Source organism: Myiozetetes cayanensis, unplaced genomic scaffold (genome assembly GCF_022539395.1).
Source record: "Myiozetetes cayanensis isolate MyiCay16 unplaced genomic scaffold, myiCay2020 scf2-11, whole genome shotgun sequence".
Classification (NCBI taxonomy): domain Eukaryota; kingdom Metazoa; phylum Chordata; class Aves; order Passeriformes; family Tyrannidae; genus Myiozetetes; species Myiozetetes cayanensis.
In genome coordinates, this window is record NW_026087411.1 from 42,711,015 (window position 1) to 42,783,103 (window position 72,089).

General features: G+C 38.7%; 1 protein-coding gene and 1 non-coding gene across 2 annotated transcripts; both read left to right on the forward strand.

Moving 5' to 3' along the window:
• Positions 1-6,114: 6,114 nt before the first annotated feature.
• Positions 6,115-39,543, forward strand: THBS2 (thrombospondin 2). Its single transcript, XM_050315955.1, has 22 exons — positions 6,115-6,236; positions 7,405-7,479; positions 8,405-8,961; positions 10,444-10,528; positions 15,526-15,719; positions 16,512-16,652; positions 16,906-17,002; positions 18,215-18,385; positions 19,203-19,379; positions 20,736-20,909; positions 21,353-21,480; positions 21,586-21,738; positions 22,599-22,817; positions 25,454-25,561; positions 27,338-27,497; positions 28,968-29,086; positions 29,703-29,937; positions 32,579-32,806; positions 33,217-33,488; positions 34,342-34,439; positions 36,629-36,768; positions 37,424-39,543. Exons 1-22 carry the CDS (start codon positions 6,230-6,232, stop codon positions 37,429-37,431), a joined length of 3,546 nt encoding a protein of 1,181 aa, XP_050171912.1. The 5' UTR covers positions 6,115-6,229; the 3' UTR covers positions 37,432-39,543.
• Positions 39,544-55,557: 16,014 nt separating this feature from the next.
• TRNAG-GCC (transfer RNA glycine (anticodon GCC)) lies at positions 55,558-55,630 on the forward strand. The gene has a single exon. It is a non-coding gene; the product is annotated as a tRNA-Gly (tRNA).
• The last annotated feature ends 16,459 nt before the right edge of the window (positions 55,631-72,089 follow it).

Genomic DNA, 72,089 nt, shown 5'->3' on the forward strand with positions numbered 1-72,089 from the left:
TTAGGTTAAAAAAATTAATCTGGGAATTATTTTACAGCTTAAATCTTCATAATCATTATCAGGCCACAGCTCAGTGACACTTTTTCTCCCAGTTAGAGACACACAGCCAGCTTAGTAGTTTCATGAATTGCCTCCTTTCATCTCTTCACTTCGTCCTGTGGGACTCATGACTCCATCTGTGGGAGTTCTGAACATATGGAGAGATATCAAAACCCTAGACTGTTCTCTGTGGTCTTTCAAATTTTTTGCAATCAATTTCAATTCTTTTGAGTGTGGGTTTTTTTTTTTTCTTGGCCTGTTGGAACTTTCATTCATTCAGTTTTTCTTCCCACTTGTGCCTCCTGATCTCTTCAAACTCCACGAGTACTATGTTTCAGAGACACACTACCTGATGAGTCCATACTTTGCTGTCAGCTAGCCACCCTGCTGTACCTGTAGAAAAATGGGGGTCAAGGGGAAGGGTTCAGATGCCCTTCAGAGACAGCAGAGGCAGCACTGTCGAGCATGTCCACCATGGAAAGTGGGTCCAGTCCTGTGTTTTCACCTCAGTCCCCTCAGAATGGGCCCCCTCAGCAGTCAACACATGCAGCAGTGGTAATAACCCACATTTCACATGGCAGTTGTTCAGGTAAGGCAAGGACCCATCACGATACTGGTGAAACAAAAATGAGGGTCTCATTGTAATAAAAAAATTCTTTTTTAGACACAGATCATTCAAACATTTGGTATAGCTTGTTAAGCTCTTAGTAAGCATGTGTTATTTTATTTTACCTGACTAAATAAAAGCAAACTAGGCCCAAGTCTTAAAACGTAGTTTCGCTCTACTTCCTTCTGATATAAATCGCATCTGGTCCCTTGAACAACTTCTAGAATCCAGGTGGATCACTCAAGTTATAATTTTAGTTGAATTCATTTGCACATCTGCTAAAACTACCATTCATTTCAGTATGTTTTACTTCTAAATAAGGATTGAATCCAATTAATCTAAAAGCTTTGAGATTTGGGTTGCCTTTGAATATATACAAATACAAAAGACCAAATCCCATTTGACCAACAAAAATCACAGTACTGCAAATAAAATAAAAATTACAATATTACAGCCTTAATAACAAGGATAGTCTTTGTTGTTTAAAAGTCACTGCTGTAGTGATGTATTCTTTTATAAGTAAAAATATCAATACTTCTGTAATAGAATGCGAAACTATGTAAAAACGTTGTAATAAAAGCAGGTCTTTGGGTAATAAATCTGTTCTGAATCTGGTAAAAGGGGTTTTTTTTTGGAATCCAGAGCAACAACGTGGGATTTACTGAGAATTTTCAGTGCTCGTTTTCATTGCAATTGGTAGGGGAATGTTCCTTTTTGGAGGCTGAAAATACTTGGCAGTCCTAATATGTTCAGCAGCTCACATGTGGGGAAAGAAAACAAAAATTTTGTAAAATGGTTAAGGACAAAGTTAACTGTTTGTAGATGAATATTTGCTTTGTCATATGTACTGTAAGAACAGGGAAAAAAAGTTTCCAGATTAAAGTTTCCAGCCATGAGTTGGAAGGCTTGGGTTCCACTTATGGCTCTTTCCATAAGTTACTGTGTGACACCAGTTAAATCATGTAGGAACCAATTTAACAAAACACTTAAATGTGAACTTAGCTTTAAACTCAAAGTTGTGCTGCCGAAATCACTGCACAAGGTTTTGTGTACAGCATTTTGTTGAGTAAAGATGAAGTTTGTAAATGGGTGGTACCAAGACTTCCCTCTTTGACAAGTTTGTTGTAAAAGTATACCAACTGGTGCTTGTGCAGCCTATGGCCATTTGTTCTGACAGAATGTGTGAGCATTTTGGATGTATTTTATACCTGGAATCTGGATGTATTTTATATTTGGAAATTACTTTAGGAAGGTTTAAAAAAACCCAACAAACCAAAGTACTTCTCCCTCTGAATCAAAGAGCAGAAAACTAAATATCTAATTATGATGCCCATTTTTAACTAGCACCAGAACTTAAACTAAAAGCATACATAAAGCTTTGTCAAAACAACTTTCTCCTTTATCATAGACGAATTCACTCTCCCTTATGTATTCTATTTCCAGGACTTAAAATCTGCATTTAGCTGGAGTACTTACAACATGTTGTCTGAGGAAATACCCAGGTCTCTCTCCCTGTCCCTACAAGCTCATTCAAAAAACTGAATGACTGGGTCACATGCTCATCTCTTTTCATTTTCAGTTTTGGATCCTTGCTATAGTGAATTATGAGAATCCAACTTCACCACAGGAAAAAGAAAATGAAAAAGTCTTCAGGACCGTGGGACTGGGACAGCATTTCAGAAAGAGTGTTTATCAGCATCAGGTGAACATCCAGGACTGAAGGATAAAACCTGAAGGACTCCTCATCACGTTCATGCAATTAGATCAATTTCAATTAGTGGGGATGCTTTTGTGGGAAAAAGAATAAAAATAGTTAAGAATTTCAATCAGCAAAAGTCACTGAATTTGTCTTTTGGATCATGCCAAAAGCATGAAGCTTCATTTTTATCAGAAAAGTAGTAAACCAAAATTTTTATCATGTATAGCATATTCCACTTTGTTGGGATTACTTCTAATGTAGCAGAGTTCAAACCTTGCCTGAAGTCAAGCTAAGTCAGAACGTCAGTGATAACTCCTAGGCAAAACCACGGAATATTTGGTTGAGGTCCATCAAATCACAGTTCTTTTTGAGACAGTGCTGTACCAGAGTCAAGACACTCCCCATACTGATTTCTGGTATTACATGTCACCTTGCGCAACGCTTAAATGATCCAACATGGAAGGTCCCTAGGACTGGTGCAAAAGGAAAATAATAGAAAGAAAAAGGCAAAGGGAGGTGCATAAAGAAATTAGAAGTTAAGGATCTCTGCTCATGCCTGATGTGCCAGCCTGAAACAAAATACAATGGAAGGTAAAACACTACAGAAAAACATTAGTATGAAATCTACTGTTACCTCAGTTGTGTTTCCAGATGTTAGTAAATCTGACTTTATAAAAATCTCTCTAATTATCATTGTTCACTTTCACCTTGCACTGAAAAGTCAGGTAGATTGAGAAATGTGAATGTAGTTCCAATGTTTGCATGTGTACATTGGCTAGCTGAGGAAAGCAAAGTGCATGTTTGTTTCTTTGAGACTTTCCATCAGGAATCTTGGAAAGAAGATTATTACCTCTCCCGAGATGGCCAGAGGAAAGTGAGCACTGAGCATTTTCACAGTCGTAGAAAGAACACAGCCAAATCTGTCCTCTCAAAGGTCATTGTCTTATACATAAACAAATAAGCTTGAAACAATATGCTATCACAATCCTTCATTCCTGTTACACCCACAGAGATGGAAACAAGAGTTTTGTTATGAGGTAACTGGTTAAAAGCAGTCACAATAAAATGTGTCTTTATCATCATTTTACAGACTTAAAAACATAAAAAGGCTTTGCATATGAATGCACAAATAATACACCACACTACCTCAAAGATACCTTCTTGGTCTCTTTAACACACCTCAAAGATACCTTCTTGGTCTCTTTAACACTTTGCTGCACTCTCTTCACCAACTATAATCCCAAAGCAGCTCCCTGATGAGAGTTGTGCCACTGCTGTTCAAAGTCTTGTGGAAAACACACCATACAGCTACATATATAGATATAAAGACTAAGTCTTAATATAGCAGGGGCAATGAGTAAACTCAGTAGAATTTGAGGTTTTGTGAACATCATTAGCTATTTTTTAAAATTCTTGAGGTTTTGCAAAACTGAAAACCAAATGTCTTGGGAAGACAAAATGCCCTCTCCCTCCTAGCTTGGCTCAGTCTCCTGGACCCTGTGAGAAAGGGGAAGGCTCCTTGGCTCCTGCTACCCTGCAGGGCCAAGGCCAGCCAAGTTGGAAGGAGTTTCCACGGTAAAAGGAAAGGGAGCAATGCTTGCATTGGCATTTTGTGTTCTAGTGACAGATTGAAACTTTTGAAGTCTTCTGAGTTCTGAAACATCAACAATTTTTTCTTCTGGAATTTTAAATTGTAATGAGCAAAGTTGGTGACTTCCTATGCTCTTTCTTCTTTCCTTTTTTTTTTTTTTTTTTTTGTGTGTGTGTGTGTGTGTGTGTGTGTGTGTATGTTAACATTGGTGAAGTTTGTCCACCTATACCTTTGGTAGGGCTCCATTTCATGGATTCTGAGGGCAAATGAGTCAAATCCATTCCTCTTTAAATCGTCTGAAGAATCCTTCCATAGATATTCTGCAATCCCAGTTCAGGACTCAGCAGATGGGATCCTGGTCTTCTTGTTTGACTTCTGAAATGTTTCCACATGTCAGGGCAGGTTCTGTGGACCCACCACAGGGATCCATTCTCCTGTTCCATGCAGAGCATACTGCTGGCAGCTGCGCCAGCCACCCCTCAGTATGGTGACCATTTAATTCAAGAGTTGTTACTGGAGTCCTTGCTTCTGGAGATACTCCCCAGTCCTCCCAATGTGAGTGGGATCAGCCTAATAGTGAGGTTTCTTGTGTGTCACTTGCATTACCCTGAAGCAAGGCTCCCCCCAAGAGGAGTATGCTTCAGTAAGTTCCTAGTAACACGTTCCTAGGGATCAAAGGTGATGGTGCTTCTTGTGGAGAACAGCAGGACCAAGGTGCTGGGCTCCCTCAAGGAGCTGCTGACTGACCTCCACTGAGCATTTTATCAATGGAGCGGGGGAGGTGACTGGGGCAAGTCTCACCTTTCATAGAATCATAGAATCAGCTGGGTTGGAACAGACCTCTGATATCATCAATTCCAACCCTTGATCCAACACCACCGCGGTTACTAGACCATGGCACTAAGTGCCACATCAGTCTCTTCTGAAAAACCTCCAGGGACGGAGAATCCACCACTTCCCTGGGCAGCCCATTCCAATGCCTGATTACCCTCTCTGTAAATAATTTCTTCCTAACATCTAACCTAAACCTCCCCTGGCAATGCTTAAGACCCTGCCCTCTTGTCTTACTGATAGATGCCTGGGAGAAGAGACCGACCCCCACCTGGCTACAACCTCCTTTCAGGTAGTTGTAGAGAGTGATGAGGTCTCCCCTGAGCCTCCTCTTCTCCAGGCTAAACAAGCCCAGCTCCCTCAGCCTCTCCTCATAGCACTTGTGTTAAAGTCCCTTCACACCAGCCTGGTTGCTCTTCTCTGGACCTGCTCCAGCACCTCAATATCCTTCCAGAACTGAAGGGCCCAGAACTGGACACAGCACTCCAGGTGTGGCCTCACCAGTGCTGAGTACAGGGGAAGGATCACTTCCCTGCTCCTGCTGGCCACACTGTTCTGATACAGGCCAGGATGCCATTGACCTTCTTGGCCACCTGGGCACACTGCTGGCTCACGTTCAGCTTCCTGTCAGTCCAGACTCCCAGGTCCTTTTCTGCCTGGCTACTCTCCAGCCACTCTGTGTTCAGCCTGTAGCGCTGCAAAGGGTTGCGTTTATTTCGGCAGCTGTGCAATTTACAAATAAGAACGATAAAAGTGACAGCGAATTGAGCCCTCGGGAAGGACGCGTTTTGCCGCGGTGGCGGCAGGAGCACCGAGCTCTCAGCCGACCGGGTGCCGCTAAGCCCCCGGGGGAGCCAGGTCAGACCGGAGGGGCCGAGGACGCACCTCCCGCCCGCGGGAACCGGGCTCGGGACGCCCCGACGGTGGGTCCCGGCCGCGCTCATATCGCCGCTGCCGGGGCCCGGCGCCGCCTCCCGGGGCTGCTCCGCGCCGGGCGGCCCCGCTCGGGCCCCCGCCACACCGACGGACGCTCGGACCGCCGCTCCCGCCCCTCCGCGCCGCTCCGCTGCCCGGAGGGAGGCGACGGCAGCATTGCCGGCCTCCCGCACCGCCCCTGCACCGCCCGCCGAGGGCGGGCCCGGGCCCGCGATGGCCCCGCAGGTAGGCGAGGTGGGGAGGGGGCGGTGGGGGGTTATGTCACCGCCGCGGAGGAGCGAACCTGGGGCGCGCCCCGGCGCCACTGATTGACAGCGGGGCCCGGCCCGCAGCCCATAAAGGCGGCGGCGCGGGGCGCGGGGCCGCGGCGGGACTTGCGACGGCGGCAGCATCGCATCGCATCGCATCGCATCGCATCGCATCGCATCGCATCGCATCGCATCGCATCGCATCGCATCGCATCGCATCGCACTCCACTCCCCAGCGGCCTCGCCCCGCAGAGCCCCAGCGCACCGTCGGCTCCCCCATGCCAGGTCAGGCGCAAGGCGGGGAGGTGGCGTTCCCCGCAGCGAAGCTCCATGGGGGGCGGCTGCCGCCCGGCGGGGCCGGGGAAGGCGGCGGGGGCCGCTCCGCCGGCCGCCCGGTCGGAGTTCGATGGGCCCGCCCGCACTGCCGCCCCCGGGTGTGCGGGGGGCGCGGGATGAAGGGAGCGGCCGCGGGGCAGGGGTTCGGGGGCGGTGTGCGGCTCCACTGCCCGCAGCAGCCCTGGCCGCCGCCGTGCCTCCCGTCCGGGCAGGGACCCGCGGGGAGCCGCTGAGTGCGAGAGGGGAGGGAGGCGTCCTGGCGCCTGACGGTAGTTGGGTGTAGCGGTGGTACCCTGGGGGTGACAGGTAATAAGGGTTACCCGTAGGACAAAGAGTGCAGACAGTAAGAGGTGGCGGTATTGCTCAGTCCGTACAAAAATGTGAGGAGCTGGCAGTGCTGAAGTGATTTGGCTGTATCCGGAGGACTGAATGCCTGCGCGTTCCAGGGAATGCTTCTGCTCCATTCATTGTGAGTGCAGACACATATGGAAATGCAATTATGTGGCTTATAACTGCATAGTACCAGACGGCAAAAACGGCATCACGTTAAAAGTCACTTTATCCGGCTGTGGATGGGAATGGAGAACTGCATGAATTAATAAATTATATATACATATGTATGTATATATATACACACACACACACACACAAGAAAGAGAAGTTTTTATGCTGGTACTGAAAAGTACCCCTATTACTCAGAACCAACATCTAGTGACATCCCACTATTCTACAAGGATTTTTGGCTGAATATTGTGCTTCAAAGTAAAGGTATAGCTAGGAATATGCTGTGTCTTTTGTAGTATCATCTGGTCTCTGCCAGCTACTGAAATTTAGTGGAGAAAATAATAGTGTATATTTTCTTCCTTTTCTTCCCGTATTCTTTAGTTAAAGGCATTTAGATAAAATGGAGCTTTATTATCCATAATTCCTCTTCACTTCACTTGATATCATGTTTTATTTCTAGCACCAAGAATAGCCCCAAAATTACTATTACAAGAATCAGACAAGATTTTATATGTATAGTTGCTGCTTATGGCATTTCATGAGGTAAATTAAAATATTTGAAGTTGATAAATATTATTTCTCTAATTCTTAGTATGTTTTGGTTTATTCATAGGAGTGATGCTGCAGAGGAGAAGGCTGTTGTGGCTTGCTGTCTTGATAACCCTGTGGGTTTCCTCAAATGCTCAGGGTAAGTTCTGAGGCTTCTTAACTAGATATAGAGTAATTTTAAAAGCTAAAAGTTGGTGTCAAATGTTGGCTTACCTGAGCTACAATGGGCAAAGTAATCATAAAGAATTTTTTTAGAAGTGCGTGGATTATTTTTGGTAGATGTATCTTACAAATGCTAAATGCAGATTCCTGAATGAATATCCAGAAATTGCTGTCTTTAAAAATTATTGGTCAAAATGTATATAATCTCAGAAATAATTGCTATTATACTTTTCTGTGCACTGGAAATGTATGGTGAAAGCAACATAAACAGAAGTAATGAGTAGGATAAACATTTTAAAAAGACAGAGGTAGAGAAATAGACATCTAGAGACCAAATATAAGTAGAATGCAAATTGGCACAGTGCCAGACCCTCATTTACGTCTGACTTTTTGGTTGGAATGTTTAAAAAGCAAATCCCTTGCTTCCTGTTGTCATGTGACCACATGGATTCCCATAATTTGATTTTTATTAGCTGATAGTCAAAATATAGAAATTGCCCCAGCTTCCTTATCCATTCATATATATTAGAAATATTTAATGAATAAATTGTTGCATGCATCCATGTGTAGGCATATACATGGTATGCAGTGTATATCTATATCTACAAGGAAGTACTATGTAGTGCTATAAAAAAGCCACGTTTTATTATATAATCAAAAGTATTTTTATCTGTACTTAAAGAAGGAGAGAACTGTCATGTAGATGAAAATGACAGGTAGAAAATATGATTCACTTGCGTGCTAGTAGAAAAAGTTCTGTTTGTGGAATTAGGAAAGTACTGGGTTTACTCTGCCAGTCCTTTCATCTGTCATATGATTGCAGTTACTGTGTCTAATGTGCGGAGTTGTTTCTTGTAAAACTTTTTATAGACACATTGTCACACACTGTTAACTTTTTTCAGATGGTGACAAGGAAGAGGAGACTATCTTTGATTTACTTCAAGTCAGTAACATAAACCGAAAGACAGTTGGAGCAAAAGTGTTTCGGGGTCCAGACCCCACTGTCCCAGCATATCGTTTCATTCGGTTTGACCATATACCTCCATGTAAACCAGAGAAATTAAAAAAGATTGTCAGACTAATACGACAGAATGAGGGCTTTATCCTTTCAGCCACCCTGAGGCAGGACAGACAATCCAGAGGCACTATCCTTGCTTTAGAGGGTCCTGGCATCGGTGAGAGGCAGTTTGAGATAATTTCCAATGGCCGGGCCAACACCCTGGACCTTATCTATTGGGTGGATGGCTTCCAGAATGTGATTTCCCTGGAAGACGTGGACCTTGCTGACTCACAGTGGAAGAACCTCACCATGCAAATAACAGGGGAGAACTACAACCTCTATGTTGGCTGTGACCTTATTGACAGTTTCATCCTGGAGGAGCCTTTTTATGAACAGCTGAAAGCAGAGAACAGCAGACTGTACGTGGCAAAAGGATCCGTTCGGGAGAATCATTTCAGGGTAGGTGACCTGCAGAAGCTTAGGTCTCTGATGAGGTAAGAAGGTAATGGCAAGTTGTTTGAGAAGGTGCAATAGGTGCACGTTTTTTTCTAGCACCTCTTGGATTTGGTGAGGTCACAGGTGTTCTCAAGCAGACTTTCTCTAGAGTGTGTTTTTATTAATTGCTGGGTCTGTGCTCTGTGAATTTGGGGTTCCTGAAAGCAAGGGATGGTAAAGCAAAGTCAAAGTCCAGGAAAAGTGTGCAAAACCAATTTTTGGCCTTTCCTATGCAACCTTCCATTTTATTTTCCAGATGTAAGACTTCTAGACATATTGCATTTATTGCATTTTTGTGGTGATTAGTAGAATTCCTTGGAAATTTTTTGAGGAAGTTTTTCCATTGAAATTTATCCCAATCATAAAAGCACATCAATATTTTTATTTCTTATTTGAAAGAAGAAGAAAAAATAATTTTTAATAGAACTGAAGTATGTAATGTTGGTCCATTCCCTGACAGAACATCCTGGTTTGCCATTTTGAAAATTTCATTTCAATTTAAATTAAAAAACAAAAATTAAAAAAAAAAAGGAACAAAATTTTTTTTATTGGTCCTATAAATCAGGTGGGTTTTGGTTTTGTTTTTTTTTTTTTTTAATGGAAAGCATTTAAAATGAAGCAATTATAAACTTACTGGTTTTCCTGTTAAATGAAAGTTACCTTCTACCTCATATAGTGATGTGATCTGGCCCAAGTGCTTTAAGGATGACATTTTTCATTGACAGCTGAAATCAAACTTGAACTCATGGATTCAAAAATTTCAAAAATGCTTTCTTTCTCATCATGTTGTGCCATCTAGTTTTCAACCAGAGCATGACACGCTTGAGTGGTTCCTTGGGGTGACCAGTTCTGGTAAGGACATCAGAAGTTGTTGCCCACAGCTTTATTGACTAAGTTTCTCCCATCAGTTGTGTTCAGAGTTGTTTTTGAAGCTGTACTGTTAAGCTGGTTGCTGAAACAATCTGTTTTTTAGGTTTTTTTTTCTTTAGTTTTTTTTTAAGTGAAATAGATACAGTCAGGTTTTATAGTGTTGTCTCAGGGTAGTGTCAGCACAATTGAGGAAGCAGTGAATGGTGCCTGGGAAGAACTGGCTAAGGATGGAAGTGCAGTGGTGAAGGAAAGTTGGCTCTGACCTAATGATTAATATCTTGTGGAACTACAGTCTAAAATTCACTATGAAAATGGAGATTTGAGCTCATAGCAGATTAGTAACTTTTATTTGGACTTATTTACCTAGTTTTGTTGCTTATAGTACTGAAATTTTATATAACACAACCATAAACACTTTTTTTCTCTGTGTGTCAGGTTTAATGTCTTGTAGACTGTTTTTAATGTATTTAGTTATGGCTGAATCCAGTCAGTAGCATGGGATTGAGACAGATCAGTTATCAGTTAGTCCCAAATTGATCACACTGTTTTTAATTGTTTTTTAAATTATTATTACAGGGTCTTTTGCAAAATATTCAGTTAATCTTTGATACTTCAATAGAAGATGTTCTGCGTAAAAAAGGATGCCAGAGAAGCCAGTCAAGTAAGGCTTTTTTAATCTTATTTTACTGTTCAGTTGATTATGAAAATTAGAAATGTCAATGGTGACATATTATCCTAAAACAGATCCCTTTGAAATGAAAAAGAGAAGGAATTGCTTTGTGGTGGTAATAGAAGCATAATTTTAGCTATCTTGAGATACCATTTCTACTCTCTAGCCTACTATTTTGGTCCACGTGGCTTAGGTTTACAACTCTGAGACTCTTGTTTTTGAGAGAAAAGCTGTCAAGGAAGAAATTAATAGAAATAGAAGGAAAAAAAGCACATGTATAAAAATATCTACATTCTTCAATGAGTTTTCTGTGATTCTTTGAGCACGAGACAAGTAATGCTGCTTCTGAATTCTGCTTCTGACTGGCAGTGGGTGCATGAACTAGTCTGCCAGTCTTAGAGACACTGAATTCCTTGGCAATAACTTCATTGACTGAAAGAGGCTTTGGGTTTGAATCCCAAAGTATTGTTAATCAAAACAACCTCAGGAAAGTAAGAAATAAAAGGAAGAGATATGGAAAGCATGTATATGACAGGCTGACGTGTTCTTGTTAGTCCAATTCACGCTGACCTCACCAGGAGGGAGCACTTTGTGTGTAGGAGTATATTGGATTCCTCTTGAAAAAATTGAGATTAATTGTCAAGTGTGCTCTAAGGTTTGTACTCAAGCTCGTGGGAGGTTCTGTCTCTTTTACTTCCTGGTATCTGTAGCTGACAAGAATCAGAGGCAACTGAATCTATCAGAGGAATGTGGTGAGTGCACAAGCCACCCAGGACTTCAGGGTTTTGTTTGAAACTCCTACCATCTGAAATGCCATGATTTCTGTCACTTTGTTAAAACATGTGACATAGAGCCAATCAGTTAAGCAGACTGAGCTCAATTTTTTTCCTTGTTTATGCAAAACACAGAAATTAATCCATGGCAGGTCCTGACTCCTTCAAAGGGGATAGAGTATTGAGATTTTGTAATAAAAAGACTCCAGAAGGAAGACAAATGTTTATATATAGGAGTGTGTGTGCCTAGAAAAATTAACTGAGCTCTCTAGTCGTCTTTTAAATATTGATAAAGAGTCTTGCTTATTTCCTATGTTTCAGAGGTGGGTCGTGGTGCAGGATCTTAGTCACAAGTGTGATGGTGTGTTAGAATTGAGACAAGTGGGTTAGAATGGAAGTGACCTTGGATGGCACAGGCAAGAAGACATGCCCTCATATTGGTGGCTGTCATCTTTCCCAGCCAAGCTGCTTTCTGTACTCACAAATTACTCAGAACTACTGATTACTAGTTTTCAACTTTGTTAGTGGAAGTAAATGCTTAAGAAGCAGAACTGCTGGGGGAAAATTTAGGTCTAATTGTAATCTGAATGAAAGGATGGTTTCACGAAGGATACAGTTAAGATATCCTTTGACAGTTATCAGTGGAAACAAAAGTCCTAGAAGTCAAGGTAGAACTTTGAGTACACATTGAGCAGTCAGAGGCAGAACAGTCTCAGTCAAGTGGATGGGATCTCTAGGTGTAGGTGGATTCCAACAGGAAAGCCAGTGAAAGTTCATGTCTACAAATCTTTTATATTATTATTGGTCGATTACCACAAAGGGAAATAGTGTGACCAAATGTTTTGAAATACCAATAACTAGAAATGGGATGTTACTATACTTCTACTAGGGAATGGGGCCTATGGGAGCCTAAAAGAATAATTTGAGTTCTGATACATACCTTAGGAGGAATTCTTATACCATTCAGCTGTTGCAGCTATAACCAACAGATAATATTTTCTTAATGTATTTTTTATCACATCTGTCAACTACCTAATTTTCAGGTCCTATAAATGATACAGATTTAGGTTTTGTGTTTTATCCTTCCTGGAAAGTATTTAGCAAATCATTCAATTAACAGTATTTTTATTTTTAATTTGCAACACCAAGAAAACATTACAAGGTGGAAATTTCTTGTGCAGCAGCAAAAGAGAGCTAAGAGCACACTGGCTTGAGGCCATCAAAATTACTTGAAAGGATTGTTATATGCTTGTCTGATTTTCTGACATATCCTATCCAGCTTAATTACAGAATCAAGAATGGGTAAGGTTGGAAGTCACCACAGTGGGTCTTCTGGTCCAATGTCCTTGCTTCATCAGGGTCATCTTAAAGCACATGGAGTATCTCCAGTGAGGGAGGCACCACAGCCTCTCTGGGCAATCTGTTCCAGTTCACAGTCACCCACACAATAAAGAAGTTCTTCCTCATATCTCTGTGGAACTTCGTGTGCATCTGTTTCTGCCTGCTGCCTCTTCTCCTATTGCTTGGCACTGCTGAGAAGATCCTGGCTCCATCCTCTTGACACCCAACTTTTAGATACTTGTAGACATAGATGAGGTCCCTCTCAGCCATCTCTTCACAAGACAACAGGCTCAGCTCCCTCAACGTGTCCTTGTAAGGGAGATTCTTACAAGGAGTGAGTCCCTTAATTATCTTTGTAGCCCTCTGCTGTATCTGCTCCAGGAGCTCTATGTCTCTCTTGTATTGAGGAGCCCAGAACCGAACACAGCACTCCAGATATGGCCTCACCAGGGATGTGTAGGTGGCAGGACAGTTCTTTTCTGTCCCTCTCTCCAAACTGTTGATGTCCCTCTGAAGGGCTGCACTGTTCTCTGGGGTATCAGCCACCCCTCCCAGCTTTGTGTCATCAGCAGATTTGGTGAGAAGGCATCTGCCTCTTCATCCAAGCCATTGATGAATGAGTTAAATGATACTGGGCCCAGTTTTGAACCTTGGGGGACACTGCTCTTGACAGTTACCACAGGTGAAAAACCACCTATGCTCTGTTACTGACCACAAGGTACATATTTCCCCTTTTGATGGCCCACTCGTTCAGCTGAGGTACGGGCACAAAGATACCATGTTTGTGTGTGAATGTCCCATAACAGCAAGGCAGCTGTCACCAATGAAGTGCACTCAGCTTTGAGGACAAAAAAATGGACAGGACTGTGTTTTTCCAATGTATCTTTAATCCTGATATGAGAATCTGAGGTATGGTGAAATGGTAGCTTGGGATTGCTGTTGGGTTGAGGGTAGGAAAGTATGTCTATAATGTGGTGGCCGCAAATCCTTTAGGCAGGATGTATATGCAGCGCTGGATAGGAGAGATGACAAAAACATGCCTAAAAACATCAATAAAATCCCTTCTTGGGCTGTATCAACAGAATGTCGTTTGCATATGTGAAAGGATTCAAATTTTGCTGTTCTGGTTTCTCATTTTAAAGATAATCATGTGGTCCTTAGGAAATTAGCAGGAAGCCAGCAGCAGAGAACTGATTTCCCAGTGATCCTCAGGCATCTTATTTCAGTCACTGCCAAGTACCAGTAGGAAGTGTGGATTTAGTTCTTCTAACATAGTTTTGGTTTATGTTTCCTGCTGAGATTGCAGCTTTATTAATGTCCTCAGAATGTTCCGGTCAAGGCACACTCCATGTTGGCTTGAAAAATATGAAACTAATGACCTGAGAAGTGCTATGGGAGGATCTGAGAAATCTAGTGTTTCAATGTGGTAGGAAAATTGCATTCTTTCCAGGGAATCAAAAAGCAGCTGAAGTAAACTGTTATGACACAGAATTCTGGTCTGCCATGTGGTTTTCTCCCATCCTGTAAATGAAGCTGGACAATTATTTCAACTTTGGAAAACTGTGAATAGTTTTTTGTAGACCTTGGCTAATGGTAGATGTTTCATAGTTTAAAAGCACATCAAGCCAATAATTTTAACTATGGTTGAGAAGTAATAATTTAATGTCATATTATGGGTTAGTCCTCTGTTCTTTTATTTCTAGCCTTCTAAATGAATGAAGAATACTTTGCTCCCATTTGCATTTCTTTTGTATTTAAATCTACACTTTACATTGCATGGTAGAGCACCAAATCAAGCCCTTAAAATTTCTGAAGCATTACCTCCTCCTGTGACTTGTCAAAACAGAATGGTATTAGGGTGTTTTGAATCACGTGTTTTATGGCACACATTCCTGTGCTGATTCTTTCTTTTTGAATTACCGTATCCTTTGCTTGCCTTTTCTTTTTGGTAACCTTGAGCCATTCCAACACCACTAAAGTGGGTAAATAAGTCTTTACTGAGAGACAGGGCAGTGTGGATTTCTGTATAGCAAAAACCAAATTTGAGTGTACAACACAACACAGACTGTTTTATTTAGTTGTCTATGTGCTTTTGTTATTAATTAAAAATTATGCTTTTGTGATACTATTTTTCAGATATTTGCTGTAGACAGGGATGTCTTTTAACATAGTATTAGAACATGTCCAGTTCTCCCTATACAGTGCATGCAAAGTCCTACTTTAATTACAGTTTGCCTGCTGGAGGAGTGTTCAGAGTGACAAATCAAATATTCTGTCTGATCTTAGCTTGACCTCCATTTAACTTCAGAATTAAACTATTATTGTAAGAGCTCCTCTGAGCTTAACACCAGGCAGTGCAATATAGGGCAGCCCAAAGTCTGGTATAAATTGCATAATGGCCCAAATTTGATCAAAGTCACCATGGAGTTTATGGATGGAACAAGGACAATAACTTTTTGCAAGAAAATTCTTTCTCTTGCCATTTTCTTTGCATCAAGAAAATGTGATAGGTCATGAAAAAATCAGAAACCTTTCGTGTCTCTTCAGTGGATAAAATGGGTTTGCTTTTTTGATACTGTGTTCTTTTGTTAGCCTTCTTCATAAATGAATGTGTTGCAGTGCCAACAGTTTTAAAGTGAGGGCCATGTGAGACACAGCTTGGCTCTTAATTTTGAAAAGAGAAAGCCTATAATTGGAACCAGCTGACATCTAACCCCTCTCTTTTATTCATGGGTATAATAAGCATGAAGCTGTGCCAAAATAGATGTGTTTAAATCCTACCCATGGGTGCCAATCTGCGATTTCAGCAGGAATCTATAATCTGTGGAAGAACTTTGTATATGCTGCTCTTCCCTTTCCTTCTCTTGCTACCAGCTGAAGTGAACACCATCAATGAGAGCACTGAAATCCTTCACTTGAGCCCTGCCGTCACAACCGAGTATGTGGGTGAGAAACCAGGAAAGGCTGAGTTCTGTGACCGCTCCTGTGAGGAGCTGGGATCAATGTTCACGGAGCTCACCGGCCTGCGCATTGTGGTGAACAACTTGGCTGATAACCTCCAAAAAGTGGTAGGTACCTGTAAGTCTGAAAAACTGAAAGAGGCCTGCTGTGCAGTGCTCTTTCCTTCTTGCTTTTACACCAGAGGCAGTTAATAGAGATCACTGTATTACATTTGTGTATACCTGTTGGTATGCCTACATGATGTAGAGGAGTCCTGTTTCCATTGTGACTAGTCTAGCACTTTAATGAAGGCTTGGTTTTCACAGACTGGATTTAAAAGAGCATGCACACATGATCTTGTACACAGGCGAAGTCAATCTTCTTAAAGGTTACTGCAGGTTTGGAAATTGAGAGCTAGCAATCCCTACCTTGCTTGTGTACTGTTAAAGCATTGTTACCATGCTTATACCGTTTATGATTACGTCAGTAAGTGGCTACACAGGGTACCTAAACTGTAAGTAAATGCATGGGATTTTCATAGTTGAAGTATGATGGCAACATTTTACAGAACTCCTCCCCTCTTTTTGTTCTGAATCAGTTAATTATTTCTGAAGGAATTTTATTACTATGCCATATGTCTCAGGACTAAAATCTTCTCACCTAAAAGTGAGATATACTAGAGGAAAGCAAAACTTCTAAGAAAAGATTTCCCTTAATATTGTGTGACTATGTTTGTACCATTACTAGAAGAATTGGTGTACAGTATTGCGATACTTGAGATCATCTTCTTTATGTACCAGAAATATGTGAAAATATACATTTTTAATGGAAGAATTAAATCCAGTAGTGTCTCGGTTTTTTTAGTTGAAACAGTTTGCTTACAAAGTACACAATTTGTTTTCATTTACTTCATCTTCTAGTCTGAAGAGAACCAAATTATGTGGGAATTGATTGGGCCTAACAAAACACTGAAGAACCAGTCAGTTTGCTGGCAAGATGGTCGTGTTTTTGCAGATAATGAAAGCTGGATTGTAGATAGCTGCACCAAGTGCACCTGCCAGGTAAGGTTTTGGAAACAGTCTTCTTCTCTGTGGAAATGCATAGCAGATTTAATCCAGCTCAGCTCTGCAGGTCAGGTCATTACTTACTCAGATCTTGTTCTGAACCTACTGATATTTATAAAAAGTAGTCTTCATGTCCATGATAGTTAGAACAAATCAAAGAATTTCCACACGTGAAACTTTCCCAGATGCCCACCTTCATTTGCCTCTGTATGTGCACATGGGTCAGTAAGTTGATTTTCTTTGCCTGTAGGATTCTAAAATTGTGTGCCATCAAATCACCTGCCCAGCAGTCTCCTGTGCTGATCCATCTTTTGTTGAAGGTGAATGCTGCCCAGTCTGCTCTCACTGTGAGTATTTCGCCAAAGAGAAAAATAGTCTTTGGCAATATTTAAAATCATTACTAGTGTTTTGGAAAAGGCAGAACAATTAAGAGGTCAAGGTAGGTAAGATCAAATATAAAACATTTATGTAAACAAAGATCAGATGAAGTAACTTGACTTCTTGAAGTTACCTTCTGGAAGAGTTGCTCTCTCTTCAGTGATTCTATTGGTTGGTTAGAATTAAGCTGATATCTTGCTTAGCTGTGTTGGACACAAAATATTAAAAGCATCCTTCTCCCCAGTCGTGTTTTCCAAGGCTGGACATTCTGATTTTTGTTGGTTTGTAATAGCACTGTCTCCTATTGCTTCTTTTCTGTACTACCAGTTAAAACAGGCTAACATAAGTTAGGATGTCTTCTTAACTCCTTATGGAGGATGTTTAAGTTTCAGATGAAAAGATTTATGTAGTTTTATGCAATATTTATTAAGAGTGCAAATTATTTTCCCTCTCTGCTGTCATTCTGTTACTCTGTTTTATTTCTTCTCTGTTATATATTCTCTGTTTGGTGTATTGCTTTATGTATAAACCTGGACTTCCTGGACAGTGTGGTCCACATTTGTGACAGCATCACAGACCATGGACTGGACTTTAAAGTGACAGCAGTTTTAAGAACTTCACTGATTATTTGACTTCAGTGTGGGATCATTACGTTTCACTTTGTGCCAGACAGGTCTGTTACAGAAGAAAGTGGTTGCTTAGATGTTCTAAATAAAAATGCATTGTAATAAACTTGGAAGGTTTTTTGCCCATTCAGAGCTTAGGGCATGTTCTTACAATGTGCTCTTAACCATGTTCACTGTTATCTAGTGTTCAAAGATGGGACCACATCTCATCATCTATATTTGACCTATCTTCTGAAGTCAAAGGCAGCTGGGACTTGAGTTTTTGGCTTAGTCCATTCTAGAGATAAGATATTCTTCCTCTAGAGATCAGTGCCTTGTGCAAACACACTGCACACGAGTTCATAAAGATTCAGGATTCTTATCTGGACTAACCTCTCATTATATTAAATCATAATTCCCTAACTTCAGTGGCAGTGTGGGAAAGCAAAAGCAGAAAAGGAGAGATCTAAATGATAAAGTCCATATTCTACAGAAAAAGAGAAGTGAAAATCTTCTGGATAGGATAACAGAGCAACTTTCGAAACTAAGTGCTTTTTCTTACCTTGTACTCTGCAGCTGATGACAGTGAGGAAGGCTGGTCACCGTGGTCAGACTGGACAAAGTGCTCGGTTACCTGTGGCTCTGGGACTCAGATGCGAGGAAGGTCATGTGATGTCACCAGGAGCGCATGTACGGGTCCACACATCCAGACAAGGATGTGCAGCTTTAAGAAGTGTGACCATCGCAGTAAGTAATAAAATTTCTTCCTTTTTAAAAGCTTCATTGGACAGGCAAAACCAAGCTTAGTCAGGGCAATACGTACTTAAGCACTCATATATGCACAGTTAAAGTAGCTGTGATTAGATTCTGTGCCATCTTCTCCCTTTCAGACAATCATCCTTTTTCCTGGCAGTTTAATAGATATGTTCATTTTGGGCTCAGCTCTGTTAAACAGAAAGACAGTGAGTGATCCTTTCCTCAGCATTATGAACTGGAGTCTCTTGTTGGAATTCAGTTTGGAGACAACATTCATAATCATGATATACATGGCCATTTTTACATCTGCCATTCATTCATGGTTATTGGCCCATTCCATTAACTTAGTTGTGTTTAGGAATGCAATAATCATGGAAGACTTTTGCAAAATATCAAACTGCTTTCATATTTAAGGCACTTAGAGGGATTATATTGCAGAAGTGTAGTTAATGTTATTTCTGGTATCTACTATATTGAGGTGAATATAGCACCGTGACATTATCTAACAGCTGAAGCTGCTAGATGTCCAAATGTGCATTTTAAACAAGTGTTTGTTTTATTGGAATGAGTTTATTTTTTATGTTAAATATCTATAATCAGTTTTAGTCATGGCCACTGAAATTCCTAAGAAAGCTTTACTTGAATACGTGAGCTGGCATGCTAGGCTTTGTAAATGACAGTGATAGGAAAGGGATTGGACATACATCAAATGTAGTGAGAGGCTCATTAGAAGGTTAACTTCACAAGTGAGTTTCTATTAGTGCTGCCAGTGGGCTGTTTCCTTGAGTTTTTCACTTTTCTCTGACAGTACGACAAGATGGTGGCTGGAGTCACTGGTCTCCCTGGTCTTCCTGTTCAGTTACCTGTGGAGTGGGAAATATCACCCGCATCCGCCTCTGCAATTCTCCCATTCCACAGATGGGTGGGAAAAACTGTGTAGGAAATGGGCGTGAAACAGAAAAGTGTGAGAAGGTTCCATGTCCAGGTATGTCTGTGGTCTTGAATCAAAAGTGACACAATAATATTCCAGTTGAATTTCTTCTTTATTCCTATCTATTTACAGTGATTTCTGTGATGGAAAATATAATTCTGGCATATGAGTTAAGGTGCTTTCAAAATGAAGGTGCTACAATAGTACAAAAAGGTGCTTTCAAAATGAAGGCAACAATGCAGAGATTTTGTAAACATTCCAAGCTATAATTTGGCTTTAAATAGTAAGAGTTTGAGAAATTTCCTTTTTACCAATTTAGCTCTGCATATCCAAAAAACCCCACTTTCTATCTAAAAGGAAACTGTCACTGTACTTGTTAAGAATAGATATACAGTCCCCCAATAGTCAGGCTTCTTTGAAAGTATGCATGCATATTTTACACGTAGTCACAACACATTCAATTGTTATTATAATTCTTTCTTATTCATCTACACTTTTAAATCTTTTTAGAGACCGTTCACTCCACTCACTTTCACTTTCTTTTCATATAATTTTTCCTCACTTTTTTCCCTTTGTATATCTATCTTCGTTCCCTCCTCTGTTCAGCCTTTCCTTTCTACTTACAGGATATGAGCTTGAAACTGATATCAGGCTTCTAACCCAATAGTACTTAAACATCTAAAAACACTTCATCTATTTTTTGATCTATCTATGCATGTGAAGTTAGTGGAAGTTTATTTAGTTAAAGATGCACACCACTGTCTTTATCTTTGGCTTTTTTTTTTCAGTACCAAGCACAGACAATTTGATTCAAAGGTGTTTGTATCTCAAGAAAATTCTCAATTAATGACAAGAGGATGAATAGAATTTTACCACTATAAAACATGCAGAAACATCATTGAAATAAATTTTTTTTTATACTGAATGAAGAAGTACTGTTGAAGATACACTGATAAATGTATTACAAAGCAAGAATAATAGCTGCAACCTTACTGAGCATAAACCTTACTGTTACCATAAAAAAAAGACATAATCTCATATTTGGCTTGGCAGAGGTTTTATCCTGTGGTCACACCTTGCTTTCTGTACAAAGTGAAAACTTAGCAGGGAGCTTTGAAGGCATCGTACTGGTTCTGATCAGCTTAAATAGAAATACACTGTGCCAGTTGGCATGGCATGCTGTCTTTATTTATTGACCAAAAAATGCCTATAAAGCAGTTGGGTATTTTTCATTTGTTTGTTTGTTTTTGAAATAATGTTATCTCAGTGCAAGCTCTGCCAACATCTTTCTATGTACATAGTGAGAAACTGTCTCCAGTCAGGGATCTGCAGAAAGGGTTGTTGTCATTGGCACCAAATGTTGTCCTCAGTATTATTGCCTGTTATGCTCTTCTCTTCTGCATCTCTCAGTGAATGGCCAGTGGGGTCCTTGGTCTCCATGGTCTGCCTGCACTGTTACCTGTGGAGGAGGAATTCGGGAGAGGTCTCGTCTCTGTAACAGTCCGGAGCCACAGTATGGAGGAAAGCCATGTGTGGGAGATACCAAGCAACATGATATGTGCAATAAGAAGGATTGCCCAATTGGTTGGTATTTAGTCGTTCATTAGTCAGTCTGAATAGTTATTGGTGCTGTTATTTCTTTAATGGGTAATTGTGAATTGACACTACAGAAATCCGCTAATTATACCTTTGTTTCAGTAAAGGATATTTAACTGTTTTGGGTGCTGTTTAGTGGAATTCTATATGTATTCTTGATACTGACTTCTCCTGAACAAGTATTCATTTGTGAAATAGAGATTCAGTATGCTGTAATGTGTTCAACTGGATGTACCAATCTGTAGTCTTTTTATATTAAACCAATAGTATATTAAATGCACTTATTAACCCTAATTCTAAGTGTTTTTATATGGGTCTATTGCATCAGGTGTTATTTAAGCTAGTGAACAGAGAATACCTGTTTCTTAAATGAAGTTTTAAATGCCTCTTATGCTCCTTACTTAATTTACACTTCTGTGTGTCTTTGCCAGATGGGTGTTTGTCAAATCCTTGCTTTCCTGGAGCAGAATGCAACAGTTACCCAGATGGGTCTTGGTCATGTGGGCCATGCCCAGCAGGATACCTTGGCAATGGCACTGTCTGTGAGGATCTTGATGAGGTATGGACTTGTTTCCATTAACATTAGGAAATCAGCATGAAATTTTCATTATCTAGGAGTTATGCAGCCATTGAATTGTTTTCCTCTTTCTTTCCTTACCTGCAGTGTATAGCTGTGTCAGATGTCTGCTTTAAAGTGAATCAAGTTCATCGCTGTGTTAACACAAATCCAGGTTTCCACTGCTTGCCATGTCCTCCACGCTATAAAGGAAGTCAGCCCTATGGAGTAGGGCTGGAAGTTGCCAAGACAGAGAAGCAAGTAAGTGATGTTGAAGAGAATTTAATGGCTTTGAAACTGAGTAATTCTCAACTGAAAATATCTGTTAATGACAGCATATGATAAACTTGGGTATCAGACAAAAGTAACCTGAAATAGGTAACTGCTGTTCCAGAGTATTTTTTATTTGAGTAGCAAAACACTGCATTTGGCGTTGGACATTTTAAGGGTTTTATTTTCCCTAGACATCTGCACAGTTGCACCAAATGAATCTAAAATTCCAGGAGCAAACATTTCCCTGCTTTGCACTTCTTTTCCTGAGGTGTTCTGGAGGTAGGAAACTAAAGCATTAGGATTGTCTTCTTCATAAATGTACCACTTTAATGCCAGTGTCATCAGACATATATGTCTGATGTTCTCACTCCGTCAATTCCATTGGGCCAGAGCCTGTCAGTGGTGAAAGACAGCAGGAAGTGGAAGTGACATTGAAGACTACAGTTAGATAGATGAAACAAAAACATTAAAATGGATGTGAGGGGATGCCTTCTCTTTGTTGCTGTTGAATCAATCTGTGGTTTGCTCAATGTGTGAAGTCTACATGTGAAATTTCTGGGGATTAATGACATCTGGAAGAAGGCAGATAGAGTTCTGAAAGTGTTAATCACTTTAATTGCTTTTTTAATAAAGTCCAAATTTTCCTGCCTTTTTTTTTTTTCTTTTTTTAATTATTTTCATTGAACGTATTTGCTGGAGTTGTGAACTGACAGAGCAGTATGATTCACAATTAAAGCAAAATTCCTGTCTTCAGGCCTCTAAATAACTGGCCTGATTTTGGCAAAGGTGAGGCACACACAGCTGGCTGTGAATATCAAGCTTCAGTGAATATACTCTATCTTTTACAGGTCTGTGAACCTGAGAATCCATGCAAGGACAAGACACACAGCTGCCACAAGTCTGCCGAGTGCATCTATCTGGGCCATTTCAGTGATCCAATGTACAAATGTGAATGCAGGACAGGCTATGCTGGCGATGGACGCATCTGTGGGGAGGATTCGGATTTGGATGGCTGGCCTAATAATAACTTGGTCTGTGCTGCTAATGCAACATACCACTGTGTGAAGGTAAGTGAAAAAGGTTGATAAAATGCCATGTGATAACAAAATTTTCTCTCTTTTTCTTAAACAGTTGTGAGTAATGTTTTTAATTCATGAAGCTGGTGATTGCTTTCATTGACTTTTGACTGTTACAGCATTCTCATTTTATAAGACATACTGTGAAATGTGTATTCACTTAATCCAGTAAGATCTAGTAAGGGATTCTCAAAATTAAATCCAGAGTCCTCTGCTTTGGATTTCTTCCTACTTGGAATATATGGAAGACTGGGATGCTTGTGAATTAGAGTTAGCACACTGATCAGGAGCTGCCTAAAGCATGGCTGTGGAGCACACAGGTAGTGAAAACTAAACAGGAATCTGTGGGCCCAGATTGGTGTGAAATCCCCCATGAAAGGCTTTTAACATGACACAGCCATGTAAGGGCTACACTTCTAAATCCTTTCTTGAACTACCTACACTTCTAAATCCTTTCTTGAACTACCTCTTCCTTTTAAAAGAGTTAAACAGACCACACTCTGTGAAAACTGGATTCAGAGCGTGAGATAATTTTTGACAATAGTACCCTAAGTGAGGAATAAACATGAATAGTTGGACAGAAGAGTTCTCTCCTTATTGCAAAAGTTCAGAGGGAGAGGATAGGAGATTCAGCCTCCTTCACCCTTCAGCGATGTGAAGTCCCAACTCTCAGCCTCCCCTAGGGAATGACCTGCCTGCCACCACTGGCTCTAGATCTAGCAGGGGACTTGTCCAGTCTTGTTGTGCAGCTGTGCCCTTGTAGTGAAAAATGAAATATTACTACACCAAAGAGAAAATAAGCATCAGGGAGCCTTAAAGTCATGGCATGTAGGTTTAGCACACCGTGGTGTGTTCCTTGGTTCCTCCTTCTTCATATTAATGTGATCTACCTCTAAACCCTCACGAAGTTCTAGCACTATAACTTTTGCTTTAAAAATGAGGAAAGGAATGCAGAAATGACTGAGTTCTAAACCACTACAGTCGTTAAAACAAACACAGATCAAGAGACTAGGAAAATTTGAAATTGGGCTGTTTGAGAGAATAAGTTACTCGTGTAATCCACTTGAAGCTGTGAATCTGGACTCTATCAGCTGAAGAGTTTCAGATATGGATGGAAATTTGAGACCCAAATGTTGATCTTCCTCACTGTAGCTGATGTCTGTTCATTATGGATTCAGCCAATTTGGCTATTGCAGTTCATATATCCTTTTTTCGGTTCCTGTCATCAGAATCTGCAACATGTTGACCCATGATGTCACACAAAGGATTAGTGTTTGTTAAATCCAACATGCTGAACCCATTCAGAAAAAAAAAAAAACCTGTTTCCAAAGGTTAATTCGTGTTTTCTATATTATATGTGTTGATCTCATAGACACAAGTACTTCATATAAAGGGACCCCTCCAACCTCCCCCCAAAAAGACCCCAAAATACCACATATTTTCAGGTCCTTATATATCCTTAAATATAAGGATATGTAAATATCCTAGTTGAGTACTTCGATTTTAAAAAGGCTTCTTTCCTTGAGCTGATAATGGTTGAAAATTAACTTAGCATCTTGATTAATTTCTTTCATAATTTCAAATTTTTTTTGTATCACTGGTAACCACTATTGAGATGGACAGTCAAGACTGTTCACAGGTATTTGGTAAAAATTTTGGGGTTTTGGTATTTATCACAATTTTCCAGTTCTTTTTCTTAAATTATCTATTCTGTTAGAACCACTGAGATTGAAAACAGGGCTAGGAATCTTACTATAATAATCATTTTTTGAAGTATGTGTTACAAAGAAGATATTTGTGCAATTTATTGGCAGATTCAATTTTAGGCTGAGGTAGATTTGGAATGTGAGTAAAAGTGAGAATAACGGTGTGTTTTTATAGATGTATTTATTCATAACAAATGGTAGAATTGCAATCCTTTCTAACTGATTTCATTATGTTAAAAAGAAACACATTTTAAAAGTTGGGCAAGCTATTTTACTTCTTAGTTTTTTCAATATATCCTAAGACTTGCTCATTTAAAATAGTCATTCTTTACAAAGATGATACAAATAAACAGATACATTTGCTTGTTAGTTTCAAAGCCATAGGAGTGCCAAGTTACTGTTTCACAGAACGTATAAAGACACTTTTTTCAAAACCCTTTCTTACAGTGTTCCCCTTCATTGCTGTGTACTATTCCATTCCAGTAACTTTCCATATGAACAACTATTTCTGAAGACCTTCTCCTGGCTTGTATCTTTATTTTTCTGGCAACCAAACCTGCACATTTTTATGTAATCTTCAAACATGTTCCATGAATTATCTATAAAAAGTTGATGTAAGAGTGCATGTCTGTGCGTGTGGTATGTTTGCTCTCTGCTAGTTTCTTCTAAAATTTACTGGAAACATCATTTTAATAGGAGCTGAGAAATAGAATGATTTGCAGATGCATTTCAATTACTTTACAATATGAAAACAGCAAATGAACTACTATCTCTGGCAGCAAACAAACAGGCACTTTAAGAAGTGTTTGTGACTGATTGCTTTTGTTTTATAGTCTCTGGTGTACCATATCTAGTCTTCTGCCCAGGCAAGTTTTTCTGACGTAATGTAAACATAATGTATTGATTATTTATTTTGGCCAGGATAACTGCCCCCTTCTGCCTAACTCTGGCCAAGAAGACTTTGATAAAGATGGCAGAGGAGATGCCTGTGATGAGGATGATGACAATGATGGTGTGGAAGATGACAAAGTAAGATGTGTGTCTGTCTGCAATACTTTTGACCTAAACATCTGGTTTTAAGGAAAACAATTACAGTAGTTGTGAACCTTATTATTCTGCACTGAAGGATATGTAGTACAGAATAAAGCTGTGTTCAGTCAAAAGAGAGGAGCACTGTGCAGAGCGAAGCAGCCTGGGGAACCTGGTGATGAATTATGTTCTCTGTATCAGATATGAGTTCAGTTATGTACATGAAAAGAGTTTAATGGAAAGTGGTATTGGATTTTTTATGTTGTGATGGAAGAATGGCAGGTCTATTGTATTTGAAAAGCTGATAAATATTATATATGAGATCTGTTAGAAACATGTCATGACGAATAAAAATAAACACAGCCAGCATCAAGGGGAAATGACGGAAGAAAATATCTAGCCTGGTTCATACTCTCCTTCAGATTTTCCCAAAAGACTAAAATGCAATTACTTGCAGAGCCTAAAAGATAGCCAGTTAATCCAAAACCATTGTCCTTGTATATCCAGTAAAAAGACAGAGGCACATCCAGAGTGGGCTTCACTCTGACTTTTGAGTGAAAATGACTCATCCTCTGAGTGAGGATGAGTGAATTGGTTTTAGAATTTTACTGTTGCTCTTTGTTCCCTTCAGAGGGAACCTAGATGCTCTAGAGTTTCAAATGTTTAAAGCTGGGGTAGAGTTAAGCTCATGGGTTCTCTATTTGGAATATTAAAAGCAAAAATTCCAAAGAATAATTTGATAAAGTAATATGATTTAGTATGCGTATTTTTAAAATTGTAGCCAGAACTTGTTTTGTGAGCAGTATAAAATTTTGATTTGCCTCCATATCTTGTCCTTGATTATATAAAATATATTCCTGAGGAATTTAAAATATTGTATTAAAAAAATTATTTCCTAGTAAATTGTTTTGTGTGTTAGCAGAGAAGAAGTAATTTAAAGACTTACTCTTTATGACCTCCCTCAGATTTGATGATGCGTATGTAGCCCTCATTCCCACTGCTTTGGTTTGATTTTGTTCTTTGCATTTCACACTGAGTACTTTCTCGGGCCTGTGCAAAAGAGCATCTGTAATTTGGGGATGTGTGAAACATAAGCATTCTTCTTCTGACAGACTTTGAAATTATAGACTAAATTGAAAGGAAATTTTCCGAAGTCCATTATAAGGAATGGTCTCAGGAAAAAAATGTTTTTGGTAAATGGGAGTATTTAATTTTAATTTTTATAAAACTTTTTATTATCATGTGCAGAAGAACACAACCAACAAAAAAAGTCAATCCTTGTTTGAATGGAAAAATCAAAATATGAGATATGAAATTGAAAATAATGACACTGGTTTGTTCCAAAAAAAGTCAGAATAACAGTTGTAGTTGTCTTTTTTTGTTTTCCAGAAATTATAAAATGCAGCTAACTTTGGCCTGATTTTGCAACAAATTCTGATTTAAAAAAAAAAAAAAAAATGTACCAGTGATGCGCCTTTATTTAAGTATCTGAATACAGATCCAGTTTAAAATCCCTGTTGCTCTCCTTGTGACATATGGAGCACAATTCACGTGCTTTGTACCAAACCACAAAACCAGACAGTGAACCTGACTGTCCAGTTGCCATTCTGTTACCGCCAAGATCTTCAGTGTAGGTACAGCTTGTCCACTGAAAAAATAATGAATTAATGGTTTTATTTTTGACCTCTGTCCAAGATGAACAGGAGGAATTACCACTTCATAGCATGCTCTCATGAGTTGTGATTTATATTGTGGAATCTTCTTTCTTCTTACTAGGACAATTGCCCTCTTCTGTTCAACCCTCGTCAGTTTGATTATGACAAGGATGAAGTTGGTGACCGCTGTGATAATTGCCCCTATGTGCACAACCCTGCTCAGATTGACACAGATAATAATGGGGAGGGTGACTCATGTGCTGTGGATATTGACGGAGATGGTATGATTTCAGTTTTGAGAATTGAGTGCTGTTCCAAAAGTGCACTTTGCTTTATGTCCAGTAAGATGGGCTACCTGGCTTTATACATAGAATAAAATTGTGTCTAACCACTCAAAAACACAGGGGAAAAAAGAGAAGACTGAGGTTCATCTGTCCTGTGTAGTATATTTGCCCATATAGTCCCTAAATTACTATAAAGGATATTGTTGAAAAATAAATCACAGCAAGTCTTTTATCAGTGTAATCTTAAAAAAAAAAAAAAATCTTTCATTCGTCTGTGTTCCAAAGTAATCAGGGTCTAATATAACACTTCTGTTGACTTTTTTGATTTTCCTTTGAGGGAGGGAAAAGAACATCAGAACATTCATGTTGTTAAGACAATATCCCTAGGAAAGTAATCTGCTTTTCTATGAATGTATGCAAAAGCTCACAGTAATCCAAATACCCACTTTGTATGTCTTAAAATATTATTAAAGGTGTTTGTTTTATCTACCAGTACATACCTATAAGACCCCAATTTGATGTGAATTAAAAAGGGGGAAAAAACACTTAAATATCTCTCAAAAATCATACCCCTGCAGCATTTAAAGTGTATGAGAATCCAGAAATACTAAAAGTTGAAGAAATCTAGTTTTGAGTTTCCTTCAGTAACGTTTTAAATTTTTGGATGCTTATCTGACTTCAGCTTCTGAACATTTTCTTCTTCTGATCATTAGGTTCATAATAGTACTCATGGTAGTTCTGCATTTGAATAAAATGTAATCATATTGTTATTGGCTAAAAGGTTACACAACTATGCAGGGACCATATAAAATAGGAAAGGGTCCTTGTATCTTTTCCAGACAGATATACCCATGTGTGTTTGTTTCTTTTGATCTTATTATAATTCTGAAGGAGATTGTTGGTTTTATAATAAAGTTGCCTGAGGAAGAGCAGTTTCTTTTGAAATTTGGCATGCTATACAATAAATGATGAACACATTCTGGTAAAATTAAATTATTTAATGCTGGGGCAGCTGAACATTATTACAGTTGTTTCTGTACAAAACTTTAGAAATTCAAACCTGATATAGCTGTTCATTCTATGCCATTTCTTAGGGTATGGGAAGAAAATCCAAAACAAATTATTTAAAAAGAAAAATACTCCACCCCTTTATTTGTCATTGTGTGAAAAAGGAGTAAATTCTTAAGATATAATGAGCCCTTACTCTGGCAAAATTTGTTAGAAAAATACATATAGAAGACTTTATCATAGCAATAAAAGTGGAATTGATACCATAATTTTTCTTTCTAATATTAGTCCTAAGTGTTTCATGTTGTAGTAATGATGTTGTAGCAATCAGAAAGCCTATGAACCCCTTGAAAACCTTACTTCTTTACGGATGAGTCCTACAGTCTGTGGCTGTCTGTGTTGGATGCTACATCATTCTAATATCTTCAATTTTTTGTTGTTGTTTTTTTTTCCTCGTAGACATATTTAATGAACGAGATAATTGTCCTTACGTCTATAACACAGACCAGAGTGATACAGATGGTGATGGGGTTGGTGATCAGTGTGATAATTGCCCACTGATGCATAATCCAGACCAGGTAAATGATGAAAACAGTTTCCTTAATGCTAACTTTAGAAAAAGGGCAAAAAAAAGAGCACAGAAATTGCTATCAGTCCCTGTTGACTGGACAGCTGAAGAGGTGGATCTGTATTGCTCACTTTCACATCTCAGGTTGTGAGATCTCTTAGTATCGGATGAAAGGGAAGTAGAGTGATGATGCCTTCATTCCATCTGCAATGCTTTGGTGAACTGTTTTCTTCCGCTATGGCAAGTGAGTAGAGCTTCAGGGCTGCATTTGTCATGCCTGAGTGTTTTGGTCCATGTGCAGACAAGTAACATGGCGTACACAGAAGCAATCAGAAAATGTGCTGCCCGTACTGACACTACCCTGTCATCTCTAGAATGACAACAATGAAAACTCTCAAAGCCCTGCCCTGTAAATATCTTGAGGACCAGATCTCGTCCACTGATAGAAAAATTAAGTAGCCATACTAGTTTGAAGTTATGTTCGTGCTTTAAGCACAGTTGTCATTGTTGAAATACTTGTCTCTACAGAAGTCCTTGAAGAGAAGTGTTGAGCAGTTAAGTACCAGGCTGTACTTTTGTGTTTAATAGAAATAATAAAATTACTCTTTACAATTTTTTTGGGGTAGACTGATGCAGACAATGACCTTGTTGGCGACCAGTGTGACAATAATGAGGACATAGATGAAGACGGTCACCAGAACAACCAGGATAACTGCCCTTACATCCCCAATGCTAACCAGGCTGACCATGATCAAGATGGTAAAGGTGATGCCTGTGATCCTGATGATGACAATGATGGTGTCCCAGATGACAGGGACAACTGTCGCCTCAGATACAACCCTGAGCAGGAGGACTCAGATGGTAAGAGCAAGATCATGTGAATTTCATTTAATTCTTAGTGTCCAGTTTTGATCTTGGAATGTCAATATCTGGTGAAGATAAAGACTTCAGATCAAACTGAGCTGCTTTTGCTATTTTAGACACCACAGACTTCAATGGAACTGAACTGGTTGGTTTGGTCTGGGGTTAGGGCATTAGGAGTCATCTTAGACAGGAGATCAAATATGCAGAAATTATAGAAAACCTATAACAAAGTAGTGTTAATTTTTAACTATTTTTGTAAAAAAGACTCCTGAGCAGCTTTTCTCAAATTTCCCTCATAGGTTGCTTTAAGTTGCTTGATGGATGGACATGTCTGAGTTAAAAAAATGGATACATAATTGTTCTTTTCTCCAGTTCTGTGGTAAAATGTTGCTGTTTACTCAAACAGTCCTTCTCTATGCTTGGCATTATTTAAATAAGGAAACACTGACAGTTTCACTATCATGAATTTAATTTAGAAAACAGTTATTATCCTTTGAAAACTACAAAATATGTTTACAAGTAAGGCCCTTGCAATAAATACAGGTGAGCAATTTCTGTTCCAAGTCATACAACTTGCTGGAGTCATTCCATGGTTACACTGTTGAAAGTGAAAGCAGAATTTAGCATCTGCACAATACATTTACATACACTGTAATACATACATACATACATACATACATACATACATATGTTTTACATACATTTAGAAAGATAACATACTGAGCCCTGACTGATTTCCTGGTAAGACAACTACTGGCAATAGGTAGTTTCTCATTGGCAGTCAGTAATAGTTCTTAAATTATTTAACCTTTCTGTCTTGTAATATATATCCGGAATATCTTTGTAGTTGCCAGACTCTGGAATAGTCCCTTAATTTCATAAACCCAGAATAAGGGTGACCCCAAGCTGAGAGAGTTTGGTATAGTCATCTGTCATCTGGGTCTTGTAAGGAACACTACATTTGTCTATGGATTAATGATTCACAAAAAGCATATATTTAATTGGTTTAGCCAGCTCATCGCTGTCATTAGTGACAGGTCCAACAAATCTTGGAAAAGTGGTAAATAAAGCCAAAAATTGCTCCCACACTCTTGAAGATGTGAACTGCAACATATGATGATGGAGAGAGAACTGTTGGATGTGGCTGGGTAAACAAACACTTTATAACTTTCCTTGACAGGGAATCAATGTTGTCAGCTGCAGCTCACTACCAAATGAGCATCAGCTGGACTTTCAGTGAATAGATTCTACTGTGAATTATCTGTGTGATTTGGCAAAGGAAACAAAATAGGAAATTTGTTCCCTTTTCTCCAATAAGTGCTAAGACAAACAGGTGGAGGAGCACACAGCTGGTCAGGATTTGGAGTTCTCCATGGCAGATATCCAGGGTGGAAAGTGGGACCATTTTATCACGTATCAGAACTGCAGAAAGTCTTTGAGATATTAGATGCTTCAGCTGTCTCTAGCTGCTCTTTTCATTTTGGCTCTTGCCTAAAACTCATTCTACTTTCTCTCTTAAAGCTCCATACTTGGGTAATGCTGTGTTAGTTAGTCACGGTAATGAAGCTTTCCATTTTTCTGTGAAGCATCTAGTAGTAGGCCAATATGGAATGAGCTGGATCATTGCTATTTCCTGTTGCGTTAATGCCCATGTTCTTAGAGCAATAATAAATGCTCAGCTACATGAGAATAGAAACAAAATTATCTGGCAGTACCAGTTTTACCTTAATACCCAGTGCAATATCCAGTAGTTTCTGTTGTAAAAGTTGGAGTCATTTGCGAATTTGTTTCCATCCTTGTCTAACCAAGTTTTTCTGCCTTATTTTCAAGTCTTTGTACTATTTTATGCCTTGAAATAACAGTGGCAGTGGCATCGAGATTTTTTTCATAGATGCCTCCTTTCACTGCCTGCTGTTTGAGGCAAGTCACATCTCCTGGTTTCCATCAATAGTATGGGTAAATTAAGAAAGGAAATAATTTGTAGGTTTTTTTTAAATATTGATTGTAGTAAAAGTGTTGAGCAGAAGCACAACTGTAGATTAGCTGTATGGTTGTATTTTTTGGTTCTCTAAAAAACTTGTTGCAATTCATGCAACAAAACTTAATTTTTTCATTCCTTCAAAGTTAGTCCTGTTGGATATAGTGCTGTGTTCTTTTCTCATACATTTTTCTGTAGCATTACATTTTTGTAAGTCAAATTGTTTTACCTTCGAGTGAAAGAGCAACTAAGCATGTATGCATATTTTATTGCAACATTCTCCCCACTTTCTTTTGAAATAAAGGTGACATGTTGGCAATCTGAAGCATCTTAGAAGGATTGTTGCAGAAAGAATCTTGAGACAGTGATAAAGGATTCTGAAAAAAATTTAATATGATCAACAATATATAAAGATGTAGTAATGTGTGGGAAGATAAAGATTTTAATGCTATTGTTTGAATTAATTTTCACAGCATATATTAAAATGTGGTTTTATAGCCACATCTGGGACAAATCAAACTGAAAATGTAATGCAAGCATTAGTGAACTACACTGACATAGGAAATTTCCAACTTTTCCCACCCTAATTCCAAAGTGGTGTACAGACAAGGGCTGGATAAACTCCTAAAACTTGCATTTCTTTATTCATATTGCTTACAGGTGATGGCAGAGGTGATATTTGCAAAGATGACTTTGACAATGACAATGTTCCAGATATTTATGATGTGTGCCCTGAAAACAATGCCATCAGTGAAACTGATTTCAGAAAGTTCCAGATGGTCCCCCTGGACCCCAAGGGAACAGCTCAGATTGATCCCAACTGGGTTATTCGCCACCAAGGCAAGGAACTGGTGCAGACTGCCAACTCTGATCCTGGAATAGCTGTAGGTGAGTATCAGATGTCAGTCATCATTTTTGGAAAAGTAACCAGTGATCCTGTGAAAGGAAAAAAAAGGTAGATAAATGCAATTTTTTGGTGTTGCAGACTTTGGTCTAAGTGCAAGCACAGTGTATGTGCCCAAAGTAAAATCAGCTCAATGCTGTTTGCATTTGTTGTCCTTTCATCTCATCGCTGACTGTAACATTCATAAAATACACAGCTGAAAAAATTGTTTCTCTCCAGAAGTCTCCCCGTGATAGGTAGGCACGTGTAATTACCTCTTCTTCTATAGGTAGGGAAACTGAGAAAGGCTGTTTACAACTCCTGCCAAAATTCAGGTTGTAGCTGGGACTCTTGGGTATGGACAACTGGATCCAGCATTGTAACTCCGTGGTTTGTCTCTTTTGTACACTCCCAGGCTATGATGAGTTCAGCTCTGTTGACTTCAGTGGGACATTCTATGTTAACACAGACCGTGATGATGACTATGCTGGCTTTGTGTTTGGTTACCAGTCCAGCAGTCGATTTTATGTTCTGATGTGGAAGCAGGTCACTCAGACCTACTGGGAGGACAAACCCACCAGGGCTTATGGCTATTCTGGTGTGTCACTCAAAGTAGTGAATTCAACAACTGGTACTGGTGAACACTTACGAAATGCTCTCTGGCACACAGGAAACACCCCTGGACAGGTGAGAGATTTAAAACCTCAGGCCAACAGTGCATGACTAATATTTTAAAAATAAGGGAGTTGTCTCCAAAAGAATTTCCTTTCACACCCCATTTTTGGCGATATTTATCAGCTTTTCTTCAACTCCCATATTAGTAGTGTCAGTAATAACAAAGTACACTACATGTGTAAAAGGAAGATGAGGTGATCAAAAGGAAAGGAGTGAGAGGTCTCAGTTATCCACAAATCCTTTTTTACTTTTGTACTGGCACTTACTTCTTTGGTGCTCCAGCTTGTTTGAATTATATGTGGTTTAGAGTACAGTAACCAGTGACAGAAAAAGAGAAAAGAAAGAGAAAAAAACTGCTGCTGTTCCAAATAGTGTCTAACCATGGAAGGAACTCGTGTTGTTTGGAAATTAAATTAGTGGGGATTCACATATGGATAGGAATTGATTGTGGACCATAACTGAGTGTGAGTCACAGGCAGTAACATCTGTGCAAGCTGCAGTCCCTCTCCATCACTAAAGATGCTTGTACAGATAGAAAAAATAGAATGAAGTCTGTCAGCGTGAGTATTTGCAAACCTGAAGGACTTCATAAAGGGAAGTCATGTTCAATGATGTAGTGGTCTTCAGTGACTCTTAGCTGTGGCACTGCAGATGAGTAACTGACCAGCAGTTTTAAGACAGAACTTTCCACTCCTCTCACTCTATAAAAGAAGTCTTCTGATCATACCATCAAATGTTAAACTCTATTTTCAATTTCATGCTCCACAGAAAATAAGCTTTGGCTTCATGTATGGTTACTATAGTGGGTGTGTACAGTTACAGAGCACAGTCTGTTTCTAATAAGGCAGTTTTATTCCTACTGTAGGTGCGTACTTTGTGGCATGATCCCAAGAACATTGGCTGGAAAGATTATACGGCTTACAGGTGGCATTTGATTCATAGGCCTAAAACAGGATTAATAAAGTAAGAAATATTTCTGCACCTCTATATTTTCTAGTAGCAAAACTTTTGTCTCTGTTGAAATAAAAGCTATGTTATCAGTTTCTTTGTTAGTTTTGATAATTATGATACTTGTGACAGTTTGGGGGACATTTTGTTATCTTCAGAATAAGGTATTTTACTTTTCAGATATATTTAATTTAGTCTGGATTGTTCAGTATTTATGTCAGCTAAATACTCTTAAATTAAAAAGCTTTCTCAATAGCTTTTCTGTAAAGATACCAAAAATTCCCGAGCAAAACTCAAAGCAAGATTAGAACATGAGATTGCTCTCCAGCCTCTGGAATTTCAGTGAATGAAATTAATTAGAAACATCAGCATCGCCACAGGGAAGAAGGCCAACAGCCTGTCTACTTCAGCATCCTGTCTCCTGTAGTGTCTTATACAAGACACTGCAGAAGTGTCCATGAGCACATCTGTAATGCACACAACAAGGAGCTATGACATATGACTTTTCTTAGAGCCCATCTGCTTATCTGATGTTCCAAAGATTAAGCATTAACTGTTCATGTCAATTTTATCTTCTACTGACTACTGGAACTGTAAAGAACATTTTTCATGGGCCAGAGTCAGACCTTGCTTCTAAAGGTCTCTTCTGTGCTTATGAGCAGGGGATTTTTATTTTTCTGTGAAAGACAGATTTGGATAGACTGCTACCTGTTTACTGGAAAGAGTTTCTTTATGCATCAAATTATTGCAGTGCAAAGCATTGACTGATACAGGTCAAAAGGAAACTTGATTTTTCATTCGTGTTACTGTTACCTGTATCTTCCCTTGCAGAATCTATGTAGTGTCAGACAAAGCGTGATTCAATTGGTATCTCATTAGATTAATCTAGCATAACAAATTCTGTGGTCCAGAGCATTAAATTCCTTTATTCTTCAGGGTGTTGTTATAGAAAATAAATGAATTATTTCCCTAATGTGGTCATGAAACAATTTTATTTGTACAGAAATATCAATTTCATATGAACATGATTAGAGCTATGCAATTTTTTTTGGTGGGATGAATATTAAACTCTTTCCATTAAACTCTTTGGGTTCTTGATAATTTGAGAATTATATTAAATAGGCTTACATGAACATAAAAAGCTGTCTTTCTTTTTACTGTTCTTTTTACTGTCCTTTAAATACGGATTTCAGGAAGCAGTTTCATACTTGTCTTTGTGCACCTTTCAGGAAATAAAACACTTCAAAACAGAGCAAGTCCTGGAAATACATTTCTGCCTAAGCAGAAATCTGTCCCTAACCCCTGAGTTATAAGAAGCTGCTCAAGTGTTTTCATCCTCATGTGAAGGCATTTTGCCGTGTATAACTAATGTACTGTCAATTGAAGCAGGACCATAATCCCTCCCTCCAGAGACTGCTCTAATTAACAAACTACAGAGTAATTTCTCATTTGGCCCAAGAGGCTGAGAGCCTAAAAGCCTTTACTGTTTCAAGGTCTCCCATGAGAAGTGGAGGATCCAAGTTCAAGGCAGTCTCTCTAATAGAGAAGGAAGTGATGTCTTGAGAGGTCTTTTGTCTCTAGGGAGGATGCCTGAAATGCTATAATAAAATAAAATAAAATAAAAAAAATCAAGTTCTCCTTCTCCAATTTATTATTAGTCTAGCTATTTGTGTCCAAATCCTTCCAGCTTTTATTAAGCTCTTAAAATGTCTGAAATTGAGATTCAGCATGTCTCCAATTAATGTTTTGTTTAACTCTAAAGGAATGGTTCTTCCAATTTCTGATGTTGGCCCTTGCACTAAAGATAAATAAATCAGGCATTCACACAGCTGTAATGACAGCTTTGCTCAGTGATGTGACAAGGCCGTGTGCTAACCTCTGAGTTCACAGGGACAGGGGCTTATCAGTGAATTCTAGTACATGACATAGTTCATTCCAGGAGACGTGACTGTTCTAAATAAAGAACTGGGAAATATTTTGCAGATGGTGTGCATAAAATTACTTATTGAACAGCCCTGATAAATGTGTTATGGCTGCCAGCCATGTGGGTGTGAGAGCGAGATAAGAAGTGATCTCTACAATGAAGTTGGGTTTTCTGGTGCCTTGTTTCAGTTCTGTTTCAGTTCTTTTGAACTGTTACCAGTTCTTACACTGGACACTGCATTATCCTCCTTGTCTAATTTAAATTATGTTCTTCTTTACAGAGTTTTAGTGTATGAAGGGAAACAAGTCATGGTGGATTCTGGACCGATCTATGACACAACTTTTGCTGGTGGACGATTAGGTCTTTTTGTCTTCTCTCAAGAGATGGTCTATTTCTCTGACCTCAAGTATGAATGCAGAGGTTAGTTACAGAAAATGTCTGGAAAATGGTGAAGCCTTTAATAACTTGAGGAGCAAACGCAAAGTGTGGGAATGAAAAGTATCCTCCAGATACTGAAAGCAATCTGTAACATCATAGCACTGCATAAACCTTGATTCGTTGAAATGATATGAATGCCTCTTGCCCTTATAGTAAACTCAATTTGAATAGTAAAATCCAGATGTTTAATACTTAGAATTCTCTCTGCAGATCCACTCTCTTCTGTAGGCTATTTCAGTGTGTTCTGCAGGCAGAGAGCTACTTCTGGATCACCCCTCTTTCAAGAGGCATAAAGGAGAAAGCAGATATCTTTAATGAGCATGTCTGTCTGTAGTGCCTTGTCTGAAATGTTTTGAAATTCAGAAAATGCTTTCCCAGATTTTCTTATATATTATTTTTATATACATTTAGATATATAGCTGCACATACACGTGTGTGTGTGTCTCTTTCTATATATATAGGCATGTATGTATTTTTAAATAAATATCCTCCCATTTGTAGGAAAATTCAGAACAGAAAGTGTTATGCTGCATCTCTGTAGCTTACTATGGTAGAACTCTGTTCTTGTGTGATGGACTTCCAAACCAAAAAAAAGCCCAACTACAATTAATATCTTTTTTTTTCCCATTTCTTTCAGATGCTTGAGCAATGGTTGCTGCATTACCAGCAAAGTACTGTAGATGCTATGCAACCTAGACACCTCAGTACATCCTCGTACTCCCAGTTTCTATTTTGTGTACCTTCTGCCCTCTGTCCTCATGCTCCACTCACCAGGTACCTCCCTGCTGCCAGGAAAGCTTCAGCCATCCCTCCACCCAAGTGCCTTCTCACAGCCAGGACTAATGAAACCTAAACGTGAACGTCCAACCCACCACTGAAGCAAAAACAGATTGATACATTAGAACACTTTTGTAGAGTGAAAACTTAGCAAAACTTGTTTGTTTGTTTATGTGTCTTTTTTAAAGAATGACGTTTACATATAAAAATGTAATTACTTAATGTATTTATATATATGGAGAATAAGAGGGAGGAGTGATGATTATCAGTCACTGTGTATAAGTGAGGAAAAATGTGTTCGAATTTTTTGGGTATATGGTTGAAACTTCCTTGCTCTGATCTGGACTGGACTTCAGTAACACAAAGCCTCTGGGTCTAATTTTAGCAAAGTAATGGAGGGCCCCACCAACAGTGAAAATTGCTTTGGATATTAAAGATCAATTTTAAACATTTCTTGATTCAAAAAAGGGTTTAGCTGATGAGGATGCTCTTAGTAACATCCATTAAAATTGCAGTTGGTAGAATTGTCAAATTTGTAACTCAGAGCATTCTCTAGTAATTCAGGCCAAATGGAATTGAACTAGGAACTCTCATGTGAAAAGGAAGAGTGATTCATTTAAACATCCAAAGCTATCACTATTGTCTGACTTTCAAAAAATTACTTCCAGTTTCTCTGTGTTCATCATATTCTGCATTGCCTTGTAATAAAGAACATACCATGACTATGTGGAGCAAAATGAACCTGAACCACTTTTCCACCTCTGCTGCAAAAAGCACTTTGACATCCTGAATCCTGATGTGGGTTTTTGAAAAGGTGGCAACGCCACTATTACTTAATTTGGTAACATATGAATTTAAGGTTCCATTTATAAATATTTTGTTAGTATTTATTATGATTCTCACATGGAGCTACCTTCTCTGATAATTTATTTTAAGGCATGTCATATAATGCATCAGTAATACATTCACAAATAATGATATTTTAAAGATATTTTTGAAAGCATATCACAATATGTAGATATTGTCAAAGCATGGCCTACACTTAAGTATAGTTTCATGGTTTATAGTCATGTATACTTTAAAGTTAAATGAATAATAAGGAATTTACAAATGGAACCTTAATATATATCCAGTTACCCTAATTTTAATATTTTGTATTGTTACCTATGTCTGCTGTATATAGAACTTCTTAAATAATGCTAAAGGGATACCAGTGTTTAATCTAAACAGATACAGCAGTTACTCAGATATACAATAGTATAGACATGTTTAACATTTTTGTTTTGTTTAAGTTGTATGAGCTTTGTTCACAAAAAGAACACACGCTGGTGTAATTTTATTCATAGATGGGTTAAGTAATGGAAGAATACAGTACCTCTGCCATCTTCTAGGGCACAGTGAGCTAAATGTTGAATCAGCTTTTTCTCCCTTGAAATAGATTTTGTTGCTACATTCATTAGAAAGGAATCAACAGTTGCTGGCTTTATTGCACATTTTGTAGTATTCATATTATCAATTTTTTTTTTTATTTTCTTTTTGGTTTTGGTTGAGTTGGGCTTCTTTTTCCCCAGTCTTCTTCATGAGGGTTTTAAATATTTCAGTTTCTTTTCGTGTTTCAAGAGGCATCCCCAAGTTCCAAGCAGAAGGTAGGGTGACTTAATTAAATGTAATAAGCAATGGCTGTTTAGGGTTTTTTGTTTTGTCAGAGAGAGACATCAGTGTGGGGATGAAGATGTTAATATTTGGACTGTATCATAATTTTCCTATTCTATGTAAATTATTTATGATTCTTTTTTTATTTCTTTTTTTTTTCCTTGCGAGTGTGTGAGAGAGTGAGAGTGATGAAATTTCCTTTTGTTTTGCCAAAGATTGTAAATAATTATTTATTTGTTTACACGGACGGAACTTTATCAATTAACGTCCTGATTCATTTAGTCAGATCCTCATTTTATATATATATATATATATTAAGAAATTAATAATAGGAAATAAACTGTAAAAAGGTTTTATAAACCAAAATCTCTTTACCTTTTTTATAGTAAAAATGTTTTGTTAAAGAAAGTATACCATTCTTCAAAGCCCTCAGTTAAGCCTCTTGCCTTACTGTAAGCCAGTTTATTTCACGCAAACCAGTAAGTCTGTTGCTGTCTTCTGGGGTTGTAAACAGCAGGTTTCTCAGTGTCTCTGACAAGACATCATTCCCCATGAAGTCTTTATCTGACAAACTATCACAAATTTTATTTATAGCATTGTTACTGAGAAATTTTGGTCCTGCTTCTCTGTACTGTCTCTTGGCCAATGTGTTTGAACAAATATATCTCATTCTGTAATTGCTGCTTCTGAGGGTCCCATCTGAGTCACTGGGATTCACTGGTGTGAGTGGGGATTGCCTTCCTGCTGGAGATTTTCAGGAACGAGTGAGTCGTAATGAACCAAATGGAATAAAATACAAGAAAAAATTCTTAGCATGAGAGATCTTTCCTATAAATATAAACTGCTTGCAGGGAGGGGAATTTGAATGTGATTAGGAAAGGTAAGGATGCCTGGCATGTCAAAATGCAAATTTTGAGGTATGGATACAAGTTCTAACTTTTCTTGGCCTTACAGATAACCCAGCTATTTGGTTTCCTTGGCTTTTGGTTCCTAAGTGAGTACTTGGAACATTATACAAGAAAGCCATGTAGCCTTCTGTACAATTTTTTATTAATCCATTAAACAAAAATAAATGTTCATTCCTGTAAAGAGGTGCAAGATCATCAGTGATTGACATTATTCACATAATAGCGTGATCAAGAACCTGTTATCCACTTTCTCAACAGTTTTTTTAAACCCTGATATGGATCTGCAAGAGAGTTATGAGCATGAACACTTAGTTATGATTCTAAGGGAAAAAAAATCTCTTGATGTCAACCAAACAGAACTCCACAAAAATAAACACAGGGACATAAAATGACTGGAAATGTGTGGAAATATAACAGCAGCACTTCAGTACTAGTACAGTGTCTCTCAGAAAAACAGGGAGGGAAGGACAAAAAAAAAGAAAAAGCTGTGAATGAGCAAGTTCACTGTAGCAGTGCCATCCTCTAAACTATGTCAGTTGTTCTAACTATTTTTTTTAAGTCTTTTGAAGATATTTAAGAGTATTTGCATAATCTGGGAAAAATACGTATTTAAACATTTTGCAGTGTTTGCACTTCTGGTTCCCAGAGAAATATGGATATGGAAGAAGAAGGTCTGAAATCCCTGAGGAGGCGCTGTTTTTCTCACAAAGGGAAACTGAGTAGAGCAGGTATGAATTCTGCCACTCATATGTGATACTAGGCAAAATTTTTTTCATTTCCCTGGGCATCAGGCTCCCATCTACTAAAGGTCAGTGATAAATTTCTTCCCCTTTAAAATGCTTTTGATATGTTCTATGTATCTTACTAGTTCTGAGCTAGCCATAAAACCAGGAAATACTGAAATCCTGAAATCCCCCTGAAATTAAGTTCTCATGAGACTTCTTCACAACTTTTAAGACATGAGTGTTTTGGATAAACTTTGGATAAATCACTGACTTCTGAAAAGTTAAGCTGAACTCACAGTGTTTAAGGATTTGTCCATTATAAGAGTAATGCATCTGCCATAATTTCTTCAAGAAAGGAAGGAAAAAAATCTACCCAAGTATTATGTGATTTCGCACGTCAGGCAGCCCAAATATTAGCATCATGAATGCTAACATCTGTGTCTGCTCCTTGCTAGGAGGAGACAAGTGGGGCAGGAGCTGAACAGACCATCACAATCAGTGGCCAAACCTTCATCCTGGTCAGCTCAGTGGGAGTTTTGCTATGGAGTTGAGTGATAGCTGGATGAGATTCAGGGTTCGGCTTGTGCTGCAAACTTCCACAGAGGAAGAGTTATAACGCTTGTATGGGAACATCTGCTCTCTAAAGCCATTGAAGAAAATATGTAACTATGTAATAACTTGGCACAGTATTGTTTCCATTGTGGAGAAGACCACCCTTGTAGATCAGGAAGGCAGACTTTGAAGAAAAAGAAACCTGGAGCTGATGAAAACAAAGGTTCTTCTAATCCATTACACTGCTTCTTGAAATCTGCCAGTACTAAATTCACAAGAGGAAGGTGTCAAATATTTATCATTAAAAATCATACATTAGCACTCCTGGAAGGGAAGCATCGTTCTTAGCCCCAGCAGTTAATGGGTGGGGTTTGCCTTTGTGTCTACGTGGCCTATTTTACACTAATAAAACTGCAAATATTATTGTTATTCATATAAATATCTCTGATATTTAATCCCACCTCTCCACCTATTGAGAACTCTGGAGATACACTATACACAACACAAATTTTCTTTTACCAGTTTCAGATCTGTTACTGTTTAATTTCATTGACAGGCTTTCATTGACATTTCTCACAGACTTTGGAAGGGAATGAATAGTATATATTTCATTATAAAACTGCATGTTAGAAAAATAATATTCTACTTTACTTTTACTGCTCGTGTGCATATGTCTATAATGGGTTCATGCAGCACATCAAAGGTAGAAGAATTTCCTCTGCTTGGTAAAAAGATCAGCTGCTATGTTGTTGCAATTCTGTTCTGGTACAGGCCATGTTTATGGCCTTCTCCAAATCTCAGTCTAGCTCTTGTGCAGATGAGTTTGATAGATCTTTCATAACCTCTTCCCCTGTAAATTGTTGTTGATCATTACCTGTTCTTCTTGGTATTTTTAGAGCTAAATGTGAATATGTTTGGTGTTGCTTTTATAGAAGCAAGTAAATCATCACAGTCTACAACTTCCTTGTGAGGGGAAGAGGAGGGCCATGCACTGATCTCTTCTCTATGGTGACCAGTGACAGAACCCAAGGGACACAGCCCACAGTTGCATCAGAGGATGTTTAGGTTGGATATTAGAAAGAGATTCTTCACCCAGAGGGTGGCTGAGGGCTGAAACAGGCTCTCCAGGGAAGTGGTCACAGCACCAAGGCTGACAGAGTTCAGGAAGCGTTTGGATGATACTCTCAGGCACATGATGTGACTCTTAGGGATGGTCCTTTGCAGGGCTTAGGGTTGGACTCAGTCCTTGCAGGTTCCTTCCAATTTGGCATATTTTTTGATTCTGTGAATTTGTTTTCAGACACTTGTTGATATTCCTGGGCTCTTTTCAGCACTGCTAAATGCACCAGTCTATGGAAGCTGGAGGGCCGCATTGCAAATCACACTTCAATTCTTAGAAACAGCTGTAACAAGGTATCTTGTAATTTACAGATTGTTTTTAGTCAGTGAGATTACATAGTCATTTGGTAACTTCTAGCAAATATAGTTTTGACACTCGCTTTGTAAGCTGATTTTCTCTCTTTAAATAACGTTGACAGAAAAAAGAAAGGAGAGGATGGCAAGCTGCAGACACTGTCAGCAGCTGCAGTGGATATTTTTTGACCAAGGCTTTTTTATATATGTGAAGAAAATGAAGCAATGTTTTCAGTTTAATGCAAGGCAGATTTTTCTCAGATACTCCTCTGATTGATCATTCAATCTAGTTTTCTTCCTGGAGTTGCTCTGCTGCCTTCTTGTAAGTAGCAACAATCTCCAGTAGTAAGACCTTGTTAAGACATTCCTTGGTGGTGAAACTGGAGTACTTTAGAGCTGGAGCATGAAGCCCAAGCAAATTAGTCTGTCCTGGTTTATAAAGATTCGGCTGCAGTGTCTAGAATTTTGCAGTCAGAAATGAAGGACCACCCAACTCGTTGTGGATGTAATCCAGTGGGTTTTACTGTATGCAGTAGCTCAGCCTGAAGAAATGGCAACAGTGTCTCAAGCTGAAATCAGTGACACTTGGAAGATCACTTGCTTTCTCAAGTGAGATTAAGTTCAAAGATACTGGCATTCACTGCTCTAGAGAACAACAGTTCTCCATTTAAAGAGAAAAGTTCCAATATTTGTAAAGGAAGAAAACCAGAACATTTTTAAATGCTCAGGTTAAGATTTTCATAATTTTCAGTGAAACGGAGCATACACAAGCAGTAAAATGGCAAGAGACCTCATTCTTTTTTTTTTCCCTTCTTTGAAATTCGTCTTTTTAAGTCATTAAAAGAAAGACAGAAAAAAAAAGTCACTTTTCTTTCAGATTTTTCATTAATACCTCAATATAAAGCTCCTACGTATTTGAGAAGGAAGCACACTCAGTTGTACCTGGAGGGGACTGAAATGATTATTATTTATATGGTTCCAAATCAGTCCATAGGATCTAATTAATTGCTTTTGTTTGAAGACTTTATAGTTTTCTTGGTTTAATCAACAATATTAAAATGGTCAGCAATGATAAATTACTCTATTGGATCAGCTTACTTGATGTTTCCACCAAAGACTGGTATCTGAGCTTGAAATAGACCTTAAATCAATATTATTCATTAAATGGAAAGAAATTAAGCCATTCATGGTTATAGATAGGAAGATTGCCCAACCCTGCATAGAAAATGTATTGTCATCACTAGGCAATCAAGAAACCTATTGTTCTTCATGTCTAGCATCAGCCATCCCTGCAGTGTGAGAAGATAATGTGCTCCCACTTTTAAACATGAGGGAAAGGGAAGCTGTGGCTGAAAAAACCTGAAGCACAGGGATTCTGAACACTTGGTCAATGTCTTTATCACAAGACCATCCATTTTAAAAAAGGCACAAGTCATGGCATCAATATGATAAAAAATCAGCTCTTTTTATTTCCTGTTTGGATATTCCTCTAGCAGTGATTTAATCTCCCTTTAAGAGTAATTAAGACAGAAAATCTGATTTGAATGCTTCCACATTCCCTTGTTTACCTCTGGAAGTTCTAATTATTTATCCAACCATGGAGCACTGTTCTGGAGAGGTAGATCAAGAGAATGCTCTTCTGCTCATTTGAATGAGACCTATACACTGGAAGGCCCAGAATTTCAAGTGTATCTTCTTTTGAGTACAGAAAAATGCTTCAGAACTAATGCCTACTTTAACAAATGATCCTGGTATTTAATGTATTATCTGAGTTTATTAATAGGAAAAATAATACTTATGGAGTATTTTCAAAGGGGGAAAATATTTACTATATTACACTTGAATATGTGTGGATAATATCCACCTTTTTGCAGTGATTGAAGGCTCTTCCATGTAAAACCTTTTCACTTATTAAGATTGGGTTTTTTCTGTTTTCATCGATGGTAACCTTTTGTGAATAAAAATGAGAAGCTGATTTTTGTTATTAGCAATCATTCTTAATTGCATGGAAGACCTAAAGTCTGGTTAAGTTTTTATGGAAATAACATGTCCTGGGAAGGAAGGTTCTATACAGATCCATTTCTCTTTTCTGCGGAGAGGAAGAACTGTTTTCTTCCAGTTCTCTTCCAGAAGTCATTGATTGCCTTCTGGTGAGAGAGATAGTACAACTGAGTTATTGAAACAGAACCTGGCTTCTGTGACATGAATCCACTCAATCTATTGTGACAACCAAAGAAATAGCCAATGTATGCAGCTACCTTGGGTGCAGTCACCTACAGAGAAGAGGGAGAAAATATGCTAAGCCCATGAGCACTCGAGTTTGGAGATCGGCTCCATGACTGCTGTGTTGTCTGTACTAAAAATATTTTCCCCTATCCTTATGCCAATACCAATGTGTACAATCTAGTTCCAGATTTAACACCTGAATACTGCATTTAAGATTCATTTTTTTTTCTTAATGATGCATATATACTGAAATTAAACAGTCTTACTTGCTTATTTCTGCAATATTCTGGAAAAAGCCTGTGTGGCTTTTTTCTTCTAGGAACTGGGGTTTAAAAATGCTCCCATATGTCCCAGAGCATGAAATAATGATTAGAAAGGATTCCTAAAAAACTCCAGTGCAAAACATTGTAGTATTGTAACACTGCAAGAATAGTTGGTTTTCCATTTTCATTCCTGCACATACCGAGTTCCTAGTGTGGTGGCTACTATTCCTTAAAAAGTGTACATTATTTAGCTTCATAGTTACATACATCGTTTTTTCCCTGTGTTGTTTCTTCCAAGAGAGCACGAAACATTGCAATTTAACACTGCATTTGGTAAATCACAACCTATTTCATATCAGCTGTTACTTCATATTAACTTCTTAGGTCATGCTCAATTCCAAAACAGAGTGGAGCCACTGTAGTTTTTGTAGTACTTTCAGAAATAAAAGATTACTTGAAAAACTATTGCAGTAATTTCTATAGTTTCAAAAGAAACAAATGCTGTGTTTTCACATTACTGAAAAGTTTTAATACTGAAAAGTGGCTTAGAAAACCTTTTGGCTGTGATATCAAAACAATTCAAGACACAGAACTGGTATTTCTCAAGAATTAAATTAATTTTTGCAAGGAACTGAAAACATTTAATTGTGATTAAAAAGTAAGAAATGGAAGTATCTGAGACATCTTTACTTTTTCTACTACTCATTAAACACTGATAGATATGTCCATGTGGAATAAGCTAATGTTGTCAATTTGCCTTATTAGGACTACTAGTTTTTCATACACAAGTTCATAATTTAGAGGTACGTAAATCATCTCTTAGCAAAAAGCCTGACACTTCTTATGTTGCAAGCGTTTCGCATTTGAAATGTCAAATAAAACTCAAGTTGTGGAAAGAGTTATTAATTCAAAAGGAAACACTCTCAGAGCATTTTAATTTCCTGATATAACCATTGTTTTCTATCTCATCATCTGGAGCTTTGACACATGTTTATGCTGTGCACTGTGGTGTCCCTCTCACAGGAGTTGTTCCATTTCTTCCAGGGATAACCTATAGGAAAAGTAGAAAATCCTCCCCATTTTACCTGCCACAGCACTCAGAAGAACATAACAATGCCAAGATTGTGGAAATCAGTCTCCCACCATCACAGTCCTGCAGGTACTAAGAATGAAACCAGAGAAAAATGAAGACAAAAAGGCTGATGGGAGGAATCTGTACAGCTATTTGCCAGGTCCAACAACATCAAATAGCAGTTCCTAATGGGGACTCTTGGGGATTTCTAAATTTTCTTCAGGTTAAATATTAATTTCCTGAAGTGTATTAAGCCAAAGGGATTGTTTTTAAAAACTTGTCTTGTACAAAACTGAATGCCAAATGTATCTGTCACCTGATTCATCTAAAGTTTGTTTTCATTCTCTTCCATGACGATATTTCACTTCAGGGCACACGTTGCAAAAAATAATCCTCCTTCTTTTCATACTAAATGAAGCACATTTTGTATACTATAAAGAGAACCATTCAACTGTCAAAGAGACAGTTGCTTATTCAGAAAGTGTTAGGGAGCCTCCTGTGTGTCAGAAATACTGTCAGGGGAGGAAGGGAAAAATCCGACCCTTGTGATGAGACAGAGATACTGTGTAGTGAGGAGGAGGGCGGATTGCATCTGAATTTGTGTGGTTCAACTGTGAGGCACAAAACCTTTGGACACTCTATTAACAAAGTTTGATAATAGAGGCTTTCTGCTAGTTACTGGGTCAAGGATATTAATTTTGCTCACCCTGGGTCAGTTGAAAAGCACCTGTGCCTGTATCAATTTGTAAGTACACTTTCATATAGACAAACCTGTATATAGACAAAGTAAATGCTCATGTGGACAGGGCTTTGCACGCAAATCACAATGAAAAATGCAGTTCTTTCACAATTCCTGTTAACAAAAGCATAGCTGCTAACTCAAAATAGTCATGAACAAAAATATCAGTACTAAACTTAAAGGCTCAGGGGCAGATGGAGACATATTGTGATGATTTGTGCTGCAAAGGGGCCTCTGCTTTTTTACAGTATCCATGCCAATATCACTTTACCAAAGCTATTGAAGAGCCAGCAGAAATCTGTCAGAGGGAGACGTAACATTCCAGATGTGCCTTAGAGAAATGAGTACAGGGAAAGCAGCAACAATAAAATCACACAAAATTTTGTAGGGACTGACAAGCCATACAAAAGAGGTGGGCAGGGGAAGAAAAATACACTGCTCAAGTCATAATCAGTACTTGCAGAAATGTAGAGTTTAGTCTGCAGAGATCATCAGCCACTATCTGAACCACCTAAGATGCCTGGCAGGATACCCTGGGGAACTGCAGTACTGTGAGCATCAGAAGCCAGCTGTTAGGTTTTCTTCATAACTGTGTATTTTTTATTAAATAATTGTAAAACCAGAGAGCCAAATTCTTGCTTCACTTGTGCAAAGGCAGGCTGAAGAGTTTGATGTATGCATAAAATACAGATCTTTCTCAGACTGAGTTTACAGAGGTGGCATTTTTCAGTTACATTCCTTTTGCTTGGGAGATTTTTCTCTTTTTCTGTTTTCTTAATATTTTCAGAAGAGATTGAAGGCCACTGATCCATGTTCATACCTAAGAAATGCCAAAGGTTTTTAAAGATGAAAACAGAAATTATTTGATTTTGTTAATGGTGAGCCGAGGGTAACTGTTAAATTATATTTCCCAAAGGAATACTGACCATAAGGGATTGGCCATTCCGTTTGGTCTGTGTGTCACAATGCCCCATTTGCAGATATAACTGTAAGAAAAGGTCCATTTCCACATGTATGAGACAGAGGATATTATAGTAAATAAATGGAAGGGGAAAAAAACCAATATCAGCCACCAAACCCAACCAGAAATTATATTTAACCATCTGAGTAGATGTACAGATGTAGTAGAAGTACACTTGGCTTAACAGGTGTCAACAGGCTTAACAGGATAGCTACACCTATGTTTCCTTTTCAGTTAGTAAAGAAAAACAGGCTTTCTTAGAACAAAATTTTTATTTTAATTTAGATGTATAAAATAAGACAAGTAAAGCTAAAAAGTTCAAGTCCAAGACAAAAGAGGTATGCATTTATAAAACCTGTTCTTCAGGATGCAGAAGGAAATCATCATTCCTGTCTCATTCATAAGTGAATATAACACTATAGATATTCTATATTTTTCTGGTATGACCTTTAAGTGAGAACATTTCTCTTACTCTTTATGGGGTATAACAAAAATCATTCCATAAAGGTTTTTCGAGGTGCACTTAATTTTGTCCAGGCAAATGGGACCAAGTGATTGATTGAACATGTTGATTTAGAAGCACTCATTACCTGTGTTCACTGGACTGACTTCATCCAAGGTGACCTTTGCTTTACTCACATCCCTGCAGTGGGACATTTAAATAGAATGACTCAATAATGAACTATTTCTGAGCTGAAGCAAAAAGACTCTGACCAGACAGAAGGACCCAAATGACTGTGATTCTGGGTCATAGCAGCTGCATTCACTTGACATTGCTACTTTTAGAGATATTAACAATATTGGAATAGACACAAGTCCTCTCCTAAACATTAAGTAAAGCTGCTGTGATATATAGATCATTCCTTGGATATGAGAAACTTCATCACTAAACCAAAAATCAGTTTTGAGCAACTGTTCCAGCTGGCTCTGCTTGGAGCAGGGGGGTTGGGCTAGACATTTTCCAGCAGTCCATTCCCACCTCAGCCACTACACAATTTTATAGAAAATGATGGAAAAATAAAGGAACTCTTATATAGACTGCTAGAAACACTGGATTCAGGTGCTTCCTTGTTAATGGCAAAGCTTCAACAGCCAATTAGACTGAACAAGAATATCTGAAACTAGATTGGGATTTCAGTGTTGGACTTAGATCTGACTTTAAAGCAGGGATATGCGTAAGGTTGTATGGTTATCTTATATTTAACCCATACTTTGTACCACATGCAGACTATCAAATTACATAGATCCTGAAGGAAGAGACAAGGTCCTGACTATGCTATTAGACAGATATAGGAAGTCAGTGTAGTCCTATTTACACCAGTAGATGTCTAGAGCTGGCACTGGGTTTGACCATTACCAGAACTGTCAGAACCTGATCAGTCTCAAGATGTGTGTTCTCCATCAGAAAATCAAACAATTGAAGAGCATCACAATGATACTTCTTCTCAAAGACTTCCACCTCTTTATTCCTCTGCCTGAAAATCATTTGCCTTGACTGCAGTTTAAGTAAGAAAAGTATAAAATAGAAAAAAATAAACCCAAACAGTCAAAAAAAGTAAGCCATTGAGGATACAGACCATGATTTGTATCAGTTTTACAGTGGAAAATTACCTAGTACTCGAAGTAGGGTTTTTACTAATCCTGGTTTCTCAAAGAAATGAAGGTGGTACAACCCTCTGTCTGTCATCTGCTAGTAAATGACTAACAGAAGTTTTAAGTTCGTTGGCCAATTTTAATTGACTTGACAGAGCTGAATTTGACAGACATTTCAAAATTTATTAAGTACATAAGATTGATTAAGATTCCATGTGGATTCTCTTTTTACTAGTAAGTCACAAGAACACTGAAATCTTTTCTTATAATTAGAAGATCTCTAATCTCTTTCTCTTTCATGTATTAGAAGTATAAATCTCATGGGGCAAAATTCAGCTAAAAACATAAATGGACTAGAAGTGAGTCACTAATTCCAGTGCCCATGGAGTTGCTTGTGTCCCTGGAGACCCCTCATGAGTGGCCCATTTACATGAATTTAAAACAAACAAAACCAAGTTGTTGTTCTTTGTTCTGTATCAGTACTGAAAGCTCTAGTCAAGCTTCATGAATAACTTGCTAGGTACTGCACAAGCACAGTTTAAGATGTATTTTGTTGTCCTGGAAAACCTGTTAAGTGGGCTGTGTGGTACACAAGTGCAAGCCTGTATTGAAGACATAAGTGGAGGGAAGGACAGATGGAGAATGGTGTAATAAACTGGTAAGGAGGTTTTCCCAGATTTCCACAGAAGGTCATCAAGGAACTGAGAACAAGACACAGTTTTCAAAAATGCCAGGTTTTGTTTTTTCTCATTAGCATCTAATGTGAAGTCTTAGTCAGGATGAAAAGGCAAGAGGAATGAATTCAGTTTGTCCTCTAGCAGGTAAGATCTTTTAGACTAATTGTCTTCCTCCATGTTGATGGACAGAGACATTGCTGTCTATGGTAAAATGGATAAAAGTAACAGATATGCATCTAGGAAAGACTTAGGGGGAAAAAAATCATGTCATTCAAGGCCCTGCTACTTATATTTTAACAAAAATATTTTGAAATAGTAAAATAGTATGGTAGTTCCCTGGCAGACTTTATGTCTTTCAGGCCACTTTTGCTCTTTATAGCCTCTTAGAAGATCATGATATTTTTGTCTTCCTTCTTGACATACAGATGAAAACATGTATGCCACACTCCATCCAATGAATCAACCAACCATAAATATATGGAATTGCATAATTATTAACTGATTTTTGCATCCCCTTCAAAAGAACCTTCAAATATTTCGATCGAGTTCATTACTTGACAAAGCATTTTAATCCAGAACTAAGGAAACTAATCCTGTCTAAGTCTATGTCTATTCCAGTATTTGCATGCATTTAAACTTAGATAATTTAATTGGATAAGAAACTTTTTTATCCCAGATTAGCACTTATTTTGCCTGAATGGCCTAGCTGAATTTTTCCACTTCTCACTGGTACTTGAATTGCTGAAGCACACAGTGACTCTTCATTCATTTCATTCTACAAAAGGAAATAAGCACAAAGGAGCTGAACATATTTCCTAATTTCTCATTTTATATACCTCTGTTAATATTCCCCTGACTGATTTTTTACTGTAATTATAGTTGGCAGTGAAAGAATGTCCTGGATTTTTGACTCCTAGTACATTGTGATTTTTCCTACTATTAGGAAAGATAAGTCAGAAATATGGTTTATGAAAGCTAACCTATTTTTTTTTCTAAATCCCTTCCTCCCAAGCAAGCCAGTATCAATCTCTTCTCATAAGTTACACATTATAGGGCTCAAAATACTTTTCTTGTTTTTCATTGGACTATATTCAGGTGTTCTGTATTTTTAACATGCATGGGACCCAAATCTGATTACAAGCAGAGCAGGATTGCATCATGTGTCTTGCAAAACCATGCTCCAGTTTATAAATATCCAGTATGAAGTTTTTATTTTTTCAGAAGTTTAGTTTGTGATCACCTCTCGTGCAAGGTGCTTTTCTCTACAATTCTGCCCAAATGTTGTGTAACCTACTTTCTGTTTGGACAGTTGGTTGCTTTTCCTCTTTTCTGTATCAGGCTGTCCCCTGTTACATGTGTACTAGAAAAATGGTCAGCCCATCTGAGAACAGGAGTAACTTATTCTTTCAAAATCTGGATGTCCTTTACCACTGTGAACTTAGTACTGTGCATTCCATTCTGGACCAGCACGGACATGGGTAAAAGAAACAAAAGTATACAGTGTTGATTCCCTTTCTGTTAATGAACTTAACAAGCCACTGATCTCTGTAAGCGATGCTAGCAGTTATTCCAGTCTCCACATGGATAATTAGGTAAGGACCTGGCTACAGATGCTGACTCTTGCATTTCCTGAAGTCCATACTTCTCTACGCAGAGGCCCTTTGGTACAAGATAGAATAAACCAATTAGATTTATTTAGCAAAGTTGATTGAAGAGACCCTCTTTCATATAGATTGCAGGTTACCACTGTCCTAAAAACACACCCTTTGAGAGTGATATTTCCTTCAGGATAAAAATGACAAGGATAAGAAGAGTCTTCCTGAACCAGGAGGAGTGAGAATGAATCCTGAGAACACAGAACTGTTGAAGAAGTGTTACTCTAAGCTGTGAGATTTCAGATGGAGTTAGTTGGACTGAATAGTGAAGGGTGTTGGTAAATTCAAGAAAAGAAAAAAAGAAAAAAAGAAAGGAAAAGAGCATCTTTAAATTGTTCTTGCCTTTTCTGAGGTCCTTCTTGGTAAAAAAGTTCATTCTTCAAGCAAGTGATTCTGTCTTAAAAGACGGGCATTGTTTCAATCCAGCAATCCCAATGTAGAACAGCTTATCCCAAAGGAGGAATCTCATTTGATTTCTGACTACAAACTAAATCTGATTAAAGAACTTTCAGGGAACAGCTACATAATTAGCACTGTTAAGCTAACACTATTGCATCTATTGACTATAATACCACTGATTACCCAGGGAGAACATGAATGCCGAGAAGAAACTGCTATTATACCTGAACTGCCCTTTACACTTTTGCCATCACAGGAGGTGGGCATATGAGAAATAGGAATGACCCCAGCAGATCCTGCTGGCCAAAGATTTCAAATTGCAACCCCACACTGTGCTCATACCCATAGTGGAGTGCACATATGGACAAATACTGTAAGTGGAAATAAATGTTTCAGTAGTCACACTTCATAACAGTAGTGAGAATCAGAACCTCATGTTTGCAACTCTTTTCCACTTCTGTGTGGGAATATCTGAAAGCCTTGATTGTATGTGGACCTAATCACGAGGTGATGATCACTGCCAGCAAAGTGCTGGGAGCTCTCAGCTCCCACTGCAGTCAGTGGAGAGATGAGGATACTCTGTACTTTGCAACAGCAACAACATCGTCCTGCCTCTCCAAACACATGCTGTTTTCTGAAGTTCCTGACTGAGAACAATTGTTGTTACTAAGCAGACAACAGCAACTCAGCTGGAGTCCCAGCTGCACACAGGCCAATGAGCCTAAAACCCCTTGCGCCACTTCGAAGAGAACTGTTTCTGAGTCTGGAGAAGAAACAAGCCATTTGATCAGTGACTTGCAGAAGAGCATCCCTTCCCCCATCCTCCTGTGCCTTTAAAATCTCCTTGAATTGTATCTCCTACCACCAGCATGCGAGGGAAGCCAGTTCCAGTGATGTCAACAGGCCTCCTCCAAGCAGACTACGTGTCATCAAAGAGCTGCTCCTCAGAGGAAACCTGGAGCAGCGCCAGGAGTGAACACAGGCTGCCAGCCTCAGAGAAACATTTCTGTTCTGGAGGGGGGTCAAAGGTCATTGGCAGCCCAGTGATTCATCAAAACAATCAGGCACTGAGGACCAATTCCAGAAAAAGAGTCCAAAGTAAACACTAAGATTCGGAGAAGGATAAATGACACAGAAAGCCAAAGGAGTCCTTGAAGAAATGGTGTGGTAATATTTCATTAGACCACCTATTGCCACAGTTAAACAGCTCCATTATGTATAAGCGTAAGGGGATGAGGTCTTGAAAAATAAGGAAGCCCTGCAGGAAAGACGGGGTGTGTTGTCACTTTAAAAAAGGACTGAAAAAGAGCTTCAGAAATCCTAGTCCTGAAGCTTGTAAAGTAAATAATGAGGCAGTTTTGCCCATAAGAATGCTTTAAGATGGTTGTTCTTTCTGAATGAATATTGATATTAGTTGTTCTGGGTTCTTTCTAATACACAGCAAATGTGTACTGAGGCCAAGACTATGATAATGGGATTACTTTTAGTGTTTTAAATCCCATAGTCGAAGACAGTGTGTACAGGATATTATTTCCATTTATACTGGTAGCTAAGGTGTTGTGCAACTTGATGAAAGGGACATGTTTTTTTCATGCTACTCTCCTCAAAATCTGTTAGGCTAGATTTCTTCAGAAAACTGAGGCTAAGTCTCATCTTAAAAAATTCATGGTTATCTTGTAGTCCTAATGCTTGTGGTCCAAATCTTTGTGAGGAGAAGGCTGGGTCCTGTGCTCAGGGCTGGGGCTCATAGGCTTGGGAACGGGTGCAGGGATAGGAGTTGCACTCGATGATCCTTGTGGGTCCCTTCCAACTCAGCATATTCCGTGATTCTGTGATCCCTGGGGTGCTGGGCCTGACCATGGGGGTCCATTGGGGTACAACTAAGAAGCCAGGGTCCATCCTATTCCCCAGTGAGAAGCAAGGCAGCTGGGAGCACCAGGGCAGCCCCAGCACCAGGCATCAGTCACGTCCCTGGAGAGGTGATGGGCTGAGAACGGGCCAGGACATGGGCTGGCAGATGGGGGTCAGAGTATGAGCCTGGTGGGGGGAGCCAGGGTCAGACGTGACTGTAGGTAAACATGGTGAGACTGAGGCATCATCTGAGGCAGCCCCCAAAGAAAGGTTATACAGCTCTGGCCAGGGCATTTTCCTGTTCTTCCCACACAGCAGCTTTTGCCATAGGCAACAGCCCTGCCTGTGGTTGGCTAAACCTCTAGGAGAGAGGGAGGGAGAGAGAGGAAGGGAAGGAAGGAAGCAGGCCACACAGGGCCCTGAGAAATTGATATTCAGATGCACACAAACGTTATTCTGAACTTCTCTGGTCTGATAGTCTTGGTAGGGCTGATTCTTTTGTAAAATTTGAGATAATTTGTGATTCATACCAGGTTTGGTGGTCTTTTAGTGAAGCACAAAAGCAGTTCTGCCTGCCAGACCAGGTGGTTCAGAGCTGCAGACTGTGTGAAAGGTTTCTTTAAGCTGTACAGATCAGTTATAATTGCATTCATACTCTCTTTGTCAGAAACCAGAACATAAAATGCTTAATCCCACATAGGAATTGGAGCCAGAATGTGTTCCCTAGAGCTGTTTCCCCGCCTCCTCCCTCTCCTCCCTCTGCTTTTTCAAAACTAAGCTTTACCTTCCAACAGGACAGCAGTCATCCCACTGCATGAATTTCTGCTGCTTCTTCACTAGGGAATTAACTGGGATGCTGTGTTAAAATGGAGTTTCAGCTTTGCTGACATCCCACTGGAAATGACCTTCAGCTTTTTGAGACAAGTTATGATATTGACGCAGGCTGTGCTGGTGGAAGAGGCTTCATCCTTTTCTTTCAAGAAGTTCTGTAATGGAGAAACATCAGTGTTCTGTTTAAAAAGTCATAAAATTGTTTCCCCATTTTCATGGCACTCACCTCTGCTCTTACTAGTGGACACTCAGAAATGAAACCTCAGCCCAGCAGTACTGTTTGGATGGATGGAGGAACCACTCTGCACCCTGCACAGCTGTTGAAAGGGTGGAGCATGAACCAAGGACTCCACAGCAACCAGATACAGCTGCACATCAGTGGTCTAACTATGTTCTCAAGACTGCAAAAAGTCCTTGTAATAGCCTCTTCCCACTGTAAATATGGTTAATTTTGTAGTTGCGTATATTTACAGGGAGCCCCTGGTGGTCTAGTGGTAAAGGCGCGGCGCTGCCACCGCCGAGACCCGGGTTCGATTCCCGGTCAGGGCCACTCTCCGGGCTGATGGAGCTCATTAACCCTTAATAGGCAATCCATCTACGTCCTAAGGACCTCGCTGTCACCGTCCAAGCTTGCTTGGCCCCGGCAGATGAACCTTAGGATTAAAGGGTGGGCTCAGTTCCGCGCACACTGTGTCTCACCTAAAAAATCCAATGCGCAGGCTGGAAGGTGGAAAGACCTTCCCCGGATCTTCGCTCGCGAAGACTGGCCATTATTATTATTATTATTATTATTATTATTATTATTATTATTATATTTACAATGTTAGTAAGTATTGAATATATGATTCTATGAACCTGTGGCCTAGGACAGTTCTGCCATGACTAATTTCTGTGATATAGTTCCTATTTATCAATGATACTCATGGTTTAACGAGGTGTTTCAACATCATTTATAGTTTCCATTTGATATGGCAAGAGAAGTGCTTAACATAAGCACTGGCAGATAAATCACCTGGCCTTGGGTTATGGGCCTGTAACCAAAGAACTCTGAGTGTAGGGATGGGATTGGGGCTGTAGAAATACCTAGTGTTTGACATTATTTAGACATAAGCGGATAATAGTAATCAGGAAACATTTTACATATTTTATTTGATGCCCAAAAGCAAAGATGCAGACAATCTGCTAATTTTTATTTTTGTAAATAGAATTAGTTTAAATGATTATGTGGAGTATGCACTTCTACTCATTAACCTTCCAAGTTGCTTCATAAGCACACAAACACATCATATTGTGAGGGGATTGCAGAACACTAGCTATTAATTCATGTTAAGCCTATAGTCTCAATCTTCATAATCTTCAGAAATCTGCCCAAGGGGTATAACCTTTGTAAGAACTCAGAACTCTTTTCTCATGACTAGTGAAGGATAGATAAACCACGGGGGGGTTCTGTTATGTATCTGTCTTATATTTTTTTTTATTTATTAATTTTGTTATTCACTCCCCTTAAACCTTTTAGAATGAAATGTATTGCTTGAACAGAGGAAAAAGAAATGCAAGCCAAGGTTAAAGAAAGAAACAGGAATATTTATAGTTCAGACAATTCTGTAATTGTTTTGTCTGGGTCAAAACAATCTACCAAAGCTTTTTGGCAATGAAAACTTGAATGAAAAATTTTGGTCATATCTGATTAAATTTACATAATAGCAATTGAAGAACTAAGTCATTCTGTCTGATAGACACATTCTTTTGTGCATTATTGTTTTGCTTATTGTTTACAATGCAGTAGTCCTGGGAGGTTCCAGTGACCATTAGGGCCGATTCTGTAAACAGAGGGTAAGAGACAGTCAGGAACAGAAGGAAAAAGTTAACTAGGTAGAGAGCATATTTTCACAACCACATAAATTCCTGAAGATCCCTGAGAAAATGTTTAGTGCTAGAACCAATCCTCAGCACAGTTGTAACACAGATTTTTCTCTCTATTGTGCAGCTCCTTGAGATGGAAAGAGTAAAATAATGCCTAGTTCTATCGTTAACCTTCCCTGTACAGCCTCAGTGAGGGAAGAAGAGAGGGACTATTGTTTTAGATCATTTTATTCCCTCCTGACCATGTCTGTGGAATTTTCCAAGGTCTAATTGAAAAACCTAGCACATGAACTCAGATGGATTTTAGTGTCGTAGATGAGATGTGTGTGCTTTTGATGGGAATCTCCTGACCACTCTCACTATTCACGTTGTGGTTCTTGCTGCAGAGTCATCCTGGAGTGTGTGAACCTGATGATTTTTGAATGAAATGAAACCAGCAGATGCAGTCCAGAAGCAAGTCCCATGACTTGCTGCTGCAAGTGAGATGTCAGACCACAGGACAGCTGAAAACTAGAGTATCCTGTCTGCCATCCTTGAAATCAACAGTTATGTGCCCCTCTCTGAAGTGGCAGATTTGTCTGCCCTTCTTCCACTTTTTTTCCTGCCTTTAACATTCCAAACAGACTTGCTGTTTCTCTGAGGGTCCCCTGGGGCTGAACTCAAATCTTGCTTTGGTTTCATGCTATGGGTTTTGATTCAAGCAGTCTGAAGCACCCGGATGACAGCCCATTGTTAATCCTAATTACTACTGGCTAAAATATTTGTGTGCCTCACACCAAGCCAATATAACTCTTTGATAGTTACAGGGAATGAAAGTAAAAACATGGAAAAGTGCAGAGATGATAAAATAGTGCCCTTATCATCCTTCTGGTTTAGCTGTAACATGAACCTGAAAAGTGTCATGGCAGTTTCCAAGTCCATTAGTCTAAAAACCCCCAAAAGCTTAAATAAATTTCAATGAATTAATAAGTTATGACTGGAATACAGTTCAAAATTCTAGCTGATATGAAATTTATTTAAAAAAAGAATTATTCTCTCCTGAGAAGTTCCTCTATGGAGTTTAAGCTGCATGGAAATAAGATTTTGACTTTTTTTTTTTTCCTCCTCTCCTGCCTCGGTTACTGCAATAACATTATCATTCTCTTTTACAGTAAAACTTATGAATGACTTGGAAAAAATGTAAGCTTACTCAGTCATACAGGGCAGTATCCAAAAAATCCAGGCAAGTTTTGAAAAACGTGTGAAAAACAAATAAACAGATACTGTATTAGTTGTATCTCTGCTTCTCTGTGAGTCTATACATCAAACTATTTCACTATAAATATGGAATTTAGTAAAGGAGTCACATGATTCTTTTATGTGCATAAGGAGATTTTATAAAAGGACCGCAAACAACTACAAGCAAAACAGTAGCAACTGCAAAATGGGTTTTACCCTAGCCTATTGTTCCAAAAGCATTTGACCTTGACTCTTGGAGAAGAGCTCAAGTGGTAAGTATTCAACAAATGCACGTTTTTTCTAGACTCTTTTCTTTCTCTAGTACATATATTTACGCTCTGATTTTCCATTGAATCTTATGCCTACTATATACTTTTGTGCACTCCTTAAAGTTTGTCAGAAAGATTTCTGTGTATGCTTAGGTAAAGCTACTGAAAACATTAGGTCATTTTAACTTTTTAAAAATTATCAAAATAAGCTAATTGATATCTTTACTGGATCACACAAAAATTGATTTGAGAAGTGGGTAACCAAGTAGGAATTCACTAGGGATACATTATACCTTGGTTATAAAGTCAGCACTGCTAAGCAACATGGTCAAATCAGATCAGCTGTGAGAAAATTTCATTTCTATTAATTTTAAAGTAGGTTTCCAGCTTTCAGCTTTCGAGGTTGGTATTAGCCAAATTAATTTTACTACCAGTGACTGCTCTACTGCATTTATGAGGAGTGAGGACAATTTGTAAGCCAGGTGGAAGGGAGGAAGGGAGAGGAAGGAGAAAGAGTTTTGCTGAAGGCTGAAATAACGTGATGTACTTGGGTCAAACATAAGGAGGAGCCTCGAATTTCAGGAGAGGAAAAAAACCTTCTGTGAATTTTTGCTTGTATTAGGACAGAGATCACTATCTATGATATCTAACCACTGCTTACTTCTGGTGGGCTGCACAAGGCATGTCCAAAAACTGATTCACTTATTTTCCTAAACACAAGTGGGACTTCAGCAGGACTAAGTAGCGTGTAAACCCGATATGTATCCCATTCCAACAGGATGGATTTCACCTTAGGAAGATTAAGAAGCAAATGACCTGCTCAAGAAAAAGATCAATTCATCTGGCTTATTTTTGTTGTTATTCTAAAGAAAGGATGAAGAGTCAGGAGCTGTGTGGGTGGTTTTGCAGTGGACAGTGTATTGTTTTCTTCAGTTACCATAGATCTATCAATAGAATATTATCTCCTTGGTAAGAAGTATTTTTGCAATTCTGCACTTAAGATGAAGAATTATCAATTTTTTGTAAGCAAGGAAGCAGTGTAAATGAGGCCTCCTAAGGAATAAAAAAAAAATTCAGATATCATTGACAACATATAAGCATTTTTAAAATAGCTTGGACTTGAACATAAGAACTGGCTGGAAGACAAGCCTGGGGAAGTCTTAATCGAGATTTACTAGCAATTTTGGAAATATTTAGGTATACTGCATTAGCTCTACTAAACTATAATCTGAATGACTAGGTTTTTACAGACACTACCAATATTCCAAAGAGGAACATTTTACCATCTCCTGTCTGTCTCTCTGGACTGATGCTAAGACCACAGAGATAATTGTATGAATAGCACAAGCTACTCTGTAGCCTCCTAACATAACAAGTGTCATTTTGAATAAAAGAAGTATAAGTGCATTGCATGTTTCAGCCTATTTTATATTAATTTCACAAAAAACCTTGTACCTTAAGTTCTGACAAAAGTTCTGCTTGGACATTAAAGATGAAAGACCAGTCTTGTTCTTTCAGAAAGCTTAATAATTTTATGGCAGCAGGACTTTAGAATGGTTTGGATATTCTGTCTGAGTGTCTTTAATTTGTGGATGTATATATTGTCTTTCAGGAGTTCCATATAAAATCTACTCAGATTATGACTAAAATATTATGTCTTAACTGGCTAAGAACCTTGAAATATTCATCACAAAATTGAAAAGTCTGTCTGAGCTCTTTCTGGCTCCAGCATTAGCAATAAAGGTTCTGGAATCACAATTTATGTAAAATCATATTGAAGAGTTTGTACAGTGTGACCTGGAATAGAGAAGAGAAGATGGTTTTTAATCACTGAATTCAGAAGATTGGGAGCTGTTGGAGGGAAAGAGCAGGTATCTTGAGTAGAACAGTATCAATTTTGCATAACTGAACTTCAGAGTAAAAGATGAATTGAGAAAAAAATTAAAATATTTTCTCATCCAAGTCAGCATAAAAAGAAAGTGTGTTACAGTGCCCAGCAATTAATTTATGTACTGTGTTAAATCATCCAGGGTAAGATTGTTTCTGTGTGTTCCCTGGTCTGTTATGTCATATTTTGTCTTGTAGGAGAAAAAATTCCTGACTTTAAGGAATAGATTATGCTTAATCTTGTAAAGTGCAAATGTATCTGTTGTTTCATAATGTCTGCATCAGTCCTTAAAATAATTAAAAAATTTCCAATCCCAACTCTGTTAAAAATTCTTCTCTCCTGATGTGTGTAAAATACTCAGAGCTAAAAACTTCATTTCAGCCACAGACGAAGATTTCATATTTGGTCATGAAGATAATTTCATGATTTTCAGCCATGTGAAAGAACTAAGGAAGTCTGTGTCTGAACCTAACCCCCTTCTGATTCACAACAGTATTTTCCATATTCAGAATTGTACCACATTTTGCTGTGTAGTTCCTTTTGCTGTTTCCAATTTCTATACAAGAGCCATTCAAGGACACATCATGCGGTTTTTTAAATTGTTTGGTTTTGTAGGTTAAAAAAATACTGGTTTTGATAGAAGTTCTGTTCTCTCGGCACTGCAAAAATTCTGTCATGTCCACTGTAACTTTTTCTCTGAGCTTCCTATTTGTCTTGGATTGCAATATGTATTCAAGTCACTGACAATGGCTAAAGCCACTGGTGGTTTTAAATGTTACTTGTATCATGTAGGTTTATTTCGCAAGTAGGTGGCAAAACCCCACATGTGAATATATATCTTGTATTTGTATAGTAAGTTTAATACTTACTCACATATTGCCCTGAAATATATTCTACTTTAGGTAACTGCATTACACAAGTTTAAAGTCAGAGCCTTTGAACAAATTTTATCTGTTGGTTCTGTTCTGTGTGAAGGATGCTGTGAAGGAGATGATGGCCATAGATCCCTCATTCAGTTCTGATTTCATCACAAGTTTCAGGTCACTGCCTGTCTGCCTGTTCACCTGTGTTTATCAGCACCTCGCAAAGAACTAGAATAAAGTGAACTACCTTAGGCTGCTTTGTTCATGCATACATGTCACTTTGGGGGATTTAGGAACAGTTAGTTCATCCAAGGCAAACAAAGCCTGAAATCTAAGTAATATGAGACTGCTGCACACCTCTGCCAATAGAATCATCTGCCTTGATGCTTCTCTGTAAAGCTATGCATTTGATTCCCAACTGTTTGCATTATCAATGTCTACACTAGGGAGATTTTTAACAATGGTGCAGAAATGGCCTGTGGCAAGGGAGTGTAAGATTGTCTAAACTAGGTACGTGATCCACAGCTGGGGAAAGCACACTTTGGAAGACTGTGAACTGTAGTCATGGACCAGGAACACCAAAATCTGGGAAGGTGGTCTTGCATAGCTACAAAGTAAAAACGTGTGTAATTGATGTTTCTTTGTCTTGAGAATTCCTTCTGAGAGAGATTTGAATCCAGTACAGTTGCCCAGAATATGGGAATCTGTAAAGAAAGGTTAACATGTTTGACTGTCTGTTACACAGAAACAAAACAAAGCAAAACAAAACAAAGAAGGAAAAAACAGAGCCTTTTTGGCAAGGGTGTTAATGAGTCATTTGGGTAAAAATCCTGCAGCTGGATAGCACTGTAGCTGAGACAGTTAATTACATACAAGGAGATGTCAGGATATAGCTTAGACAGCAAGAGGGAAGGGAGCGGAGGTTTGGTCATGGCAGTCAACATTCTCTTGTCCAGGAAGTGCTGAGCTTGCACACACAGCCTGGGCACATGTCCTGGCCAGAGGAATCCAGCCTGTGGCATGCGGACATGGAGGCTGAAACCCATCTGCGGACATATGCTCAAAGCAGATGTGGCTATTTAGAGATCTGAATTTTCCCAAATTGAAGAGGTCAAATATGGCATTTAGAATTAAGGCTAGCTCTGCTTTTAGACATTCTAAGGTGAAAACAAATTCTTAGATACTCAATACCTAAGTGATCAAAAGCACAGAGAACTGAAAAACTGAGATCTTGCCTCTGTTTTCTAAGTAGGAAAGAGAATCCATTGCAATAAAGCAGGGTTAAGATCAAGCAGGATTAAGATCAAGAAAGATCTGAATAAACTATTCTGGACTATGCTCAGTGAGGGTGGGATTCAGCTACAGCTTTATTCAGGCTTCTGTACCTGAACTAAAATCTGAGCACTCACTGGCAGTCCGGTCAATAAAATCAATGGAACCCATATGGAATACTTAACCTGACCCTATGGCAGATACTTGGACACAGTTAGCTGAATGCCTTTCCAGACTTCATCAACATCCATACAGCTGCTTGCACGTGGGCATTTAATGCCCCAAGGCAGCCATCTAACCCCCAACAAGGCACTGATCTCCTGCAGGTCCTGTACATATTTACCAGCCCCATGTGGATCCCTTGGACAACTCAGCATATCTGCAATGAAGAAGCCTGTGTAGGGGCAGCAGAATAAAGCCTTCTCAACTGTATAGACTAAACACTGTTGACCACAGTACCTAAGCACCAGCAAGGAGCAGTAGGTGCCTTTAAGTAGGTGTAGCAGATGCTAGACAGCTGTTGACCAAAAGTTTCTGGTACTGTGTCTTTGGACACTGAATGGTTAGGTTAACTTCTACCTCACTTCAGAAAGCACTGCACTGAATAGCATGTATTAGCAAAGTGCTTATGTAAGGGCTAAAAGTTAAATACTATGATTCACTCATGCTCCTGAGGACCAGCAGACCCTTCCCTGAGTAGTTAGCTTCTGTAATAGAAGATGTTTTTTAAAAATTCACTGTATTTTCTCCTTCCTTGAGGAAATGACAAATTTGTCCCTTATGAGGCACATTAGATCACTGTCTCCTTCCCTCCTTAAATCCACTTCTGAAGTTCAAGATAGATAATAATATTATTTAGCATAAAGCAAAGCTGCAGCAACAAACATATGACAAGCATATACCTAAGCATTTTAACCTTAGCTGAACACCATGAATTTGCTATGAAGCAAGGAATAAATGTTTATGTTTGCTTCTGCTGCATTTGGTAGACAGAATGGGACATGGCACAGCAGCAGCAAGAATGAGGTGTAGTGCAGTATGGCTGGAGCAGGTCTCATTAAAGAATAGAAAAGGTCCAGCTGCCTGTTCTATCAAGCCAGCCACTGAAGTTTGGACCTCATTTGCTTTACCAGATCCCTGTATTTGAGGTCCATAGTCAAAAGTCCATGATGGAACTGCCAAAAGTTAAATCACTACTCCAATCCAATTTCTAAATATCTTATTTCCTTTTACATTCGTATTTTTGCACCTCTTAACCATAAATACTCTTCTCCTCATACGTTTTCTTGCCATACATGCTGAACTTGGATACCACTACCCTTGGCCTTATCTTTGTTCAGTTTTGTATTGCATTTTAAATTAATTTAAAATGTATTTAAAAATACATGTCTTAGGGACACCTGGAATGTGTAAAGTGACAGGACATGAAGAGACTCCTGAAGTAATAGCAACCTCAGCTAAGATATCCAGATGAAAAATAGTAGCATGGCGTCAATTTACCAGCTCATGGTTGGCTGTTAATGGAAGTTTTACTAGGGAAATCAAAGTTATTTTGACTTGAATTATGTTTGCAATGGTTTTACTGCATTTACCAAAAAAACTTTTAAATTTGATAATAAGGACACAGAGTTAAATCCTGTCATCACTGAAACTAACATCAACCTCTTCTTGACTTTTCCTAGAGCTCAAATTTCAGTCATAACGAGTATGTTTTTTCCAATCTTGGTAACGGAAATGTTAACCCCCTATGACTCCATTGGCATATTTTCCCATCTCCAGGGCAGATCATGTCCCCCTGAGGCTGTTCTGGGAGAAGTCATTCTGGGAACAGTTCTCCCTTCTGTCTGGAATGGGGACTTGGAACGCTTCATGTGGTACCATCAATCTGATAAGCATTTATGTGTGGTCCAGGTCCAGGCTGTGGAGTGGATAAGGGGAAGATTCATGCCAGACAGAGGAGTAAATGGGCCATGTGCCACGTCTGATACTGTTTCCTCTTCATGGAAATCGGTGTGAAAAAGCTACACACATAACTTCCCTGAATAACCAGATCACATTTTTATTTCTCTTTCTGTTCTAGTGTTAAACACTCACTGCTGCCTTGTTTTTAAAATGGAAAACCTTCACATCAAACTTTGATGATATTATGGACCTTTCTTCTGCCATGCACTGTGCAGGAGTTGGCAAGCAAGTCCAAATCTCCTGTCTGCTGGCTTATATCCCACAGCTGCAGGAAGTCTCAAATTTTTTACACAGAAAGAATTTCTGACTCTAAAATTATTTCCAGGAGCTCTCTAGTATGGGAACTGTCTAAGGGACAGAAAACAAAGCAGGAACAGTTAAAAGAGCTGCACTGCACATGGTCACAATCTATGTTCTAAGGAGAAAAAAAAAATTCTTTATTGTACCAGATATAGTAATTCTGAGGGGAGAAATTTTACCCTTAATGCACATATTTTACCAGCACGACATCTGGTAAGAAAAATATCTTAAGGGTCCAACTATGTCATGTATATGAACAAAGCAGAGAGCTACTCATGGTGTCACTTTCCTGGGGATTTGAAACAGAGAAGTGGTATAAAAGGGCATGACATGTTCAGAGAATATTAGCGACTCATACTTACAACCTGATTTTTGTTTTGCAGGGAAGATGATTCTTTTGCATGTGCACCATGATGATCCATTTTAGGACCTGAGTTCAAAATTTAGCAACTGATACGCAGCTATCATTACTGATTCATAGTACTTGCTTACTGCTCCATTTGCGCCCCTCATAGGGATAGTTTTGAGATTATCATTCTGAAGTGTTACTGATGGGCATCAAAGGCACAGCAGGAACCTCCAGGGCAAATATTTTTTTTAATCTTTTTTCCCTACTCATAAGTCTTTTTTTTTTTTTTCTTTTTTTTCTTTTTTTTTTTTTTTTTTTTTTTAAGCTCAGCATATCCCCTATTTTCTTCTTATTCATTCACTTTCAATCCAAACAGCAGAGATATCTTAGAGATATTCTTGTTCAGTCAGAGAAGACTCTATTGTCTTCCATGCTCAGCACTGAGTTTTTAACACAGGTGTGTAGCAAAACCTGAAGAGGAAAGAAAGAGATGTAAAAGCAAAAGAAGAGCTCTCAGAGCATGGAAATAACTTTTTCCTCCTAATTTTCCATTCATGCTGTTTCACATCTAAAAGCCAAAAAATGTAGTAAGAAGAAAAAACACAAAACAAAATCCAAATGCTATCTGTCCCAAACAAACAAGTCACCAAACAAATACAAACTAATTCCAAAATATTCCATACTATACACTCTCCAATATCCAAAAATAATATTTTGCCTTATGCTTCCATTGCTTTTCTTTGCAACTCAGAAGAGTGTTTGGCAACACACCTCTTTCTGTTGTTCCAGTCATAACATTAATCAAATTACTGTCTGCACACTGCAGTCAATACCGTGTTTGAGCCTTGTGTAGGCAAACCTCTCTAAGATTTCAACAGGCTGACGAGTAGTGCTAGCAAGAGAGCTGTGATACCACAGAAGTCAACTTGGGAATGCCTATCAAGTGTCCGGGATTTCCCTGGGCATATTTTTTCTCACCTTGAATCTCTTTTTGAAGTGGAAAAATAGGACATCCCTAGGCTGACTGGTGGCCTTTGCAGGGCAGATGGTTTTATGAGACTTTTCATCTGCAGACCCTAGACATTCTCTCAGTCATATGTCCCAAGATTCCAGACTGCTGCATGCTTTAGTTGGAAGTTGGAAGTTCCTCCATGCTGTGGTGGATTACCATGTGCAGGCAGCCCAGCCCTGTGCAACTGCACAAGTTCTGGGAAGCATTGGTTGAACCCCTTGAACCTCTGCTTCTCATGTGGGCTGCATATGCAGCAGAAGTTAAAGGCCTCATTCACATGTCAAATTTATTACTCATGCTTAGAAAAAATGCACAGTAGGTCTGATTCTTGTTGACGAGCTGTTTCATTTGTTTGTTCACATCTTAGTGCGTACAGCACATTATACTTTCCTAAAATGACATGGCCTTGGACTAGCATAGAAGACTATGTTTATGACAGAGGTTCAGGAATAATTAACTGGGTAAATGAGGCAATTGCCTCTTTTCTGACAACAAACACAGACCTGAGGGAGGATGTCTGAAGTCCAAGCTGCCAGAGCCTGCAATAGCAGGCAGTGAGCCACAGCACTGCCAGAGCCCACAGGGTTGCCTGGGGCAGGTACATGCCAGCGTGCATCAGGGAGCCCACCCATAGCCCCAGGGGAGCTTCTGCAAAAACTGTGGCTATGGAGGAAGCTATGGAAAGTGCTTGAACTGAAGAGCAAAGCTGGAGTGAAGGATTAATGTTGAGAAAATATGCTGGGTTAAAGGAGGGCTTTGTTTTCAGACATTTGATTTTGATCTGGTTTAATCTGGTGCTTTTCGTACATGAACCTTACAAGAAAAGTAGGACAGTTCTCCCTGGAGTTGTGGCCTCAGACTCTCCTCCAAGAAACACAGATCATGTATCAAGGCACATATGTCTTACTGTGTGCATACTTCTGTGTGGGCAATCTAAAGCTAGGGATCCAAAACCTGCCTGTGTAGTGAAGCAGATACCTAATAATTTGCCCATGCCAACTCTAGACTTGTCCTCTAGCTTTACTACCGTCAGCACCTGAGGTACTTTCTAAGTTCCTTCTTCAGTCAGTGGGAGGAAAGGGATTGATAAAGAAAGCAAGTCAGCCTTTGGCATGGCTGTCTGAGATAAGGAAGCTGAGTCCTTACCTGTACCTCTCAATGGATTATAGAGGGAGCTCAGAAGAAATGCCTGAGTTAGCTTTGCTATCTGAACCATAGCTGTTGGTTGCTGAAGTCAGATGGGGTGAACATTTTAAGGATCTGCCATAGATTAGTAGGTAGATAAGCACCATTCAACCACCCACTCCCTCTCTCCTTCTCCAGTGGGACAGGAGAAATTATAGGAAGAACAAAACTAAGAATACCTCATAGGCTGAGATAGAGATAGATAGTTAAGTAAGCAAAGGAAATAGGAAGAAGAAAGAAAATAAGTAATGAAAATGTGAATCATTGATCACCTCCCTCAAGTAGATTGATGCCCAGACAGTGTCCAAGCAATGTCTATCATCCCAGAATCTCCCCATTTTGTCTTGTTACTGAGTAATTGCTGAGCATGATGTTATATGACATGGAATATGCCTTTTGTCAGTTAGGGTCATCTGTTCTGCTTGCATTACCTCTCAACTTCTTGTCCATCCCAAACCTACTCACTGAGGTGCTGAGTTAGAAAAAGACAAAGCCATGATGTAGTGCAAGAACTGCTCAGCAACAGTCAAAATGCTGCTGTGTCATCAATGCTGTTTTAGTCACAAATTTAGAACACTCTCCCATGCTGTTATGAAGAAAATTAACTCCATCCTAGACAGATCCAACACAGGATTAACCTGAGAGAAGCTTTGTCTGTAGTGAATTGTATGATACAGTCAAAATGAAGTGTAAAGGTGTGTTTCAGATTTAAATGGGTGATCTTACAGTGTTTGAAATTCCTACTTTGAAAATGCAACATGGAGAGAAGTAAATGGGGAATTAATTTTCAAAAATTATATGAAATGTTTGTAACTGTAATTGTACTACAAATACATTCCAAGGCTCCAGAAAAACATGTTTACTCTTCCTAATGACTGGAGAACTTACAGTAGCACCCTTATTATTCCTCTGGCCTCCCAGTGCTGAGCCACTTCTAGGCAAGCACACTCAATTGCTCCATAAATTACTCCTTTCTTAGTGCTTTGGGATGGTATCAATGTCAAAGCTGTGACACCTGATAAATACATTGGAGAAAATTCCTTTAGTCCTAACGACATTGTGCATTTACAGGGCTTACATTAAGGTGAACAAAGGACAGAAGGGTAGACATGTTTGAACAGATATATCTTTGTACAGAAGCTGAGCTAGGCCCCTCTTCTCCACTTACTGTCTAGTAATAACACAATTTAGGAAGTGGAAGGATAGCCAGAGTGATTATATGAGAGCAGATGATATGATTAAAGGGAACTTCTGTGTCAAAAGGTCTGTACATATTGTTGTGGTCCCCAGCAGTGCCAGGGACAATGCACTCTAGGCTACTGTGTGCTCAGCTGAAATCTGTTGGATGTAAGAATGAACCAGTTAACCCCAGAAGAAAAAGTTCAATCACAGCTGAGAGGAGGAAGAAAAAAAGTGGGAGGAGAGTTTTATTACTATTATTTTTAGAAGTAAATTTGATTCTACAGAATCAAGTTCCTTTAATTATGCCTTTTTTGATTATTGTACAGGTAGGATAACATTACCATTTAAATGATATTTGATAAGAAAAACAAAAAATACATCAATAAGGACATGTTCACTTATTAACTTGGTAAATTGCTTAGATAAATGTCAAATTTTCTCCACTGGTGTCATTTGTGAACAATTTCATCATCTGTTCAACTTTCCAAAATTCACAGTTGGCTCTGTGGTTCAAAAAACATAACATTCATCATAAAGTTTGTCCTCTGTGGACTTCTGAAGTATTTTAGCCTGATCTTATTTCTTTGTCTCATTGTTGTCCATTTTTCAGACAGTTACATTCATGTGTCTCATGTCTCTTTTTACACTCATTTTGCAATAGCTACTTAGATACTTTTCTGATGCATCTTAAACCAGGTTAGTCAGTTATTTAGTAAAGTGAATTTTTACCTCATCCCCGTATTCCAGGTTAATGAGAAGTTATGGTTTCTAATCCCTTAGAAAACGTAAAAGTTTCTAACAGTAAGTTATAATGTTGAAAAACAAAAAAGCTTAAATTGGTACCCAGATTTAGAAACCTAATAATTATGGCATTTCAGACCCAGAGTAAGTCTGAACTTCATTGGCTCTTTACAATGAGATGATAAACCAGGACTGGACTACTGTACTTTCATATTTTATGATATGAGATCTTGTGATCTCTAATGTAAGGTTTTGATAATCAGTAATTCTAGCAAATTATCTTAAAGCAAACATCAATTAGTGGACATGATTCACATTTATACTCAGTTCTAACACTATAAATTAATGCTTTCCTAGGAATGCAACAACCAAAAATTTAAGTCTCATATACTGTGTGATGTGCAAATGTGGAAAACCATTTCCCATTTAACAGAAAATTTTAAGTATTACAGACAGATTACATCTATGTCAGTGCCTTAATTTGCTTTTGGCAGGACACATTTAAGAGCTAAGCTTTCACTTGTCCTTGTAAGCTGTAGTCATGCCACTTCCAGCGAAGTGAGTAAAATGTCTCGTTCTATAGGCTTTTCTTTTAGAAGGGTGTACTTTGTGCAATAAAGCAAAATAAAACTGTAGAAAATGGACTAGAAACAAAAAGAAAGGAAAGTGATCCATTGCAATAGAGCTTTACTTTTCAGTGTGGCTGCTTACAAAACCTCTTCTTACTATTGAAAGAACACTGGACCATATCAGATGCAGGGATTATAAATAAAACCTTTGAATAGCATCACTGCTAGCTGTTGACATGATCTGTAGTAGTCACTAATTGCTACAGTGATGGTTTACATAGGCAGACTTGGTTCAGCTGTTCTTGGCCGGGAAATCCTCTGCTGAAAACAGAGTGTCTTTTTTGTCCTAAGAGAGAATTGCTTCTCCTTTCAGTTATGTTTGTCCAGAACACATGCAGAACAGCTATATTTTTTCATTAGATGAAGATGCCACCTACTCTCTGTTTCATAAATTGTACCTTTCTAGGAAGTCATGTTGAGCTAAACCTAAAAGGTTTTTTAATTTTTTTTTCCCCAAATATTGTGATATTTTTGCTCTGTGATATCCTATAAAGCACTTGTTTTATAAATCTCACTGTATTTTACCGTATTTCTTGTTGTTTGAGTTATACCTTGCTTGCACAAATGAGATTTGAAATTGTTTCATTCTCTAGTTAATAATTTGAATTTGAAACTGTTTAGAAGTACTTGAAACCTTGACATTTCATGTAGGGAAAAGCACTCTAAGAAAAGCTGGGCAAATCCTGCAAGGGCTCTGTAGTGATCAGAAAGGAGCATTTTGCATGCATGGGATAAATATAGATGGGAATTCTTTCTAGATATTTAGCCCATTTCTTAAAGGTGAACTGAATGAAAACAGTTTTGTTGCACTGTTTTTGCTCCTTGTTGCTCTTTTCTTGGCAACTGCTCTGCACTTCTTTTTATCAGATATAACAATGTATTGTAAATCAAATCATATGTTCTCTGGCATAAATCTTTTTAATGCTAAAGTTTTCTCAGGGCTTAACTGAAAACTCCGGATGTTGACTCATTTGATGAATGGTATCTCATGATCACGACTACAGCCTCAAAAACTCCCAGATAAAGTTATGTCCCATCCTGCTAGGTTCTGCTCTGTTCTGCACTGGCAAGACAAAGGGTGGGCTCCAGTGTAGCGTGTTGGCCAAGGCTCAGTCTCCTATACAGACACTAGGACAGCTCTTCCCCCTGCCAGGCCCTGACACTGCTGTCAGTCTTTGCTGTCAGAGCAGTTGTGCTTAGGTGCTGCTTCTTGCCTGAGTGAGGCAGATTGCAGCCATTTCCGTCAGGTTACAACCCACACGCCAACTCAGTGGCTGCCTCAGGCCACAGTCTTGCTGTTCTCCATGAACTTCCAGCAAAGTATATGGTACTTCCCTAACCTTGTTATTAGGTTCATTATGAAGTCTAATTAAATACAGTGTAACAACAATGGAACTCATAACTCATGTCTTAGATGAGATTTTCTAAAATACTGAAAGGAACCAGGTCTCCAATTCTCATTGAAATCCAGTGGGAAATGACAAGCACCTAACTTACTTCAAGTGATAGGACAAGGGGGAATGGCTTTAAACCAAAAAAAAAAAAAAAAAAAAAAGCAGGTTTAGATTAGATATTAGGAAGGAATTCTTTACTGTGAGGTTGGTGAGGCACTGGAACAAGTTGCCCAGAGAAGTTGTGGCTGCCACATTCCTGGAAGTGTTCCAGGCCGTGATGGATGGGGCTTTGAGTAACTTGGTGTAGTGGAAGATGCCCCTGCCCATGGCAGAGGGGTTGGAACTAGACAATCCTTAGGTTCCCCTCTAACCCCACTCATTCTATGATTCCATGGTTCTGTGAAAGTATGGTTCTTGTAAATGCCTTTGTAACTTTTTATAGCCTTCTGTATATTTCATATTTGCAAACACTGCATGAGTACAAGTAGAGACCATATTAACTACCCAGTACTGTATTTCTGAGTTGTTTGTTGTTTCCTTTGTCACAAACACTAATGGGAAGTGTAAGATACAACAAACAGAGTGTAATAGTAAGGGTACTAGAAAAAATTGTCACAACAGTACCTACTGCCAAATGCTTTCATTGAAAACAATCTTAAGAAAATTTAATATATTTAAAATGAATTGAAAGACTTTACAATTTTTCTCCCAGATCGTTTTATGTAGAAATGTTGTGAATAATAATCCCTGGAAGAATACAATTAGAAAGATGTCCCTCGATAAATATTTTTAATGTAACAGCCCTGTAATTGATGTAAATAGCATGCCCAGCAAATGTGCAATTACAAGCTCTTGTCCTCATTACTAGAGAATTTAATTAC

Coding starts and splice junctions, on each gene's coding strand:
- THBS2 (XM_050315955.1), top strand. Junction 17,003..18,214: donor CTGCCCAGTCTGCTCTCACT/GTGAGTATTTCG, acceptor TGTACTCTGCAG/CTGATGACAGTGAGGAAGGC. Junction 27,498..28,967: donor TGTGGATATTGACGGAGATG/GTATGATTTCAG, acceptor TTTTCCTCGTAG/ACATATTTAATGAACGAGAT.